Consider the following 72,089-nt stretch of genomic DNA (forward strand, 5'->3'; position numbering starts at 1 on the left):
GAGCACCGCCCATGAAAATTCCCATAAAAAAAAGACATAATGCAGAAACAGAGGACTATGAGAAAGCGATCAGACGAAGTCTACAAGGGAAGTCACCCATTGAAAGTAAATGTCCTCTTCTACATTATTATTATTATTATTATTATTATTATTATTATTATTATTATTATTATTATTATTATTATTATTTTATGGCATTTCCATGGAGTCCAGAAACTCATCGCAGGAGATCCAAATCAACTATCATACACACAAATCCTATCATACCTCTCTTTGAAGCCATTCACCATCAGGGAACTCACAGGCCATTTTGGAAATTCATTCCACTTACTCACTGCTCTCTCCAAGCAAAAAAATCTGGTCCACACCCCTACTAACCACACTCTTACACAACTTCCATGGATAACCCATAGTTCTCTGACTATTTGTCATACCTTGAAAAATTTCACTCACATCAGTTTTATAAAATCCCTTTAATGTCTTAAAAGTTTCTTTCATATCCCCTCTTTTCTGCCTCTCAACTAACCTTTATAACCCACAAATATTCAAGCTATCCTCGTAGGAAATATTCCACACACACCTGTCACATCTTAGTCACTCATCTCTGAATCCTCTCAACCACCTCCTGTTCCCTACGAAACTCAGGTGACCAAATCTGTATGCAGTAGTCAAGATGTTGCCGAACCATAGACCTATAAAGAGGGATAATAACCTCCTTATCTTTACCTGGTAGCGTGTTTTTCAACATCCAAGTAATTCGTAGAGCTATTTAATCAACTTTTGCAATATTCCCTCTGAACTTCAACTCTTTGTTCACCGTTATCCTCAAGTCCCTAGCGTCATCAATTTACTGAACTCCAATACCACCAATATGATACATCATATGCAACCTTTTCAATCCGAAGTGCAAACCTTACATTTTGCAACATTAAATTGACCTATCCTTTATCCTAAATGTCCGCGCGGTTAGCCTAGTGGCTTTTGCGCTTCGCAACCATATGCCTGGGGAAGGAGTGTCCTAGGTTCGATTCCCGTCGGAGACGTGAGGAGCTGAAGGATCTTCCTCAGCCATAGCCAAGTTAACCGGTCTTGGGCGCGGGCAGTAGGGTTTTTTCCGCCAGTTTATCTGGTGTTTTTAATCCCGCAATCAGGCAAACCGGCCCCGTGAACACACAGGGATACAGCCAAGAATACCTTGAGGCATAGGAGTGACCATTCTATCCTCGTATTTCGGTTACGAAATCCAAGCATGCTTGAAAGGTTGTGGGCCTTAAAGGCCTGTTAAAGCCTTTGGGATAGATAGATGGGATTTATCCTAAATCATTATCCTTTACCCACAATGCCAATTTATTCAAGTCATCCTGCATGATATCTACATCACCTTTATCAACTACTGCTCTCCCAGTTTTGCATCACAACAACCAACTGATTATCCCTTCTTACATCTTTCCCTATGTCACTGATATACATATTAAACAGTAGTGGCCCTAGTACCAAAACCTGATGTACTCCACTAGTCACCATCATTCTCTTAGATTCCACTCCATATACCATATACATACCACTCCACCGTCAACCACCCCTATCCATGCTACTAGCTTCATATCCATTCACTTTTGCTCCAGTTTTTGTAATAGTTTTCCATGTGATATTCTGTCAAATGCCTTGGCAAAGTCGAGAAGTATTATTGTTTAGTCATTACCTTTAAAAATTCTGCTGTCACTTTGTTATAAAATATGAATAAATTACTAAGACAAGACCTAAAACACCCTTTACAAAGCCATGTGTCCCATTATAGAGTATTGTATCCCCTACCAACTCTTGTATTTTACATTCACCAACGTTTCCAATACTTTAGCAACCATTTCCAATATATTAATTGGTCTGTAATTTGGTAACTCTGTCTTAAAGCCACCTTTATGCAGTAGTACCACCTTACCCTATAATAAATTTAGTTTAATCCTTTATCCGAGTGTAAGCAAACAAAGTTTATGCCTGAAGTGTCTTTAGGACTGAAGATACTTCAGGTGCAAACTTTGTTTGCTTACACTTGGATAAAGGATTAAACTAAATTTATTATACTCTAACTAAGTGGAAAATACTTCCAACTACATTACCCTCTTTCCACTCCCTTGGAAACCTACCAGAACTGAGACTTAGATTGAACAACTTCATCAGGGACAATGCTAATTCTCTTCCAATATATATCTGTATACAATAAAAAATTCTGAGTACGGTTTTGAGTTCACCACACCAAATGTGGGAACAATATTTTAAGTTTGATCATATTCGAAATGTATAAGGTATTAGAAGTTAAGGAGGAGAGAAGTAGCGGTTTTGGTGGGGGGGAAGGAATACTAAGAAATTTTTGGAGCCTGGAGAGGCGATTAATGTAATATATTTATATACCAGTATATGCTTATTCTGGGGAATGTGAATTTTTCACCGAGCCTTCTCAACAAGCCTTTTCTACATGGGCTTAACAATTCGCCTATGGTAAAATATCCTGTGGAAAATCCCATAGAGATAGTCAGCTGGAACAAAGGGCGTTTCGAAGTTCGATTTCATTTGCTAACTAAGGGTAACATATTTTTTAAGCCTTTCTTCGACAGGTTCCGATCTCTCCCAAGTAAGGTTTTCTCCTGAAAATGTGCATTTTTATTCTACAACTCAAAAATTGAAATTGAAGGTCATGTTCTTTCAGACAATAATATATACGAGAGTGGTATGAAAGGTTCTCGGCCTAACAATGAAAAAACGAATTTATAATTTCAAAATTATTTTTATTTTTCAACATAATCTCCCTTAACTCTAATATATTATTCCAGCGATGCTTCAGCTTCATTATCCAGTCCTTGTAGTGGTTCTTAGTAAGATCTGCAAAATACCCCTGTACAGTTGATTCGTACAGGGGTATTTTGATTCGAAGAAAAACGGTGACCAGCTAGGACGAGTTATAGTTTTCGGAAAAGATAGAAGTCAGAGGGAGCCAAATCTGGGGAATAGGGTGGATGTTCCAACAATTCATAGTGCAGATCCTTTAATTTTGCCAAAACACCTTTGTGAGCAGCTGCATTGTCCTGAAGAAAGATGATTTTTTCTTCTGAAAACCCTTTTTCAGAAGAAAGTATTTTCTCACGAAAAATTTTAGTCTAGTCTGCTTAAAATCTCCGGTTATTGTTTAATCCTTTTCAAGATAATTAATAAACAAAATGCCTTTAGCACCCAAAAACCAATGCCATGACCTTTCCTGCTGATGGAACTGACTTTGTCTTCTTTGGCGCTGAACAACCAGCTTCTGTCTTGTTTTGACTGCTGTTTGGATTCTGATGTGTAATGGTGAATGCAAGTCTTATGCATCGTAAAAAAATCGATGCACAAAATCAGGATTATTCTTGTTAAAACGCTCCAAGCACTGTTCAAAGATTTTCATGCTAGTGTGTTTTTGATCTGCTGTGAGCAAGCATTGCACCCCTCTTGCACAAAGCTTTTTTATTTGCAATTCTTCATGCAAAATATATCCTAGATGCCTTTTTGAAATGCCTATAGTCTCAATAATTTCATGCGCTTTGACTCACCATTCATCCAATATCATATTTTGCACTTGATAAATGATTTCTAGTGTTGTTATACTTTTTGGACGTCTTTCACGTGGATCATTTTCAAGGCTGGTACGACGACGGTTAAACTCGACCCCAACATTTCTTAATTGTCGAAAACGAAGGGGGAGAGTGCCCATAAACTTTTATGAACTTTGAATGAATTTCTGTTGGCGTTAAACCTTCTTTTACAAAGAATTTTATAACCTCACAATACTCAATTTTATCCATTTCAAGGGATACAGACAACACCAACACTTTTCCTTCAGACAATTGTTTAAAAAAACTATATATATATATATATATATATATGTGTGTGTGTGTTTTAGAATTAAATGACTGGGAAACTGAAATAAGTTTAATCCTAAGAAACATGTATATTTAAACCGAGTAAATCACTCTTCTATCACATATATATATATATATATATATATATATGTGTGTGTGTGTGATAGAAGATATATAAGATATGTGTGATAGAAGATATATATATATATATATATATATATATATATATGACAAAAAATGGGTGCTTGTTGAGAAAGCTCTCAATACTCAAATATGGTATGGCTAAGTGGATTTACTTATACCCTTTGGGGAATAAAAGGCATTAAACAATTTTGGTGGTTTAATAGCACTTAAATTCACTAAAGTGTCTTCATCCCACTTTAAAATGGTGGGGAGATCAGTGTTTAAACATTACTTGTGAAAGATCTTGTAGTATCAGCCAGTCGAATACAAGGTTTCTGAAATGAAGATGAAACCTCAAATGACAGTACTCTTAAATGGAGAGTACGGTGTCATGGCCAAAAGTGTGTAGAGGGTTTGAAATTAGAGAAAGAGGAAAGGTCATTGATATAAAGGAGGAAGGAGACTTAAACGTCTGATTTCATGAAGCCATCTACCATGATATACGATAATGACCAAATTGAAGCTGGTTATTCATTCACAAAGGTAGGATGAAGACAGGAAATAGTAGCTTGCTGATAAGGCCTCGATACCAAATATGATCAGATGCCTTGGAAATATCAACAGTTGCCACATGGGTTTCCTCAAACTAAATCCATATTCTGTGTAGCTAGGATAAGATCAGCGAGGAGGTCTGCTGTAGAACGAGAATGGAGAATCCATATTGGTGGTGAGTATTGATCAAGTGAGTATAATTTAGACAATCTTCAGAAGTAGGAGGGTTTCTATTTTATTTATTTCCGTTTTTAAACCAGGAATTATATTCTTCCCTTAAAAGCAAATTAATAGCTTCAGAAACATATATATATATATATATTCTCAATATATATATATTCTCAATCTACACTTTCGATCCGACATAATTACTATTACGATGTTCTTAACTAATTGATAAGTTGTAAGTTGATTTCTAATTCAAATATAAAGAAAATTTATATTTAAAGACTGCGCCACTTTATATTTGAATTAGTACAAGAATTGAAGATAAACCAACTCTCAACTATCTCTCCTTTTAGGTGTTAATATTGTATATACTGCCGAGTATATTTAACTTACTTAACTTACCTGCTTTGGTTCGAATATTTTATGAATGGTGCAGTAAAAGAGATTCAGGCAAAATACAACTTTTGATTAACAAAAACAAATATTTAATTTTATAATCACAAATTATACACTTAAGATCAAAATACTAAATAAGTTATTATAAACACTTCAGCCTTTCTGATAATACTGTCATACAAACTCAGACAATGGTAAATCTGTTATCTCTAATACAGTCTTCTCACAGTTCTTTAAGTTCCAAATACGACAAAAATTGCAGTAACACTTCCTCACAAACAAACACTTTTAAATTTACACTTCAGCTTTTCACCAATAATTACTGTTAGTATAGGGAAATTCTAGGGTGAAACTCACACACTTCTCTGTATAGGAATATTAATGGTTGGAATAATCTTACCGATAATCTTCTATCTTCATTTACTTATACATATACACTTTTTATAACTGTAAACACTTTAAACAGTAAACGCTCATTAAATAAATTCTTCTAAGCAATAACTGAATTAATCATCGGTCACAATACACATAAACAAACGTTGTTGCTTGAAGTACTACTGATCACTCATGAAATAAGGCAACACACAATGATTCTTAACTTGAGGTTTTATATGCACAGTTGTTCATTCCTCCTGCATGCAAATAATTCTTTATGCACTGTAACTCTAAACACAGCTAACGGTAAACTTCAACTTTACAGTATCTACTACTCTAGTAACTCCGTGCTTTATTTCAAGATTCTGTGTGTCCTTGACAGGTCGGCCCTGAAATTAAATCTCAACTCAAGTATTGCTAGTCTATTTAGTCGTCACTGAGCTGTCTTCCGTAGCTATAATTGTTATTCTACAACTTATTAGCTAACCGCCTCTCGACTAGTAGACTTTATTAGCTGCTTGAGTGACTTGCCGACTCGCTATTATCGCACTGTGATTCCCAAATGCCGAAAGCTCCGAATCCAACCTAATGCCAATCCTCTCCTTTTTCTCTCTCTTAATTCCTCTAATCTCCCCTTAAATAATTAATAATTTCAGCGTTCATCGCTTATATATCTGTTCTTCCCGCCTAAATTATTCTCGTGATTTCTTTATTATTATAATTTCAATAGATCAGAAAATATTTTTCGCTGTGATGATGAGTTTGAGAGAAAAATTGTAGAATCAAGGGAAATCCTGCTGAACCCTGTCCACTTAAACAACAATTTGAGTTATAACATCCCAGATAGCCATGCTGCAGTTATTCAATATTGGTTCACGTGAGGCTGCACGCACACTTGCAATAAACAATGGCACGCTTATGATCATATATATATATATATGATCATATTTATATAACTCAGGACTTTTCAAACTAATCTGCATTATTATAAATGAACAGAGTTAACTGGTTTGCTTCTGGTAACTCGTGATTTTCATCTCTCAAAACAGGCAAACCGGTTCCGTGAACACACACGACTGCAATCATAAAATGTAGCTACAGCAAAGAAGGAACGGGAAACCACATTGCTTCATAATCATCTCCCTGGAATAGCAGCATATTGTTGCAACACCAGCCACATGGCTGAAGGAACCACACACACACACACGCACACACACACACATACCTCACCCTCTCTCTCTCTCTCTACATAATGGATACATGAGGGTTATATATATATATATATATATATATATATATATATATATATATATATATATATATATATATATATATATATATATATATATATATCCCTCACCTTCTCTCTGTCTCTCTCTCTCTCTCTCTCTCTCTCTGTCTCTCTCTCTTTCTCTCTTTCTCTCTCTCTCTCTCTCTCTCTCTCTCTCTCTACATAATATGCACATCCGTAGGAAAGCACCTTCGTAGCGCAATTCGAAGAAACGGTATGTTGCGCCATTCGATTGGAACAGGTCTAAGTTCCATTCTCATCGTGACGGGAGGAATCTTTATATGATTTTGTTTTAATTTAAGATGGGTCACCTTTTTATCATATGTGGCATCTTATGTGGTCTTCAGAACACACGCAATTTACAGACAAAAATATACTTATGGTAGTGGGGAGTAGGTGGTGTTGGTGTACATGATGATAGTAGTAATAGCAGTTGGTGTAGTTGGTGAATTAAGTAGTGGAGACGGAGATTTGTTGAGTAGGTGCCCTTCCTAAATGAGTCTTTGGACTCCTTTCAGGTGTCAAATAGTAATAAAATAATATTAATAATGAGTTCTGTAATCGATTTCCACAGGGAAATCGAATGGAGAAGGTTTATTGAAAAGAGTTTCAATAATAATAAATTTCAATTTATTTCTTTTTGTAGTTCATCTGGTTCATTCAAGAGAGAGCATGCTCTGTGTCCTAAGGTAGATATAGTTCAAAGTTTTTGTGGTGGAAAATGATGAGAAAGATTATGCAGATATCTATTGGTATGAGTAGGTTTTCTGTAGATGGAGATTTTTAATCTTTCAGAGCATCGTGTAAGCATGACATCCAGGAAAGGTAAGGAGTTATTATTTTCTAGATCAGCAGTAAATTTTATATTAGGATGTTGGATGTATAGATGATGAAGAAAATCTATGAGATATGTATGCTCGTGATTCCAAATAATGAAGATATCATCAACATATCGCTTCCAAACATTTGGTTTAAATTAGAAAGAAGATATGGCTTCCGTTTCAAAATCTTCAAGGAAGATGTTAGCTAGAACTGGGGACAAAGGATTGCCCATTGCCAGGCCTTGTTTTTGTAGAAAGTATTCTGATCAGTTAGACTTGCATTACATGCAGGCGCAAACATGACTTATTTGTCTGTTTGCTTACTTGGGAAATGGAGTAAAACCAGGTTTAAAATAAGTGAAGTTTGCGCCTGCATGTAATGCAAGTCTAGCTGATCAGAATACACTCTACAAAAACAAAGCCTGGCAATGGGCAATCCTTTGTCCCCAGTTCTAGCTAACATCTTCCTTGAAGATTTTGAAACGAAAGCCATATCTTCCTTCTCATTTAAACCAAAAGTTTGGAAACGATATGTTGATGATATTTTCATTATTTGGAATCACGGGCACCCATTTCTCATAGATTTTCTTCATCATCTAAGCATCCAACATCCTAATATAAAATTTACTGCTGATCTAGAAAATAATAACTCCTTGCCTTTCCTGGATGTCATGCGTACACGATGATCTGAAAGATTAAAAATCTCTATATACAGAAAACCTACTCACATCAATAGATATCTGCATAATCTTTCTCATCATTTTCCACCACAAAAACTTGGAACTATATCTACGTTAGGGCACAGAGCATGCTCTCTCTCTTGAATGAACCAGATGAACTACAAAAAGAAATAAATCACCCCACTCTTATCTTTAAACAAAATGGATACTCTAAAAAAACGATTAAGAAATTTCTTCTGGATCCTCCTAGGCAGTGCACAACAGAAATTATTAATTTTAAAGGTAGCATCTCCATTCCCTACATTAGTACAGTCTCTAAAAATTAGCTAAAGTCCTTAAAAACAATACCAGGACGGTCTTCACCACACTTTCTAAAATCCGTTCTCTAATCAGCCATCCAAAGCCTACTCATCACAACCTAAAATATCCAGGTGTATATAAATTATGGTGCGATTGCAATATCCCTTATTTTGGGCAAACTAACAAATCTATTGAACAACGTATAGAAGCGCATAAGAAAGACATCTCTTACAAAAGATCTCATGCAACTGCATTATCCAGTCATGTTCTTTTTTTCAAATAATCCTAATGATGATCAACAAAGCCACTCCGTTTGCTGGGATAGATCAGAAAATATTTTTCGCTGTAATGAGTTTGAGAGAAAAATCGTAGAATCAAGGGAAATCCTGCTGAACCCTGTCCACTTAAACAACAATTTGAGTTATAACATCCCAGAAAGCCATGCTGCAGTTATTCAATATTGGCGTTCACGTGAGGCTGCACGAACACTTGCAATAAACAATGGCACGCCTGTTAAAACAACTTGGAAAAAAAATACAACTTGTTTTATGTATCAATTATGTGTGGCAATTTTTACCTGTAATTTCCAGTGTTTTTAAATACTTCAATGTTTATTACTATTATTTTTCTTTATGAATACCTGAGGAAGGCTGTTATAAGCCGAAAGTAGTTGTATGATTCTCATTAAAATCTTTTTAAGTTATCTCGGTTTTTTAAGTAATTAAATCTATGTTTTTTTTAAAAAAAAAATATATATATATATCCTTCTTAAGAATAAGAGTGGAGATATTATAGATTCCCCGATAGAACTCATACTATGAGAAATAATATAAGGTAGGATTTAGCACCACAAAATGGCAAGAGTTGTCAGGTATACTCTCACTCCTGGAAAACTGTGAGTTATCCATAGTTCTGTTCACAATCAATAACTGCTTGAAAGATGGCGAGAGACTGTCCACTAGTCATGAAAAATTTAACTAGCACTAAAAAAGTGCCACTTGCACCCTTTGGGAAATAAAAGACAGATAATTTATTTACTTTTTAAAGAATACTTCTAGTGAGTTAATGTATATTAAAAATAAATATGAGTAAGCAGTTATTAACATGTCTTAAAAAATTAGATGTTTAGCAAGAAATCAGATATATTAAAAGAACCTTCTTCTCTGCATAAAGTACGGGTAAGGAGTTAATTTCTGCAAGTAAAAAAACCTTTTCACTTTCGTATAAAATCAGCTAACTCATCCTCTTCCCAAAACCCTTAAACTGTTCTTCACGTTCTAAATAGAATTCTAACTCAGGACTTTTCGAACTAATCTGCGCCATTATAAATGAACAATGATAGCCTTATAAGTAAGGTGTATCCCTCATAGCTAGAATGACATGGTAATAAATCAAAAATATCATTATTACTACTATCATCATGTCATCATTGTCCTCCTCATCATCAAATTCTTAATTTCTCAAAACTCAGAAGGAGCCCGACTCTAATTTTCCTCCTTTAATTCATTATGGCTTTTGCAGACTAATTACAAATGCATTCCATTTATTCCATTGCCAGCTCGATTAAACGAGAGTCTTGCGTATCTGCCATTTTTAATGTTGGAGATAATTTTCTCACTTAGTATGAGTCCACTTGCCCATTGGAGAACAAAGTCATTTGAAAAGTTCCCTTATATTATTTTGAAAAAAGGTTCTTATAATTTTGAAAAGTTCCTTATATAATCCAGAAAACAAACAGGTTTCTGGATTATATAAATATAAATAAAAAATACTAAAAATAAAATAAAGGCCTGAGTAGCTCAGTGGAAGTATAGCGTGCATCATCTGTACTAGACCGCTCGAAGATAGGCTTAAGTTGAAGCTTAATCGCCGACTACAAGAACTTTTTCTAAGCCTTTCTCAGAATGGTTCCCCACTTAGTCAATCTTTTGCAGTGTGAACGGGGTTTTCTCCTGGAAACTCGGGTTTTCGTCCTGTAAACTCAAGAAAATCGCCCCTAGAACCCATGGTATTTCCTGATAGGATCACGATGGCAACACTTGCTTGCCCGTCTCTTCACCAGTGGTCACATATAATTAGTATTCATCATTGGTCAGATATCTCTGATTGGCTACCGATGGAGATTGAACTGCCCAATCAGTCTCCGAGAGCTAGAGAGGTTTAAAAGGCTTCTCCTACTTCCTATAAGGGAATTAAAATGTTAGTTGATTTTTTTATAATAATAAAATGATAACGCTTATAAATAAATCTTAAATGATAATGAATCATAAATAAAAAGAAAATAATCTCACTCTATGAAGAAAATTCTGATTCGCAGTTCTTTGCTGCTGTTCCGTTTCTTTCCATGCCAAGAAAAAATCTTATTTCATCTGTGTTATCCTGTCATATAGACTGCTTGAAAAGAAGGCAGTGAAAACCATAGTGTGAGGAACAAACAGCCATGGCGCCTTAATAAGACGTAGGACCTCCATTCACTGCGATAACTACAGCAATCCTACGGGCATACTTTCCAGAAGCGTACGATGGTGGGCAGGGGAATTTTCGGACATTCTTCTTGTAAGCATGTAATGAGGTCCTAGACTGTTGTGTGGCAGACGTCCCTTGATCTTATCCAATCCTCCAATTATCCCACAGATGTTCTATAGGACTGAGATCAAGGCTCTATGGAAGCCAGTCAAGTCCGATGACGTTCATGCTTACAAACCACGCAGTTACAACAGTAGCCTTATGACGTGGTGCATTGTCTTGCTGAAAGAGACAATAGTCAGTCCAGTAGAAACGTCAAAGTAGGAAGCATTGCATCGTCCAGAATGGTCAGATACTTCTCAGAATTCAATGTTCATTACACCGCAAACATAGGTCCGAGACCGAATCAGGAAAAATCAGGACTACACCATTACACTATAACCTCCGAATTTCATAATTGGGGTTATGCATTTTGGTAAGAGACGTTCACCAGTCATCCGCCACACCTACCGTTCAACTGCTCGATAGAGGGTTTAGTGTGATTTATCGCTCCATAACACAGCTTTCCAAGTTTCTATGCACCACTGTAGACGCTCTTTGCACCACTGAAGATGATGCTGCATGTTTTTGCTAATAATGTGCAGCTTGCATATTGCTGTCTTACCATGGAAACCCATATGCTGAGCCTCGGTTATGAATGTTTTTGTGTAGATTCGTGTTCCAGTAGATGCTTGGGAATTCGCAATCAACAAGTCAGTCGACAAATGGTGATTTTTCCATATTATCCTTAGTATTCCATCCTTCAATTAACGCAGTAACTATCTATGCGATATTCTGGCAACTTTCTTTTATTATGCTTTTTAATCCCCAAGAGTGTAGGCGGAATTCTTATAGCTGTAACTTAATTTTCGAAGAAAAATAAACATCAGTCTCCACTCTTTAACTTTCACTGATAGCTGAACTCGATACTATGAACGAATAAAAGCTTAGTGGGGGAGAACTAAACAACCACCACCTGCTGGCCTTGAATTCTAATTAATGCTATCCTAATGTTGTATCTGAAATAGTGTGGCTTTTATTATCTTTAATCCTTTTTTTATGATTAGAAACCACGAGTTTTAGTACACGCAATCCTTTTTTGCTCTATAATGGTCTTTTTTTGGACAGGGAAGGTACATAAAGATAACGCGTACCGGTGTGACTTAAGCCCTGTGGATGGTATTTGGAAGTATGATGTTTGCATGTGTAATACTGGGAAGCCCGAAGAAAGAGTGTTCCAAGTTTGATTCAAGTCGCTAAGTAGAGAAATATTTTCTAAACCTTTCTTCGACCATTTCCCGAATTAGTTGATCTTCGGCATGTCAAGTGGGATTTTTTTTACTCTTGGAAGCTGATTTTTCATCCACCAACTCATGAAAATCGATATGGACCTCACACTATTTCAGACATTAATACAGTGTTAGGATTAGGGACCACGAAATGGTGGCAAATGCCTGCTGTACTCTCTTCTTCATGATAAATAAAATTACTGCTAATCTTTGGCATCCATCTCCACCGTTTGCCGATAGTGGAGATGGATTTCACATTCCAAGTTAAGTTAGTTAGAGCTAAGTGGCTCACTTACCTGCTCCCTTTAGAGAATAAAAGGTTTTAACGGATTTAGCAGACGTGTGGCATATCGATGGGGTACATTTATAATATTTTAATATTCAATTAAATTATTTTATAAAACTTTATAGCCTATTTCAGAATTTTAAGGTACTTCCTGGTTTATATATAAACACATTCATTGTAGTCTGTCCCTCGAGTTCATCAAGCGGAAACTCGTTAGACTGAATATCATATTCATTCCCCATCAGGCGGCACAGTTTTACAAATTCCTTCTCGTGGTGCCCCTGTGAGGAATTTATCCGAATAGTCACAGAACGAGGATGGGCTGGGAATTTGAGATTACGCCAACCAAACTGTATTGCTATTGGCTTAAACCACGAATTAAAATGATGGTACAACATAATAGAGTTTCATACTAGCTAGGACGTTCCTTCTAAACAACGCTCCCCATTGTTTTCGTCAGGGAATCAGGGCAAACAGCGAAAAGTCAGCTACTGGATCAATGGGAAAGAAATAGGAACTAGCAGATGAATTGGATAAGAACCAGATCGACTTAATAGGTGTGACTGAAACAAAGAATAACACAAAAACTAGTGAGATCATTCTGAGTAGCAAATACAAGATGTTATATTATTCAGGCAATAACAATCAGTGAAAGAGGGAGTAGCTGTAGTAATCAACAATAAATACAAGAATAATCTTCATAAATGGCAATATCAACTAGAATGAAAGCAAATATCAGAATAAGGGAACGACATATTTGTGATTATGGTCTAACAGAAGTTTCTGCTAAAGGAAGAAATGAGGAATTTTTTGAGGCATTAGAGAAGGCAGCCGGCATGATGAAAAAAGGAAAAGTTGGTCCTTGTTGTGGATATCTGAACAGTAGGAAATGATTACTAGACATAAAGAAATGTTCTGGGAAAATCTGGGGAAAAGTGCAAAGCTAATAATAAGTAAATGCCTGCTGGGTTTCTATTCAGGACATGGATTAATGGTTACTAACACCATGCTCCAACATAAAAATGTGCACAATTTCACATAGGTAGAAAATGCAAGAAATAAGAAACGTATAATTGACTATGTTATAGTTGATAGAGATGTTTTCCCGCTGGTTCAGAACACAAGAGTGTAGAGAGGATTTAAAATAGGAAGTGATAACCATTTAGTTGAGCAAGATAAAACTGAATTTCAAAGAAGAACATGTAAGAAAATTTTAACGAGCAGCTTTCAGAAGCAAACTGTAGACCCAGATACTCAAACATCGTTGAAAAAAAATGAAAGAGTTTAAAAACAGAAACCAAACCTTGGATATTCAGTGAAAAACGACTGAAGAAAACATTAATTAATTCAGTCAAGAGGCATGTTGTGAGGTTGTCTGTAAGGATAGAAAAATCAGAACTTCATGGTGGAATCGAAGTTATCAAGGCAGTAAAGGAAAAAAAGAAAGCAAAGCACTGTGTAAAACTAATTAAACAAAAGTCATGGCAATACTTTGGTAAGAACAGAAAATAATATCAGGAAGGTGGCAAAATATTCCACAGGCTATTGAAAAAGCTTAGAAATCGAAGAAAGAATACTGTAAAAGGAATCGGAGATGATAAAGATGAGATGAAAACTGAAGATGAAGATATTCTAGATGTCTGGAATAATTACTTTGAAAGACTGCTAAATGGAACAAGCAATGTCAGAATGATGGTAGTAAACTCCCGACAGGAATGCAGTCAGAAGTACATATCCATGCTTAGAAAAAGTAATCAAAAACAGAAAATGCAGAAAGGCAGCTGGAATAGATGACATTCGACCAGAAATAAACGTTTAACAGTGGCTGCATTGCATAGTACAGAACGCCTGGCCAGAGAGTCGAATTCCAGATGATTAGAGCCGAGCTCTCTCTCTCTCTCTCTCTCTTAGCACCCATCTATAACAAGAAAAATAAAACTGAATGTGATAACAGACGTATTTCACTATTGAGTGTTACCAGTGAGATTTATGTCAGTATATTTGAGAAACGGCTGAGAAAAATTTTAGACGAGAGGCATAGTGCAGAACAAGCTGGATTCAAACAAAAACGAGTTTGTCAGAATCAGATTTTCACTTTAAGACAAATAGTTGAGAAATCTTGGTAATGTAGCAAGGATTCATATTTACGTTTTGCATATGAGCAAAAGGCACATGACAAAGTGCCAAGAGGAAAGCTATACAAAGTGCTACCCTTATATGGTGTAAATGGGACAGTATATCGAGCAATACATAATCCTTTTTAAATTGTAAGTCAGCAGTTAGAATTGAAGGGATACAGGAAGATGGTTTGATATTAAATCCAGTGCGCGACAGGAAAGGTGTTAGTAGAGCTAATCTCAGTTGGTATAGTCAGTCACTTAAATTAATTTGGAGAGGAAAGATTCCAGGTTAGCTGGAAAAAGACCCAGATGAAGACCAAGATGTAGATGGATGGATTGATACAGTAGAAAAAGCTTTAAAACACAGAATTTTAAGATCAGCTAATGTTGGAGTTTTCACAGATAGCAGATTAATTTGGAGGAAATCTGTTGATTGTACCCTCACGGGATGTACAGGATTATGATAGTACTGCATGTCAGGAATTTGATAATAATGAGATAAATCGCAATTACTTTAACAGTTTTTCCATCGTTGACGTCCTTCGATCCACAAAAATGTGTCGATTCGTAGCTGCATCAGGAAACGAATTCAGGAAAAGGCATGGCTGGTAATGAAAGGAGTTAACGTATTGTGCAGGATGACAACTTGATAAATTTAGAAATTTTTATAAAAAATTGTAATATTTATTATATTTATTTTTATATACTTCTACAATAAATTTATGCTTAATAAACTGTGAATTACAGTATATATTTAATTTGGTATTCTTATTCCAAAAATAATACCACACTGTGAAGTGACAATATCCTTTTCATTTTCAATTCTTCCTGATGTAAAAAATGGAACTTCTTCTTCAACGCATCCATCCCTTACGACTGGTAGAGTCTATTGTCTATTTCCTAAATTAGTTTATTATCTTTGCTAAAATAGTTGAAATGCATCATTTGTTCTGTAAGTTTCCCATTCAGGATGCAGCTGATATTTTCAGTTTTCCTGCCAATTTTCACACTCCTTGCTTTTTTATTACTGATTTTATGCAACATTTGATTTGTTATTGAAATTATTCAAGTCAGTTAAGAAATACTGCAGACTTGTACTAGATTTATTTAGGAATATAATATCGTCTGCTTCAACTCACATCTTAAAGAAGTGAGTTGAATATCTCCAGTTTTGATATTAGGTTTTATGTCACTTTCATTCATAATGTGATCCATATAAAATGATGAATAACAGTGGAGATAGAACCTTCCTGTCTTTTACACCAAACTGTTTTTTACACTTGATTTTACACCAAACTGTTTCCTGTTCCTTCGTCAGTTCAAACTGCTGATTTACAACTCAGATATAAACTGTGTATTAATCTGTATAATGTCCTATTCTACACCATAATTGTTGTTTTTAAAGTTTTCTGTAAACATCTTGTCATATGCCTTTTCCAAATCCACAAAATTTAAATACAGAGCCTTGTTACATTCCTATTATTTTCTACTATTCATTTTAAAGGGAAAATCTGGTTTTCGCAATCGTTATTGGGCTTAAAACCAGCTTGTTCTTCTCGAAGTGAAGAAAAACGTCCTAAATTTTCCATAATCCTTTTCAAAGATGCTTGCACAAATTTTCAGCATGGAAATTCCCCCTTAATTCTCACACAGTTTCTATTTCTATTTTATAGATGGGTACTATGGAGACCTATTTCAAATATGTTTGTGGTTGTCCTACTTGCTCATTGTGGAAACGGCATCTGCGACCCTGCCACTTCTTCTAGCAGAAGATTTCACTCCCCTAAACCCGATGAGGTACGGGAGTGACCGTACCGCGTCTACCGACGTGAAATGTGAAAAAAGAAATCAGTGAGTTATTATGTCTTATTACAGAATGCGTTTCGAAAGTGAAATCAAATGATTAGCGAACAAGTGAAAGAAGAAGAATGCACCTAAGAATAAAATGTTGATTCCCAAAGTGCAAATAAGTGACAAATAAGAGATGTGGGATTCAAATATTGTTTCAGATTTTGGCGGATGCGGGAACATGGTATGTACTCTTCAATCACCAGGCTGGTTCTTATCCGGAAGGCATGGATTCGTGCGATCATATTTTGATGGTACACTGTTTTCGTCTTCGGGTGTGTGATCTCTTCCATCTTGCACCAAAGTTATAAAATCGTATCATGTTTGGATCCAAGAGCAGTGTAACTAGATCTACTAGTAGGTAGCCCACCAATGCTATTTAAATGTGTGTTTGGTTTGCAGTTTGTACGTGGTGCGGTATTGCATAATAAAAGTGTGGCAACTCAATAATAGTCTTTCTTTCATATTCATTTATTTTATTAATTCATTCATTTTATTATGTCAAATGCGAAAATCGTATTTTTAGCTGCGCCATTACAACGTAGGAAAATGAAGTGATTAGCGGATGTATTATCTTAACATCATGTTTAAAGGATCCTGTAATTCTATCAATTTTATAGGACTCAATGCACTGGAATAACTGAGAAAGTATTTTCTTGCGCCTTTTATTTGACAAAGGGAATAATCTGAGTTCTTTCAGTTCTCACTTTTTCAATACAGATGCGTCTTCATCCTGCAATGTTTTATTGTCTGAAATGGTGAGAGTGACATTTAGACATGTGGGATTAAAAACCCACGTTTCCAGGGAAAGCCTACTTACACATGCTAAAAATCGACTAATTTTGGGAATCGACTAAAGAAAAGCCTAGAAAACGTCTTTTACTCTGCAACTAGCTCTCATAAGAAACTTTGGAATCCCTGGAGATTGCTGTAAGATAAATTAATTTTTGTAATTCTCTTCCTCTCTTCTGCATTTCTTAAAAAAAAAAAATTATATCAAAGAATGTCAGTATTTTCCCGTCTTTATGTTTTTCTGTTTTTTCTGACAAATGAATATTCAATGGCAATAGTTAGGAACTAATGTTGCTGGTCAACATTCGTACACTGTCTACCTAAACACAGACATACCAAATTTTCGTTGGTCTACTTCATTCCGTTTATTTCTTTATCTCGGAACAATTCACTCGAACACGGTTTTTATTTACGACTGAAGCCTTGAGTTGTTCAAACTGTGCATATCAAATGATAGAATTTTGGATTAAATTTTTGGAAGAAGTTTATCTTTTATTTCTGAAAAAAAAAAGGTTGGTTTCCGTTTCAAATTTATTTAAACAGCATTTTTCACTTTTTAAATTTTATTCAGTCTGTTGAATATTCGACTGCAGATAAATTTTGTATATGTTGATCTAATTTCCGCTTAGGTAAGTCCAACTGAATTATATTCTCCAGTTGCTGTACTCATTGGGTGTCATGAGTCTGTATTTCATGTAAAAACAAAAATGTGATCAATATTCTTGGGTTGGGATTCAGTACTTGCTCATACAACAGTAGTACAATAGCTAAACATGGAAATGAGTTCTATCTTAAAACTAGCCGAGCCATCCAATCGTGGGGGGGTTATACATTTTTTCTGACGAAATAATTCGAAAGTTGCAGGCTCTCTCTTATTGTGCATGCGTTTACAAAAATTCACATTAACAATCATACGGCTGAACTTTCCTAAGTGAATAAATTTTGTAATGAAAAAAAAATGCCGTCCTTATTTACCTTGCTTTTTTTTGTGTGTGTAATTCTATAAAGAGGTGACGAAAGATAAAATCTCACCAGGAGAGTTAATTTCAAAATTCGATATAATCACGAGAGTTATCCATTTATTTATCATCCGTCCAAAACGAGTTGAGTCCTTTCCTGACTTTTTTTTAGGAGTTACCAATTTAATACAGCCAGCTCGCCATTCCTCTGCTGCATCTCTCTAAGGCTAAGTATTTTGTGTCTCTAGAAATATATATACACGGGGGCCAGTTTGGCTTCAGAGGGATGAAAAACACAAGTTCCTAGGTGAAAAAAAAAATTCTCTACCGCCATATAAGACCGGCAAACTCACCATTTAATGGAAAAGACCTCAAGAAGGTTACTCACCTAATAGACAGGAGTTGAAGTTGGGTCTTTACAATCAAAGGGATTGTTTATACCAACTGAGCTACGGGGACTCAATTCTGGAGTAAGTTGTTTTAACCTCAAATATAGGAATTATACAAAATAGTTTCAAATGGTAGGTAGCGATTTATTCTTAATAAATGAAGTTCGAGCCTCCGTAGCTCAGTCGGGATGGATGAATCTCTTTGGTCAGAAAGACGTGGGTTCAATTACCGTCCATGACGTGAGGAACCTTTATCTGGTCTCTTTCGACTAAAGGTGAGTTAGCCGGCCTCATACGGAGGTAAAAGGGTTTTTCACCGGAAACTTGGGTTTTTCGTCTCTCAGAACAGGCAAACCGGTCCTGTACACACACAGACACAGGACACTCCTGGAATAAGGAGTTACCAACCTACTCCGTAGGATTTCGATTACGAATGCCTACACGGTGAAGTGTGGGTCTACGTGAGCGTAAATTAGGATAGGAAATGAAGTTCAATTCGAACAGAAAGCACTTCGTTTTATCAAAAAAGCAATCATCCAGAGTTTTTTTTTATTTCATTTATTTATTTTTGAAATCATTAACAGAATACTAAGGCAGCAAGGTAGTTTTCATTTATTAACGAAATTATTAATTAGACAACCTAAGATTTAAAAAAAAAATTAGATTCGAAAAAAAGTTGAAGTGTCATATAAATTCCATCCTGTTTATAAGTTATGTGTTGCCATTTTGAATTATTAACCATAACTGGTAATAGATAGGACTTCTGGTTAGTTTAAACTGTTTTAAGTTTATATAGTATGCCACTAGTTAGCATTGTTAATTCTACCATTCATTAACTATACTAACAAATTAAAAATTACCCCGCTCCATAACTCTCAAATATTATTCTTTATCGAAAAAGAAATATGAAATCTTGTCAGTATAAATACCGGAGTTATTCCTCCACCCAGCCCATCTCAGCTAATATAGTGACCTACAAAAATCCTTTCCGCATCCTGAAAACACAGATTGATTGGCAACGAACATGTTTCAAAATCAGATAGGATACCCTCACGACTTAGTTTCTGTTGCTTTAGCATGATCCTAGACGCTAACTTCCATTTGATGCATACATTTTGAACAACAACACTGGTCAGAGAGGATTCCAAGACAGTTACGGATGTCACTTTTGACGCAATCTGTGGGATATCCATTTTCGTCACTTTGACCTCTTTCACTGATTTTTGAAATCGCCTAGCTTTGAGATGCTGCTATTTTGGAAGTAATAAGTTTCAAGGGATAGGGCTGGTCACTATGGAAGATAAGGTATGCTGCAGTTGGTATTCAGATACATAACGTGGCCGATCCAAAGTGCGGGTAAATTGCTAGTATCACTTGGCAAGTGTCATTTTGAAACGTATGAAACAATACTCTAAAATCCAGCTGCGTAACATGTCTCTGATAATTCTTATTACAAGAATCAATCAGGAAATAAGTTTTATCTGCTGAAATTTTTACTTGAACTTTCGGGTTGTACGTGGGGCCGTACGAAAGTAATGCCTTCTCTCTCTCTCTCTCTCAGAAAATATAATTTATTTAACAATGGATTTTTATATGAATTAATCTTATATTTCGGTAGCATTGTCTTTTTTTCAACAAAGTTGCCATCGATACTTTTGCTATCACTGATTGGGACGCTATGCAGACACCATACAGATTTTATTCCGACGTGAGACCGCCTCACGAAGCTTCTTTCAGCTCCTCGTGGCATCCTCAAAGTACGTCCTTCTTAGGGCCAAATAGTTGGTAGTCAGATGATGCCAGATCCAGATTATTTACGTGACTGGGATGATCAGGCAAGCCAAAGGTTGCAATGCATCCCTTGTGCTCAGAATGGTCTGAGGTTGGATGGTCTCATAAAGCAACATTCTTAAAACGTCTAACCCACAGTCTATGTTCATGTCAAACTGTATCGTCTCTATACATGTTTTCAAACTGGTTTGAATTTCATTTGTCGAATACCCTCCATAGTGAGAAATTCCATATCCATTTTCTGCTTCGTACATACATCATTGTCAGTCATATTTGAAGTATTTGCATGTTGCTTTCATTTGGCTGATTGCAGCGGAACTCACTGTGACTACTACTGACTACTCAGTGGCATATGAAGTTTATTGACATGCTCAAAATCAAACAAAAACAGCAGGAGACATTACTTTTGAAGTGTCCTTCGTGTATCGAATATTGTTCGCTTTTATTTGATGAAGGTATTCAACAGAACAAGGGCTACTAAATTTGAGGATTCAAATCCAATTAATGGAGCCATTGGATAGCTCTAAAACATCAATAAAAAGGCGTTGTTAGTCTGACTCTAGGCATTTTAGCCTAAAAAATGTTATTATTCTAGAAAAATGATTAACGGCCTTGGGCTTCAGCTGTCAGTGATGGCAGGCGGTGATTGGGCCTACGTCTTCAGTAAATTAGTTGCGGCTAGATGACCTGACTTGCTCCTCTTTGAGGAATAAAAGACTAGCAGATTTATTTATTTTATATTTTGAAAGCCTTTGAGAACTTTGCAAATATTGAAAAATGGCAGAAAAGTATCATCCTTTTCCTTCGTACACAGATAATTCTACGTGTGTCATCATTCAACTTATATCAACTACATTAAGAATATAATTTCCAAATGTAGAAATATGATCCTCTCAGAACTTCTGACCAATCTGTGTAAAGAGATTCTGGCAGGGTTCGTTTCTTCAGCAGACTCCTCTATATCTCATTATTCAACCAATTTTGATCCAATGAGGAACATCGTCAATTCTTATGACGTCTCCTGAGAATTTTGACACACAACAGGGCCAAAATGAAGGGAGGAGTTGTGCACGAGGGAGAAAAAACTAAAATGTTACAGGCACGCAAGCATCATTCGATCAATTTCGATTCCTTATTCCGCAATTGTTTTCTCATTTTATGTAAAAAAAAGACATTTCATCAAGAGCTTCCGCAGTTCAATCAGTATAGACGAAGCCCTTGGGTCGGAAAGATCTGGGTTCGATTCATGGCGTGAAGAACCTTTATCTGTTCTCTTTCGACTAAAAGTGAGTTAGCCAATCTAATAGGGAGGTAGGGTTTCTTTCACCCGGAAACTCAGTTTTTATTGTCCCCCAATACTTACGACAATATGTAAAGAGATAGGGTCCTCACCACATGTCGTAACCCCCATAGTTAACCATCAGTCAAATCAAGGTAGTCAACCTCGTACAGGAGATAGCACTTGAATGGGATGGGATCCCATATAAAAATAACAGTAACAATTATATTTAAAAAGTGAGCCAATTCCTGCAAAAGCAGAAGACCGAATGAAATTTAGAGATGGCTGTTTGGCTGTCATGGTTTTAATTCTTCAAAATGTAGGGTTTCTTCTGAAATTTGAGCAATACGTATTATCAGCAGAAGTGGCAACGCAGAATTTGCTGTTCGCATGCTGCTCAACATTTGCTTTGATGCCGACCATACAAGATACTGTATATTGAAATGTATAATGAAAACATAATTGACGTTTAATAATCATGTGATATTTTCTTTAGTGTTGCAGAATATTTAGCTAACTATGAGAAGAGAAATAAGAAATTATTAACATTCACTTGTTTGTTTTATGCATTTTTTAAAAATCTTTCGTGTTAGCAACAACTTATTTTTATCGAGTTATTTGTCAGAATCATCTAGATTAGCCACAGATTAATAAAACAGTAAAACTACAATAAACAAATTAGTATTTTACAAACGTCATCCCCTACTAGAATATTTTTAGTCTTCCTCGTTCTTATGTTTTTTTCTAATACGAGTATTAGAATTAAGAAATAAAATGAATCCTAATAAATGAAAATTAATATAGAAAGGGAGACATTGACTTGTTATTTAGCACTGAACTATTTCTCTGTTCATTTATGACACATACGAGGGCGTCCTCTATCGAGCTGTAGCTGAACTTCACGTCGATAGCCCATTCATTGTAACTCCATTACTTGAAGTTCGGTGGGCGTAGTAATTTACTCTACTGGCTAGTATTGTACATCAAATCTTTTTAAGTCTTGAAATGCCATCAAGTTTTGCCTTTATTCGACAACTCGCCTACTATAACAGAAGTCCTTACGAGAACTGTGTTATCTTTAATGTACAATTGAAGTCTGTCTAATGACACCAGCGCAGCAAAACCACACGAATGTTCGTTATGAACATCTACTGGTTTCTTGAATGCTTCCGGAGGACATTTGGTATTACGGGGATCGACGGCCTTCACCAAATCTCTTCCAGAATACATCTGATCCACGATGGTCAAAATAACGTTTTGTTTGAAAGGCCACCTTAAGAGCTTATCATGTTTTCCCCGATATAAAGTGAGATACAATCCGACTACGTACTCTTCTTTGTGATTTGCCAAAGAATGGAAAGGAGGAGTTACTAAGTTCAATGCCAGACTCACACGCATCGCATAACCTTGATTATTAGTATAAAACGTAGGGCTCTCAAGTTTGTTCAGTTCTTGGTTCTTGAGAAGAGTAATTTTGTCCATGGCTCTTTCTATAAGCCACGAATACTCAGAAGCTACCATGTTTTGATGGAAACTCATAGTGGCAATACGTGTAGCTAATTCTTCAAGAAACACGGTGATCTTCACTTTGATATGTCCATCTTTCTTGTAGCCTTGAGTATTTAACGTATCGTGACTGACCATCCTACCCTCTCCACAACTCCACTCGGCCAATTCGTGTTCTGGTTTCTTAAAAGCAACATCAGGACAACCACTAGATGACGTAGAGGGATAGGTAGTACGAGATATATCAGACCTGGGACCTTTCTCTAATTGATCCACGACCGTTAGCTGGTATTTATATCTGAAAGGCCATTCCAAGTCTTTATCATAAACCCCTTTAGTCAGTACAGCATACAAGCCAATGTACCCCTCTGTTTTCTCTGGATATAATCTTAACATCATACGATACCCATTATTGCACAGATAGAACTTCTCACTGTCAATAAACTGAACTTCTCCTTTCTTTGCTTGTGATATTTTGTCTTCTATGTCTGGTATTAACCAATCGTAGACGGCCGAGAGATTGTCTTCTTCAACAGATAATGTGGCGAAACGGGGTGGTTGAATCTCGTCCATAAATACAGTTACTTTCACTAGCATGGCACCGTAGCGAATGTATTTTCTGCTGTACAGGCTGTCATAACTGATGGTGCTTGAAGAGCCGCATGCATCATTCCTACCCACTGGTCTCCAAAATGATCCAACGCATGCTTCATTCGTGATATAAGGATTGCGAGGATCAATTGACACAACAATGTCTCTACCATTACCAGATGGCTGTTGGTCAGTGATTACTAACTCGAATTTTTTGACAAAAGGCCAATCCAATAGTGCATCGTATTCTCCCTCCAGTAAGGTCAAATAAAGGCCAATGTAGCCTTTCGTTTGATTCTGAAATTTTAATTGCAGTTGCATAAGATATCCTTGGTCTGCTGTGTAGAAACGTTCACTTAATAAATTGTTCAGTCTTCCTGTTCTGGCTAGTTGGACTTTGCGTTCTATATTCGGAATACGCCACGAATATTCTGCAACTAAATGATTGTCCTTTACAGACATTGAAGCAAAGTTTGGCATTTTATCCAATATAGCCGTAAACTTCACTAAGATATTGCCATTTTTCTTAAAGTTTCGACTCTCTAAAAGGTTGAAACTAATGAGTCTTCGGAAACCGCAAGGAACATTGGGTTGGTACTGTGGTTTTGTAAAAGAACTTAAAGAACATATACCAGAAGTTGGATCTACAATTCCTTTCCGATCGAGTGTTAAGTATCCAGGAGATTGATCAACAATGGATAATTCAAAAGTATAAGCGAATGGCCATTCCAATGTATCATCGAAATCACCTGGAACGAGAGTAGCAAAAAGACCAATGTGTTCATCTTCCGAGTTAATGGTCATCTGCAGGACCATTAAGTAACTTTCGCTGTTCACGTAAAACAGATCACTCGTCACATAATTGAGAACCCCTTCTCGAGCTTGTTGGATCTTTTTATCAACTGACTGGATCTCCCAAAGGAACTCCGATACTAATTGATGACCTCTCATGTACGCTTTAGCTCGCTTTGGAATGGATCCTCGGTCCTCCAAAAAAATAGTAACTCGGACTAGTATACTGTTATTCACCACATAGCGACTATGGTTTAAAAGTTTATTGTGCGACACGAAAAAAGCTTTCCCACAACCATCGCCTTCACGTTTTTCTGTCCGAGGCCGAAGAAATTGTTTCAAGAGACGGCATATGGCAGTCATTGGGTTCATAGACAAGTGGATGTGCTCCAATTCTGGATCGAACGACTGATCCACTAGGGTTAAATTGAATTTGTATTGAAAAGGCCATTCGACTACGTCATCAAACTTTCCTTGAACAAGGGTAAACCACACACCGACATATGGTAACTGATCAGCAGGACTGATTCTACCAGCTGTAAGACTTAATCGAACTTTGTAACCTGGTTGACCAGTATAGAACTCTGGTCCGGGTATGGTGTCACCATGAGGTGAACGAGATAAGTCCAGAAGATGGTAGATATTTGCAATTCTCCATTCATATTCTGCAACTAGGGACTCGTTGTTCATTTCCTTTAGATGAGCAAAGTGGTCCGTCTCATCTGAAAATAAAAATTTAAAAAAATCTAGTTAACACTACACATCATAAGGGAAGGCAGTCATTTTTTTTTTTCAAAGTTATATCTCTAGGCTAAAAATTTTAGTGGGTTTAAAAATTCGTATTGAAGAATCCAATAATAATAATAATAATAATAGTTATTATTATTATTATTATTATTATTATTATTATGTAAGTCGGGTTCACTTTTAATTATATATAAAAAGAATAATAATAATATATAATATTAATATAAATAAAAATAATAATTGTCTCAGGGGCACACATTGGTGAGTACGGGCATGGCAAACCCGAGACACCCAAGCTAGACCTGATCTTACTTCATACACTTGGTATATTATATCTGGAGACTGGTCTTCTACTCTTCTTTTCCTCTACTCTCTCTTACTTCTTACTCCCCCCCCCCCCAGTGCTATTAGATCAACTCGAGGGCGAGTGGGTGACTCTTTCCCCTGTGAAACTGTAGTTTCCACTATCTACTAAAAAAAGCCGGCTGAATTCAGCCCGGTCAAACAAGGGTCGCGCCCACTATTAGGGAACCAAAATTGTGAAGGCGAAAAATATGCCATTGGAATAAAACATCACTTAATAGACAGGAAAAACATAACAAGCATAGGAACATAGAATGCAAGAACTCTTAACAGGAAGGAACATTGGAAATACTACTTCATGAATTAGACAACTACCGATGGGAAGTGATTGGACTCTGCGAAACCAGATGGACTGGAAAAGGAGAATTCCACCATGGACGGTACAAAATCTTAACTTCAGGCAGGGAGGACAACAAACACCAAGGAGTAGCACTTATATTAAAACTAAAGGCTCAAAACTCTCTACTGTCTTACAATCCTATCTCACCTAGGATAATTAAAGCATTATTTAAAACATCAATCGGATCACTCACTATTATTCAAATATACTCAACAACTTTGACATTATCAGAAGAAGACATTGAGGAGTTCTATATAGATTTGCAAAAAGCAGTACAACAGACACCAAGTCAAGCTCTCCTAATTATAATGGGGGACTTAAACCCAAAATTAGGCAAAGACTGGGATACCTGGCCAAGAGTAATCGGAAAGTTCGGGTATGGAGAAAGCAATGAACGTGGCGAAAGACTGCTAAACTTCTGTTCAAATAATAGACTAATAATAACCAACACTCTCTTCAAACATCCAAAACCCCAAAGAAAATGGACATGGATATCGCCAGACAGACAAACCAAGAATAAGATAGACTATATTATTGCAAACCAAAGATGGAAATCAAGTATCCTAAATTGCAGATCCTTTTCTGCAGATTGTGGATCAGACCATAAGCTAGTATTAGCAAACCTAAGAATAAAGTAAAAATCTGAATGTAAAAAAACTACAAGACAACAATATTCTAAGAAAATATCAACTAGAACTAGATAAAAACTTAAAGGAACAACCAAAACAGAATATAAACATCGAAGAACATTGGTTCAAATTAAAGGAAATAATATTAAATTCGGCATAAAAAACAATAGGTTACAGAGAAAGTAAGAAGAAAGTAAAAAGGATTGGATTTCGAATGAAGTAAAAAGGTTAAGCGATCAAAGGAAAAGCATGAAAATAACACAGAACTATAACAGAAATGAATATAATAGATTAACCAGAGAAATTGGAAAACTAGTTAAAAGAGACAAGAATAACTGGTTAGAAGAAAAATGCAAAATGGCAGAAAAGGTATCAAACGAAAATAAGCTTCATGGATTATATAAACAAATAGATCAAATTAGTAAGACACGGACAACAAAATTTATAATGATCAAAAACAAAGAGGGACAACTAATTGAAAGTAAAACAAAAAGAATGGCCAGATGGGAAGAATACTTCAAAGATTTATATAATTAAAACAGCTCCCAGGATATTACGATTCCAGCCACTGAAATGGAAGAGGAAACAAATATCTTTACCAAAGAAATAATAGCACACAGCATAGAAAAACTCAAAACTAGGAAAGCACCTGGTATTGATCAAATACATGCAGAATTCTTAAAAGCAGGAAAGGAACACCGTTTGAAACCATTAAAAACATTATTTGAAAGGATCTACCAAAACGAAGCAGTGCTTACTGATTGGACCAAATCAGTCATAACTCTTATATACAAAAAAGGAGATAAAACAGAATGCAATAATTACAGAGGCATTAGCCTCCTCAGTATTCCAAGTAATGTTTTTTACGAAAGTACTCCAAAATCAAATTAAGCCATATACAGAACTGGTACTAGGAGAAGAAAAATCTGGTTTCAGACAAAGCGAAGCACAATTGATCAACTATTCACCTTAAGACAGCTAATAGAAAAGACAGTAGAGTACAACCAAAGTTTGTACTCTACTGTCTATGAAATTTATGAAACATAAATTTCATAGATTTTCGTCAGGCATTTGATTCAATTTGTAGAAGAGAACTATGGAAAACTATGGAAGAATTTGAAACTCCCAACAAAACCATAAGAATAATAAAAATCTATATGAGAAATCTGAAAGTGCAGTACGAATGGAGGACACCTTAACCAACTGGTTCCACACAGAGAGCGGAGTAAGACAGGGATGCAATTTGTCACTAGACCTGTTCAATCTTACACTGAAAGAAGCAACCAATAAGGCCTTAAACAATGAAGAGTCCGGAATTAAAATATATGGGGAAAATGTGACAAATTTAAAATTTGCAGACGACATTGCATTACTTGCAAAGCACAGAAGAAAATCTACAGCGAATTTCTGATAAAATAAAGGAGTGTATAAAATCTGGATTAAACATAAATATAGACAAAACAAAAATTATGCAAATAGGAAAAGAAGCACCAATCTGAAAATTGAAATTGATAGTAAGAATGTAGACCAAGTAGAAAACTTCACCTACCTTGGAGGAGTTATTGAGTACAGTGGTGAAATTATAAAAGATATAAACAGACGAATCAGTCAAGCAACCCAAAACTTTGGACGACTTAATAAAATATGGAAGTCAAGAGACATCAAACAAGTAACAAAAGTAAGAATCTATGAAACAATGGGCCTCCTAATACTCCTCTGTGGAAGTGAATGCTGGAATCTCAAAAAGGCTGAAGAGAAAAAATTATTAGTTACTGAAATGGGTTGGCTAAGAAGATTACTTGGAGTATCTCTGCTGGATCGACTAAGAAACGAAGACATAAGGAAACGACCAAAACAAGAAATAACAATAATAGATAATATCCAAGAAAGAGGACTGCGATAGTTTGGCTATGTGACCAGAATGGGCACAGAAAGATTACCATCTAAAGCCCTGAATACAACGATGGAAGGTAAAGGATCCAAAGGGCAGCCCAGAATTAGATGGATAGACAAAATAAAAGAGGACCTGAAAACCAAATCACAACAAGCGACACCAAACTGGACAGAATTGTTCGAACTCTCCCAGGACAGACAGAAGTGGAAAGAGTTCATTCGGTCTCATCATCATCCACATAGATGATGGAAGAGAGAAGAATAATAATAATGATAATAATAATAATAATATAACTGTTTTCTGTCATCTTGTCCTACATTGTCCTACGTAGTCATAATGACTATTCCCAACATAATATTTTATTAATTCGCCAGGAAAATATGATTACTAGAAACTTACTCATTGACAGGGCTTCTTATGTAAAAATCACGGGAAACCAGTTACATTTATAAGATGACAGCAAACAGCTATATTATTATAATTATTAGTAGTAGTATATATAATTACAAGTGAACCCGACTTACATAACAATTATTATTATTATTATTATTATTATTATTATTATTATTATTATTATTATTATTATTAAATACTCTTGACCACGTTTCTTCAACCACTAACACATATCTTGATATACTAAGTCAGTACAACATAAGCCCTACCATTAACTCCCCAACAAGAGACGAAATACTCAATAACTCCTTAACACAATCATGCATTGATCATATCAACATACGCGCTCCCATCCATACATATACATCATCGGTAATTAACATCAAAATTGCTGATCACTACTTTGTCTCAACTTCGTTTTATACGTTATCTACCCCCCCTCCCACCACCACAAAAGTCGACAAAACTCGATCATACTAAAGAGCATTGTCGATAACCATGTAAAAAGTACAGACTGGAATTCCCTACTTAAAATAAATGATCCTATAACATTATACGAGAATTTTCAACTAAAGTTCACAGAAATATACAAAAAAGCAACAAAGCCTACACAAACGAGGCGACAAACAGACAACAATCCATGGATAAATGACGACATACTAAATAGTATTACTGTAAAAGAAAATCTATGGAAAAAAATTAAAAAGTCACCCAGTAACACACATTTACAAACCTTTTACAAAAACACAAGAAATCAACTAACAACAAAAATTCGTACGGCAAAAAGACGATACTACTTCCAAAAATTCATGGAATATAACGACAACATTACGCAAACATGGGCTACACTCAACGAATTAGTAACTCGAAAAAAGAAAAGTTCAGCACAAGATTTTATTGCAAAAAGCTTCGGTCAGGACACAAACCAAGAGGAATTAGCAGACTCATCCAACCATCCTTTCACAAACAATATCACACAACTGAAAAAACACAAACTACCAACGATCAACAAAAAACTACTGACACAAAGTCAACAACAAAAAATGTATTTTCCATCCATAACAAAACAGGAACTGAAAGAAGCAATCCTACAACTAAAACCAAAGACCACTCCAGGAACAGGCAAAATAAGACTCACAGACTTTATAACACACTTTGAACAAATAAATCCAATACTTTTGAAACTCGTGAACATAATATTCGAGACAGGCATTATTTCACAACAACTAAAAACTGCAGTAATTTCGCCAATATACAAACACGGCAAAAGAAACGATACTCAGAACTACAGACCAATAGCTACACTACCAGTCATCTCAAAAATTCTAGAAAAAATAACACACACCAGACTACAGAACTATTTACAGAAGTACAACATCATCTCACAAAAGCAATACGGGTTTTAGAGAACAAAAAGCACCATCACTTTATTAGAAGACATCGCCGACACAATAAACAAAGCTCTCGACAAAAACAAGTATGCCGTCCTTATACTGCTGGACCTAACCAAAGCATTTGATACACTTGAACATGACATACTACTCACCAAACTATACTCAATAGGTATAAGAGGAACACTGCATACATGGTTCAAGAACTACCTCTCAAACAGGACACAAGTAACAAAAATAGTTACATGTCACAGTCGGAGTATACAAATAAAACACGGTATACCTCAAGGTGCCATATTATCACCCACTCTATTCAACATATACATTAACGATGTTCATAACATAATATCCATAAGAAGTCAAATATTTCAGTACGCAGATGACACCACACTACTAGCAATCCACACAGACATCAACACGGCTCTCTCCAAAGCAAAACAAGACCTAAATGAAATCATAACATACTTCCACCAAAACGCAATTCTAATCAACGGCACCAAAACACAGATGTTGATAATACACAACCCAAGAATCAAACGCCCCGCATCACTATCGATACACTGCCACACATACCGCTACATTAACAACAAAAATACCTGCCAATGTTCCGAAATCAAACCTGTAACACATGCAAAATACCTCGGTCTCTATATAGTTTCCCACCTTAAATGGACAAAAGATATAGAATACCTACACACCAAACTCCGGATCATCGCAGCAAAACTCTTCCAAATTAAAGACATTATTCCATCCAACATAAAAAAAAAACTCCTTTATCCCGGTATCTGCGAATCTCTACTCAGATACGGAATAACAGTCTATGCAAACACATCAAACAGCCACCTAACAAAATTAGAAACATGACAGGAAAATCGTGTCAACAGTGATCTGGACACCTTACCCGCAACAACCAATATCCCACAAGCACATGGCGATACACAGAATACTGAGCATTAAAAACCTGAAACACTACATGACATTAACAAGGAATTACTTCAACATCACCTATCGAAACAACAGAGACACATATCGTATAACACGACCTACAACAACTCTCTACATCCCTACGCCCTTCAACAATTCATACGGTTCTTTTGTGAGATCACATCAGATACCCATGCAACTCAACAACCTACCAAGAAAGTTAAAACACGTAGATAACTACAGAACATTAAACACGAACTCTGGAAAATATACCAACAAAGTTAATATACCCTTAACACTAATATATACATCACAAATCACCAGCATCCAATGCCAACATCCCATACATAAACAGTAGCAACAACATAAATAATGAAGCCTAAATCTCACTCTCTTCACAATAGCTAACCTAAGCTTCGAAGTAGGTGGAATTAACTCGCCTCACTCAACCACACGTAATCCTTATAACCAAAGAAGCAGATTAGGTAATAAAATAGTTAGTAAAGTATAGAACAATAAAAAAGATACTGAAGATACTGATTATTATGTCATAATATCATTAATATAATACTCTTATGTAACACGAAAAAAATAATGTAATAAATTATTCTTATAATTAAATAATTATATATACAAAATTATTATTATTATTATTATTGTTATTATTATTATTATTGGATTCTTCAATACGAATTTTTAATCCCACTAAAATTTTTAGCCTAGAGATATAACTTTGAAAAAAAAATGCAACTGGTTTTCCGTGATTTTTACATAAGAAGCTGGTTCAATAAGTAAGTTTCTAGTAATCATATTTCCCTGGCGAATTAATAAAATATTATGTTGAGAATAGTCATTATGACTAAGTAGGACAATGTTTCATTAGCATTCTGCAGATACCTTTGTCATCTAGTGTTGCAATTGTTTTTAATAATAACTTACGCAATCTCTGTAAGCGCCCATAGATTTATTTTATTTTCGGAAATATTTTTTTATTATTATTATTATTATTATTATTATTATTATTATTATTATTATTATTATTATTATTATTATTATTATTATTATTTAACACCTCCAAGGAGTACAAAGACTTATGAAGGTAGGGCACCAACTCTACAACTCTCCGTCTCCACCAACCCCAACTACCGTCATCATCTACACCAGTGATGGCGAACCTTTTTACCCAGGTGTGTCAAACATCTTTTTTTTTTAATATTGACGTTGTTGATGTGCCACTTGCATACATGCATTATAAATTCAACTACTTAATCATAGATGGTGACTTATACATATCATATTAGGCTATTTATTTAATAGGACATTGATATGCAATCTATGAATTCATATTATACAATTAATTTAATAAACTGAAATTATTGAAATTAGTTTTTTCATCAGAATACCAATATTTTTCAACATCCAAGGTGCGTCACCTGAAACCCTCAAGTGTGTCTGTGATGACACTCGTGTCATAGGTTCGCCATCACTGATCTACACCAACGCCATCTACCACCGACCACCACCACTATTATTTTCACAGACAATCACAAACATTCATCCAAACATTTTATGTTTGGGAAATAGAAATTGCAGCGGTGGCTGTTTGGAATTATCGTCGAAGTAGCTACTGGGCTATGAGGAAGTGTATGTACTATGTTCGTAAACCGGATTGTCTGTTTTCGAAACTACAAATTAAATGGTTAATATAAACAATGTTCTGGAGCTAATATTATTTTACTGCATGCCAATTGCACACCGTATTTAAGAACCAAATACAGTGTGCATAGCATGCAGTGAATTCTCAGAAATCACCGTTTTGACCAATTCAATGCCTACTCTATTTGTTTCTTAGCATAACGCATAACGCTACTGTAAGGATGGGTGAAGCACATGTGCTTTTCATATTCCATTTTGTCTGTGCTGGAAGTTGTTTGGGAAAGGAAGTTTTGTGAGCAATTAATCTCGCCCACTGGGAGCAGTTGTGTCAACTATGAACAATTAAGAGTAGAATAGCCTTCGGTCTTTTGTATTTGTAGTAGCATCTAAAATCATCCGTAGGCATTTATTTTGGATTGTTTGTACTTTTAAAATGTTTAATCATGACTTGTGACTCCATGCTGGTGTGGCGTAGGTTATAACTGGAAGTATGACCATCCGGTAAAGTAGCAATTTATTTTGTAAGTTCAATTTGCTCTTGCGGTTGATCATTGGTTAGAGCTGTGCTATTACGTTGGAAGATTTGGAGCCAATGATATTGATGTGTTTGTTAAAAAGGAGTTTCTTATCCAGTATTACCACGAGATATTTGGTCTCTGATTGCCATGGAATCTTTTGACCAGAAAACAAGATGTCCTCTTTGATGCAGACCTTTTTCCTAGAAAACAGCATCGCTGAACTTTTGAGGGGGGGAGGTTACTTGAATCCTCCTGTTGGTGAACCAGTTTTCCAGCGCGTTGATACTTCTTTGGAGGCTAGAGATTGCCAGGCGAGGGCTGAGAGATCTTGATAGAAAAGCGGTGTTATCCGCGTAAAGGGCCGTAATGGTTGCTTTTGAGTTACGAGGGATGTCTGATACGTAAGTTGTGAACAGTAGTAGGGCCCAGGAGGGAACTTTGAGGTACACTAGTCAGGATTTTGCGTCTAGATGAGACGAGTCCGTTAATCTTTACTTGCATGTCTTTAAGGTATGAATAAATAAGGTTCACTAGCTTAATTGGGATGTTGTTTGCAATAAGTTTGAAGATAAGACCTTGATGACAGACCTTATCAAAGGCCTTGGCTATATCCAAGAATACAGCAGCAGTGTGAAGGTGCCAGTTAAAACCACGGTGATGTGTTCTGTTAATCGGTGAATTTACTGTGCTGTGTTGTGAGCTTTTGCTGAACCCAAATTGCTCATTAGCGATTATTTTCTGTTTGTCCACTACTAATTGTAGTCTTGAGAGGAAAGACCTTTTCTGTTACTTTATTGAGGCAGGAAAGAAGACTAATGGGCCTGTAGCTTTGTGGGAGTTGTGGGTTGTTACCAGGATTTTTCAAGGGATGATGTCAGCAGTTTTCCAGGCCGTAGGAAAGTACTGGAATCTTAAAATGGAGTTGGTAATATTAACTAGATGAGGTATGGTCTTCCTTGGAAGTAATTTTATGAATCTATTGGACCAGGCGCTTTTTTATTCTTCAATTGGGATACAATATTAATTATTTCTGTCAGAGTAGTGGGGTAATGAATTCTGAATCATCCTTGGGCTGGCTTAATGCTCTTCTAACTTTACGATGAACTTTGTAAATGAGATTAATATTTAAGTTTTCGTAAGATGGGCTGCATTGATTTTCCAGATTGTCAATAAGGGCTTCTACTTTTTCATAGGGGGGAAAGGGGTTGTTTTTTGTTACGAGGAGATTTTAGAAATTTCAACATGGAGTTATTTTCTGGGTTAATATCTGTGAGTTTAGATTCCCATTCTGAATTCCTGTGATTCTGGAGAGCTTCTCGAACCGGTCTGTTCAGGTTGTTTAAGGTTGTTTTGTCGTGCGGGGCTCTAGTGTTGTGATATCACTTTCTTGCTTTTTTTTTGGTCCTAATCAGTTCCAGTATCTCTTCTGGGATGCGATTTGATGTGTAAAAGACAGAGGTTTGAGTGACTGATGCTATTGCTGTGTTAATTTGCCTAGTTAAATTGCTTACAGCTATGTCTATGTCTTCTTTTTTTTGCGAATGACAGGAGGCGGGCCGATGTGGACTGGGAGAACCTTAGAGAGCTTTTGCCATGCTAAGAAAGAATGTTCAGGAGAGGGCTGATCCTGGATTTATAGCTTGAGTTGCATAGGATTATGATCTGCTCTTCTAGTGTCTACAGTTGGTATTGATATTTGATGTTCCTGAGGATAACTATGCCTAGTACTTCGGAATTTTCTGATGTGCTGTAGTGGGTGGGCTCAGTGGGTCCAGCTACTGTTGATGCGTTGAGTGACATGTAGTTAAATAAAGTATGGCCTTTCGAGTTGATTGATGAACTGAACCAAGCTGAATGTTTGGAGTTGAGGTCACCTGCTATAATGGAATGCTGGGAGGATTGCACGCTGCATAGATTTTAAGTTTACCTCCGTGGTTTGTATGCACCTCTACACCTCTGTCACTTCAATGTTTAAAGTTTGGGGGGTTGGTCAATGCATTGTGGCTCAAATAATTTTTAATAAAAATGGCTGTGCCGCCACCACTAGAGTTAAGTCTGTCTGTCCTATATAGAATATAACCTCTTAATCTTGGGTTGTTTGATGGTCTGAGGTGAGATTCACTGATCAAGATTATGTCTGGATTATGTACCTCTTTGCGAATTCTTGCAGCTCAAGAATTTTATGTGTCAAGCCATTGGCATTCCATGCTATTATCATGAGGGAATTAGGTTTGAATTTTTTTTAACATTATAGAGGGCTGTTAATATCGATTGGGTTTCTAGATAAAATCTGTTTCTGGAAGATAGTGAGGTGCTTGCTTTGCTAACTTCATACAGCATTGTTGCAAGTGCAGAGGGTAGGAGTTTGGAGTTTGTTTGCTTTTGAGATGAAGGAATCTGAGTTCGTACCGCCACTGCATATGATTTGGACATTGATGAAGGTCGAGTGCCTTCCTGTGCTGCTGAATGTGAGGTATTACGATCAGGAGGGCTACCAGCTTGGTTGTTTATGGTATCACTGCATGGAGGAGCATAGTTCATTCTTGTTGACCTCCGATTTTTTGGGTGGAAAAGGCATCCCTTGTAATTTGCGGGATGTGGTCCTCTACAGTTGGCACAACAGGCAGGTGTGGATCTGCGCTTGGAACAGGAGTTAGTCAGGTGACTCTCACCACATTTCAGGCATCTGTAGGCAGCTCTGCACAGCTTTTGGGCGGGCCCGAATCTCTGGCATCTATGACATTGTCCTGCCGATGCTTTCTTCCTTTGAGGCTCAGTTGTAATTTTGAGCTTACAGATGTCGGATATTTCATAAATCCTTTTCTGTATATTGCTGATTTCGACCAACACCAGCAGCATTGGCCTATTATATGACCTCAGCATCCTGCTGACTTTGATTGGGGTCAATCCTTGACTGATGAGGTCAGCTGTGATCTCATCAGTTGTGATGCCCTCAGCAACCCCTGTTAGAACCACTTTTAAAATTTTCTCCATTGCTATTTGGATTCGTGTGTAGAGGCTTAAGTGCTGTGAAGACATCATGTTGGAGGCTTAATGGATTTTTTACAACACTCAGAAAGGATTAAAAAAGGATTAAAAAAGAATTTAATGCTTCCTATATTTAATCATTAAATTCTTTTTTAATCCTTTCTGAGTGTTGTAAAAAATCCATTAAGCCTCCAACATGTTGCTATTTGGAGTTGCTCAGCATTTTCGTCATCTTACGATAATCTGTAAGAGTAGTAGGATGAACCTTTACACCTTCGTCGGTATTTGTTGCCGAGGAGAAATTGATGGCTTGTTCTCCAAGGGACCTTGAGACTGAGGTCCATTTTTCTTTATCTCAAAGGATGATTGGAGGGATCTTTTTCTTTTCTTTGTTGGTTGACATGTGTTGTTACATCCCCTTCCATGTCATCTTCAGATGTTCTACGTCTTTCATTAGATTGTTCCTCCTGCGAACAATCGAACTGTCGGGGAATCTTTGGAGGTGGAACAGGTGTGAAGTCCCCTTTAGTGTCCACATCATCTTCTTCCGTGTCATTAAATTGAGTGAAGAGATTCAGACAACCAGGATATTCTGTTTTGAATTTCTTTAAGGTGAATTTAAGAACATCAAGAGTCAGATCTTTTTCTAAATTTTGAATGGCGTCCTTAATGTCTGTTACGTTCTCCATCCTTGCACACCTTATATAATCAAGGAATATTCCGGTGTCTTTAGATAAGTCTACTGACAAATCCCGTAGTCTAACGCGTGAGTCTACCAGCAAAACAATATATAATCGCGAAAATAGTCACAAAACGAAGAAAGCTTACCTCTAAATATTTTGATTTCCTCCTTTACCCTTACGTGACTTAGCCATCAATTCTTAATTCAAATATCAAACTCCATTCCTATCAATCAATTCATTGAAAAGCGGCTAAAGTTCTATAACCTCACCACTCAAATCCCCTCTGTTACTTCACTATCTCGCTACTAAAAACTCTTCATCTGGTTCTTAAGTCCTTAAGAGGACTGACTTAAAGAGGCGAAGCAAGAATGCTTTTCATCTTCCCCGTTATCTGTAGAGGACAGTGTAGGGATAAGGTGTTATTGAGGTATTAAAGCTCTGATCATGGCAAGAGGGTAACAGCAATAGCCTAGCCTCAGTTAAAACTTCATTGGCTACAGCGTTGCCATCCATTACCCTCCAAGGGTATTAATCACCGCATCTCACGAGCGATTTCTGGTTCTTAGATTATCATGTCAATCAGTTGTATTTTTTACATGAGAATATTTTATTGGTGAATCAATTACACTTATTAAAAAGGACCAATAATGCTTCAATTTAAAAATAAATAAGTAAATCATGAAAAATTATTTCAATCCTTTATTATTTCATGTTAAAATAGTCTTATATCCGAAAGATTTGAAATTAATTTTTAAACTATTTGCTTGTGAAAGAATAATGGATTTTTAATATCATTTGATTCCTTTCAATGTCAAATAAAAGCTTCCTTCAAAACAGAATAATATTTTGTTTTTTACCGCGTTATTCCAAAGACAACTAAGGAAGGAAGCCATCAGATATTATATTATTCCGATGGAGGATATCATGGATCCATCCATATTTTATAGTCAAATATAGAAACGATCTTAAACGTTTCGAAAATTTACCAGAGAGCTAATGAACATGTAACTTTTGGGCATCGAAGTTGCTTTGTCATATGAGAGTTCATCGGTAAATATTAGAAGCTTTTTTTTTTACGTTTCTTTCTATATTTGACTATAAAATATAGCTGAATATAATATCCTCTATTTTAATATTCTGACATATAAAATTGAAGATTTTTGGTTCTATACTTGAAGAACTTTTATGTTTTATATTTATCACGTATTGTTATGTTTGTCGGCTGCTTAGCGAGGACACAAACGAATTTGTTTTCTAGTTTGCATTGTAGTCAAGGTACTAATGCGCTATAGATTTACAAGTTTTCGTTGGTGGAATTCACCTAAAAAGTAATAAATATAAAAATCACTCTCAATAATATATTGTGGAAGAGCTAAAACGTCGTTATGCAAATTCGCTGCATTTTGGCAGAGCAATGGACCAAACTAACTGTGTCCATTCATCAATATTTAGCAGGAAATCTGCCAAGAAGAGTGATATCTGCAATTGCGGTCAAAGGCTACCCGTGTATCATTTTTTTTTTTTGAAACTGAACGGTTGTAAAAATGTTGGTGTTGTAAAAATTATGCGATTATATACGTACGACGATTAGGTTGACTTTAACAGTCGGTCTTGTTACTTCTATATCCACCATTCCGACGGGATGCACCACAAAAATCACATATCTTATTATTCACATACTCGTAATTTTTGTAACGTAGTTTACCCAGTTAGAATGATTGGTAATGAAGTAACACCCAACTCCTTATACTCCGATTGAAAGGAGACTATTGCTTCCATGGCTATCATTTAACACTTTCGTGAGTGCTCATCCAACATAAGACAATCTCTACTTGTCAGAACTAGTCAAAATTCCTACTGCATGAAAAGAAGGGAAAAAATTATAAATGCATTATATTATCACATGTCATATTCTTTTTAGGATATGTGTATTAATTTCTTTCTTTAGATTAGTGAACCTACTTTATTATCAGGCAGTTTGTTTCTAATTTAAGAATATATATACAGAATACACTCAAATTAGTTTACACATGAGCTGGTAGATGGCGCCACTACATGAGAGCGTGTGGAAAGAGCGCCTCAATAATTTGTGGTGTTCTTTGCCTTATAAGCAATTTAGTTTTTTCTGTTAGCCCCCAGTTCAATTAATTAGTTTGCTGCAGTTCTTTTTTTCGTAATTCCCCCCTCCCTTTTTTTCTTTTTTTTTTGAATCTCACAAGGTTTTATTCCGTGTTAGTGAAAAAGAAGATGAGATAATTTTTTTTCAAAATAGTATATCACTAATTTGGAATTATTAAATTAGATTTATAATTTATAACAATTTTTTGACTAAATTACATGCTATTTGTAGTCAATAATTAGTTTATTTATTAAGATAATATTCCTAATTCTCGGAAACCATCTTTAAATAAGCTGTTTACCGCATGATTATAGAAAAAAAAAAATCCATATCTTTGAAAATTCTAATAAATTTTATATCTTAATAACATCGCCGAAATGGAAATCCCTATGGCTCTTTATTATAATATTATAATATATATTCGTCATATTTTTCGTGCTTTTCTCTGCTGTAATTTTTTCGCATTTATTTCATGTAAGCAAAAATTGTTTCTGAGCTCAAAGCAAAAGTTTTAAGCCTGTTCAACAGCAATGTTTTAAACAAATAAATATACTTAACTAATTCTAAATTTTGTATATGCTTGATCAATAATCGCGCAATCGATTATTCGGAAAGTCTGTACTTCTCCATTTGCCATTATCTGGTCATTATCGACTTTGACGTTTGAACGAACTGATAAGATGGAGATCAAGCCCGCACTTTTCGCTCTCTTAGTCCGGTATGGAAAGATTGATAGTCGAGGAATGTCAGCCATGTAAATGGAGAATAGCAAAGATGATAATAGGGAGCCTTGTGGGACACCTACGATGATATTGAGGTCAGACGATTTAAGGCCTTGTATTTTGACTTTGAATTTTCTGCCATTTAGGTAAGATCTGATAAGGTGAGTTAGGTAAATTGGAAATTTAGCTGCAATAAGTCTATAAGGAAGACCAGTTCATAATTTATCGAACGCTTTAACTATAATCAAGGAAAATGGCGCCTGTCTGCTGTTTTTAGTTGGTGAATCCAGTTGAGATGTATTTCACAAGTTTTTGGACTTGCTAGACTGTACAATGGCTTGGTAAAAATCCAAATGTTTGTCTAGTATGAGGCTATTTTTGTTGGTTACTTCTTGCAGTCTTGTCAGAATAGCTTTCTCTGATATCTTCCCAAGACAGGAGAGAAGGTTAATACGAAGTCGGTAGGTCAGTAATTTTGAGGGAATTTCAAACATTTCCTCGGTTTAGGGATTAGAATTATGTCCGGTTTTTCTTCCATCTTGATGTGAAGTGAAGACGTTTCAGCATTGCATTGAATGATGGAAACGATTTGCATAAATATTTGTGAGAAGATATTTGATAACTTTATTTGTAATTCCATTCGGATCTGGAGCCATTTTATTGTTGAGTTTTTTGATAATTTCGCTGACTTCATCTGGAGAAGTTGGACGGATATCAACTTGCTGATTGGGGAAATTCATGCACGACGTACCCATCGATGCACTTTCGAAATGAATGACAGATCCGGAGATGTGTACTGTCGACAAAAGCTTCCGATGTCTCTTCCTCGCTGCAGACAATACCTTCTCTCCATGTATTAGTGGGACATGATTTTGAGTCTCACGAAGAGATTTGAAAATCTTCCATACAGATTGGTCACCTAGATTCAAGGATCAAATCGCATTTTCCCATTGCTTGTCGTAGAAATCTTTAAGGGCGTATCGAACAAAAATTCAGTAGTCCTATTGAGTTCTTGACGATCTTGAGGAGCAAGGGTTTTATGGTGGCTACATCATATTTTATGTTTGGTGCGGATAAGATTTAGTATTTCTTCCGGTAGCTGATTGAGTTTTGCACGCATTACGACAGAGATGACAGATGATAATCCAGAGAGAATTTGTTTTTCTAAGTGCGTTATAACAATGCATAAAATAAATAAATAAATATAAACAGCATTGATATTTTGATATTGTGTGATCAGCAGTTTGTCGCTCTCCAAATCGGGGGTGTTTTTAACTGACTGAGTTTCTATATATTAAGGATAAACCATTTTTATTTATTTATTGTGCCTATTTCTTTATGTAACTATGCACATCCATTTACTTTACTATTTCATGTTATGTAAAACCTAATGTCAATTGTAACATCAAGGAAAGGAGATACTGAAATAGTTTAAATCCGAATTCTTTGTACGTAGTAAAGAAAAAAAAAACTAACGTGCCCACCATGAAAGAGAAATATGTACTTATTTTCACTTATTAAAGAAATAAATAATAATAGCCTCATTCCCTAGCGCCTCTGCGTTATAAACACACACACACACACACACACACACACACACACACACTTCATATAACACGATAATATGTTCCATGTAGAGTAATTACAAAGTTTCGTCTAACTGTAATTCTCCATATTTTATCACTGGCGTATACTTTCATTGAAAAAGTTCACGAACTTAGTTCAGTTGCGATTTGCGAAATGTTGGAATTTTCGGGACAGTGAAACATAACTTTGAAAATCAGGACTGTTCTGAGAAATTTGAGACGTACGTAATCACTGATAAATGCGCAGTGTAGTTTCCCCTGTAGAGATATGAAGTGAATAAAGAAATCATTCAAAACCATTGAATAAAAATAAAGTCACGGAGAAATTAGCAATGCAACAACACGCACGAGAGGGAACATAACATATCCGATCTAATTCAGGAACTGCAATTGCTTTAAAAAAAAAAAAATCAACATTTCATTCTGTTGGAGCACAGTTGTCGAACTAGTACTTTATAAATACAATGTTAATTTCTTTATATAATGTTATACCCCAAGAAAGTGTCCCGATATTGAGTTTATGAATGGTTATTACATTATTTATTTGCAAAATGATAAGATAACTAATAGGAGTGTGACTCTACTTGCCAGAGAATTTTGCAACCTGTATGCAGAAAAAAAAAAAGAAAAGAAATAAAGAAAGAAGAGAAAAGAAAAGAAAAAAGAAAAACAACTGAAAATAGTTTCCGTATGATTTTCAACATAATAATTCCAGTCTATTTCACTTTCAAAAATGTTTTCGTTTTTCAACCTTGGTTTACCGTAGAGGGCGTCACTGTTCTCTATGTCATCGTGCCTTTGTTGATTTGTGACGCGTGATCTAACAGAGTTGTATGCTATTTGGTACTTGGTTAATCTTGAGGTTCTATAAAACCAGCTTCTCTTGAATACTTTATTCTCAACCAGAGTTCATACTTTTTTCCTTCTTCTCTTTTTAACTGTCTTATCTCTTCCCGATAATATGAGTAAAATGCGATAATTCCATCTTAATTCAGAGGGGGGGAAAAAACAGCCTCATTCTCGTATTCACAATGAAAAAAAAATGCGTTCATTTTTTACTTTTGTAATGCAGCAAATAAATTCTTGCACAGAACATCCAGGTCCAGAGATAAATTAACAGACTATAAGTCGAACTCACATAGTCAATCAGGCCGACTTTAAAAAATAAATTAAAATAAATGAAATAAAATATCATAAGGACTGCAGTACAAGCATTCATGATAACTGGGCAAGCGCAAAATCTACCGTTTTCATGGAAACATGACACTTGTCTAAGTTGACTAGAACCGAGACAATCTGAATTCGTATCAAGTACGGACTTGTTCAACAAAATGACAAATGTATTTGGGAACATTTTCGTGAAAAAATCAGGATACAGTTTGAAGACGTCGGCCTGTTTTGTAAAATACTCAGTGAGATCTGACAACATATGAGGTCACCGCTGATAGATAGATTCAATGACTTCTCTTGCTTTTCACATACTTGTTTTATTGTTACTAACTTCATTTTCTCTGGCGTTTTCCGTCTTTTCTCACTCTATTCTTCAATTCCTGTTGGTCATGTTTCATTCAATTTTTTCTTGTCATTCTTTATTTTCTTAAGCCGCTTAAAGGATTTATCATTTTTCGCATAAATAAAGCACTTTGCATTCCAGAATGACTAATTTATTATACCTGTGGTTCTTTTTTTTTGTTCCTTTTTTTCCCCCAAGAACGTGTCCTCGATATTTTATTCACCGAGGGGCATTACTCCTAATTTGGAAGCTTTTGTCGCCTAAAGCGCAGAAGAAGAAAAAGGAAAAATGAAAACACGGTTTCAATTTAACCTTATCATGATCATCATCATTTAGCAGAGAGCAACAAGTTAGATGCAGTTGGATCATTATTGTGGATTCATTATTGTAAATTTTGGTAGGAATGAGGCACCCACAGATCACTCAGCAATACTGTTAAAAGGAATGGACATTTATTAACAATTCTTTTAAATAAATAAATATATCTAACTTTATAAATGCCATTTTGAAACGCGTTTGATAAAAATTTAAAAATTACTGATAATTGCCGGCATTGTTGATCGAGTAGTGGTGAATGTCTGCTCTCCAACCAACATATTATGAGTTCGAATTCCACATTTTGAAACGAATTTATCACTTGGTGTGACACCACCTGCCTACTTACTGGAGATTTATTTTCCTAGCTTCGCATTGAAAATAGTGCTCCATACTATGATTCCTACATGTAGGATAAAAAAATAGACCTAAGCTGAAACAAGTGGCTTGAAATAGTTCCATGGTTGAACTTTATCGCAGTTTCTGGAATATGTAAGAATACAAAACAATGATTAAAAAATAATAAAATAAATAAACCAAGTCAATTTTTTATCTTTACTTATCACGTATCTTCTAACGCAGATTCAGAACAAACTAACGCATCAGCAAGGTCAAAATATATTACGCAGAATCATATTCAAAACTATTCATTCAAAGTATTAATGAGTTGAATAATAATACTAATTAAGTACCACCAGTTGAACCTTCTTAGGTTCGCCTCCGTAATTAGTAAATAGATTTAAATAAATAATAAATACCTTTCCCTCCCTCTCCTAAAAACAGGTCAATATTTCATTCTAAGAGTGATTTTTCGTTCTGTATTTCATTTAGCCCAAAGCGCCTTATTGACTTTTCATTATTGTCACTTGCCCGAGATTGATCTCGTAAAGGCAATTTGAAACAGGTTATGAGGTCGAAAAGCCGTATAACTTGGAGGAAAGGTTGTGAACCTTTTCCGTAACAAATTCACGTAACTTATATTTGGAATATTTTACTACAGTTGATAATAAATTAGTAGATGTGTGTGTGTGTGTGTGTGTGTGTGTGTGTGTGTGTGTGTGTGTGTGTGTGTGTGTGTGTGTGTGTGTGTGTGTGTGCTTTATTTAATTTTAGTTTTTATTTATGCTTAATATGTAAGTTTGCAAGATTTAAAAACATATATATGCGTAAAACAATATTTAAAGAGTCAAAATATTATTAACGGTACAGCAGTTAATATCCCCTTCTTTTTATAACACGCGTGTATAAGCTGCTCTCACGCTCCCATGGCAACAGTAGGTTCAGCTTGCATTGATATCAGTAAGCAGTTCTATAATTCAGTAGTAAGATATTCGCCAAGTGATATGCCATCTTAACGTGGGTATAACTTCCTTTAAAGTAACTTTTTCTACTAGGTATTATCCATAAATTATGTAACTCCATTTTCGATTTTAGACTCTGTTCCTTCACAAACTGTCGCGCATTTTAAATCCTCTCCAAAAGTGCATGTCAAACATGCATCCTCTCCTTCTCTGAATCGCGTTTCATAAACAGGTGAATAATAATATCTTGGTTGCATAATATAAAATCTTTTGTTTTATTATTTAAAAGCGTTTATTATCTATAATTAAAATTATGAATGAATATCATTAAAATAATAATATATCAATTAAATTAATAATTTAATTATAAAAAATTATTATTAAGACTCAAATCTTATCTTCTTTCCATTTTGGGTTCAACAGCTTGGTAGCTTTGCTTCTTAAAAAATGCCATGTCTTATCTGCATAGTTAATTATGAACTCCAATTCCATATGTTTTCTGGCAAGTGTATATGTGTGTGTGTGTGTGTGTGTGTGTGTGTGTGTGTGTGTGTGTGTGTGTGTGTGTGTTAAAGATACCAAGCTATTTTAAACCTGGTTTTACTCCATTTCCCAAGTAAGCAAACAGACAAACAAGTTAAGTTTGCGCCTGCACGTATTGGAAGTCTAGCTGACCCTGCACGTAGTGCAAGACCAAGGCAACTCATGGTAAAAGTAGAATAAGCTCTGATCACTAATCTTAATATTTACCCTTAATGCAAAGCACATCGCCTGGAGGAGATGTATGATGTTTTGTATTAAAGGCGAGGGGCCACTACCCAGACCGGTTTCGACCTTATGAATAAGTAAAGCCGTCTCTAAAAATTCGGACGATCATTAGGCCACTCAATAGTGGGCGAAAGACCGTCCATCTCAGTGTTGGCTCCACTCAGTGATGGCCTTCCACCCACCACCACCACCACCACCGAGCAAAACCGCTCATATTCCGAAGAAAAGCATTCACCGACAAAGTCCCTCACCAGGCCGTGCAGGAAAACACTTTCCCCGGCGACTCAAATTGCTCCCTTAAGGCAGAAACCTTAAGAGAGCGAACTCATAATAGTCCCCACCGGTTTCGACCTTTATTGAGGTGTATTTAAGTAAAGACCTCTCTAAAAATTAGGACGATCCCTAGACCACTCCATAGTGGCCGAAAGACCGTCAAACTCAGCGTTGTTCCACTCAGTGACTGGCTCACTCCGTCACTGAAAAGAACTTCTCAACGTTGGCTCTACCCAGTGGTAGGCTTACCCCCACCATCAACCAGAGCAATAATCTCAGCGGTGGCCCTACTCAGAGACAGGCAAAAACCTATCCCCAAGCAGAGCCTCTCAAAGCCAACCCCCACCAGTTCCGACCCCTATTGAGGTGTCATCAGTGGGAGCCAGGCTAGAAATACCAAGATTTTAGTAATACAGACCTTATAAGTATTTTACCTTGTGTATAATAAATGTGAAATATACCAAGCTATTTTAAACCTGGTTTTATTCCATTTCCCAAGTAAGCAAGCAGACAAACAAGTCAAGTTTGCGCCTGCAAGTGTTGCACTACGGTCTTGCACTACGTGCAGGGTCAGCTAGACTTCCAACACTTGCAGGAGCAAACTTCACATGTTTGTCTGTTTGTTTACTTGGGAAATGGAGTAAAACCAGGTTTAAAATAGCTTGGTATCTCTAACAATTATTATACCCAAAGTAAAATACTTTCTACATTTATATCTCCTCCTGGGATTTTTATTTAATAAGGTTAAAACACCTTATAGTAACTTGTTATACTTATAAGCTCTGTATTACTAAAATCTTGGTATTTCTAGCCTAACTCTCACTGATGAGACCTCAATAGGGGTCGAACTGGTGGGGGGGAATGGCTTTGAGAGGCTCTGCTTGGAGATAGGTTTTTGCCTGTCTCTGAGTAGGGGCACTGCTGAGATTATGGCTTTGGCTGGTGGTGGGGTGAGCTTGCCACTGGGTAGAGCCAACGCTGAGAAGTTCTTCTCGGTGACGGGATGAGCCTGTCACTGAGTGGAACAACGCTGAGTTGGACGGTCTTTCGGCAACTATGGAGTGGTCTAGGGATCATCGATCATCCTAATTTTTAGAGAGGTCATTACTTAAATACACCTCAATAAAGGTCGAAACCGGTGGGGACTATTATGAGTTCGCTCTCTTAAGGTTTCTGCCTTAAGGGAGCAATTTGAGTCTCCGGGGAAAGTGTTTTCCTGCACGGCCTGGTGAGGGACTTTGTCGGTGAATGCTTTTCTTCGGAATATGAGCGGTTCCGCTCGGTGGTAGTGGTGGGTGGAAGGCCATCACTGAGTGGAGCCAACACTGAGATGGACGGTCTTTCGCCCACTATTGAGTGGCCTAATGATCGTCCGAATTTTTAGAGACGGCTTTACTTATTCATAAGGTCGAAACCGGTCTGGGTAGTGGCCCCTCGCCTTTAATACAAAGCATCATACATCTCATCCAGGCGATGTGCTTTGCATTAAGGGTAAATATTAAGATTAGTGATCAGAGCTTATTCTACTTTTACCATGAGCTGCCTTGGTCTTGCACTACTTGCAGGGTCAGCTAGACTTGCAACACTTGCAGGCGCAAACTTGACTGGCTTGTCTGTTTGCTTACTTGGGAAATGGAGTAAAACCAGGTTTAAAATAGCTTGGTATCTTTAACATTTATTATACCCAAGGTAAAATATTTTCTATATATATATATATATATATATATATATATATATATATTATTATTATTATTATTATTATTATTATATGACACCTCCAGGGAATCCAAAGGCTCATCGAGGGAGGGCACTTGCTCTACAGCTCTCTGTCTCCATCGCCACCTTCATCTACAACTAACCACATCTACACGAATGCAATTTATCGCCGACCACCACCACCACCAGTAGTATTTTCACAGATATTTTCACCAGTAGTATTTTCATATATATATATATATATATATATATATATATATATATATATATATATATATATATATATATATATATATATATATATATATATATAACATTATTAGTAACAAGAATTTACTAATAATTTATAAAATTAGACGGCTGAGCGCATTCTTTCTTTATAACTAGCGCCTTCTTCAAATGAATTTACTACAATTTTGTTTCTATACGAAACTATCTTCTTTTCTAATTCCAGAGGGCGAAAGAACGCGGGGGGGGGTGCAATAAGGCAAGCAGCTTGAAGAATAAATGAATTTCTTCATTGTTGCGCAGTTCGAAGAATTAATCCGAAAATTTTACAATAGAACAAAACAAACTCAGCATTGATTTAAAGTTCTGTTCCAAAAGTCACTTTTCATCTTCCAGCAACTTCAATTGTAGAAAGAATTAAAATGAAATGTATCAGTTTGAATAAGTTATTATAAAGGAGAAAACGTCCCGCGAATCAAATCAGTATATATTGTTGGTCTAATAAAAGTAAACAGTGTACTAGATTGGCATTTCCTCCTGAATATGGGTCCTTCAGGTGGTCGCAATTGCGCAAATGGATGGGATCGTGATTAACTGAGTAGACTACTCAAAATGAAACTTATATCGCAACAGCCTTGAAAACTTAGTGATGAAAGAATCGTTCTAAAGATGTTTGTGTGTTTTTCTTCTAATAAAGATGAAGATTAGTCTCGGAAATTCGAATTGAACTGCATCAAAGTTTTGACAGTAGTTTTCCCAACACAATACTGAACAAGAGTGGAAATGTTGCGAACAGTCATAAAAAAGCTGTATTTTACAATAGCATTTTTATATAATGACGGTATTCATTATGAATAACGTAGAACTGCGTCTGCTTTTAAACGTAGCACAGCACCGAATTGTTTGTCTAATTTTGCCACCACGATGAATGCAACTTCAACCAAAATTAAGAAGACGCCTACAAATTTTAAATGAGGTTCTAAATACCAAATATAGGACCTGAACTAAATTAAATTCATCCAATCAGAGCGAAGTTATTGCTTTATATCATTTTGAATCACTTTGCTACTGAAAACAGTCCGATGAAAATAAAATTGATATGGCTCTAGATACCAAATCTGCCAAGCGGAACAGAATTACACGCATAGAGAGGACATGTAGATCGAATATAATGTGTTCTGCGCATTTTCCAAAATGCACCAAAAAATGAATGTAAACACTACATTATAGCCAAATAGACTAATGTTAGCATTGTGGAAATTTTAAACAAGTTTCGGAAAGCGACCGATTTAATAAAAAAAAGGAACGCTATTATAATCAAACACTACTCAAAAATACCGTCCCTGGAAAGATCAATGCTTTACATTTATCTTTTTTTAGTTCCACTGACCTAACAACGCAGTTTCGAAATTTTTGTTCCTCCTCGGAGGTCAACAGTACCCTCCATTAACTCATATCGAAACTTTCATAAGATGAACCGAATGATATCGTTATTTTACCTATTTACCTATACTTTCTAAAATACGTGTTTTAATACTTTTTAAATACCTGTTGAAAGTATAAAATTACTATTGTAATTTTATACTTTCTAAAATACGTGTTTTAAAATGTATACTTTCTTTAAAATTTTATTTCATTTAATTTGAATTTCTTGATAAATTAATTTGCATTTATTTAGTTCCAAATTTATGTGATTTTCCGAAAACTTGTTTTTTTTTGTTTTTTTTTCATTTATTGCATAATTCGTTTTCAGATGCAAGTGTGTAGAAATCCCCACGAGATTTCGAAACCAAACTTACTTCACTAAAACCGTAATTGTTTACACTTTTGATTTATCGTTGAAGTTTGATAAATGCGCATGTTGAAAGCAGCCCTCTGGTGTCGTAAACTGCTTGATTATCATTTGTCGTGGTTAAACGTGTGATTTATTTTCAAAGATTATATGTGTGGAGAGATTTTGCTTCGATACATTATGCGGGCTAGGATCACGCAAACTAAAACCGCGAACAAGTATTAGTCCAAAACAAAACGCTATCTTTCGCTTTCGTGTACTGAAAGTAATAATAGGTGCATTAATCTTTATATCTATTTATATGTGCCGTTGTGTGATACATGTGGGTTAATGGTCTGTGTCCAAATGTTGCATCACAGATACGCATGCTGGCTTACAATAACTCTTGAGGGAAAAATGAATATCCGCACTTAGTCATCTTGACCACCGGTATAAAAGAAAGATATCGGTCCCGAAATACTGTGCTTGATTATTATATTTATAAAGGTTATCTATTGTTGGGTGTAATCTACGAGGGAAGTTAGAGGGAAGGTTTTCACATGGACTCTTATCGCTGTGTCGTAATATAGCATGAACATTCTAAAGAAGAGGAAATGTTCTAAATAACGATTGAAAAGTGACCACGATTTAGCTTAGACATACAGAATTTGTGCTAAAAAAAGTTGCATTTCATTGTAAAATCCGTATATAGTGACAGTCTTCATTATTACAATTAACCCTAGAGCTTTTTCTTGACATATGTATTTTATTTTGACATATCGCCTATTGTAGACGTAACTTTGTTTAGGCTAATTTACCATTAATGTGTATTATAAAACTAAAAGAGAAATTTGATAAGATCCTAATTATCAAATGTCATTAAATTCTATCACGCCAGGTAGAAACTATCATCATTGTTTTTCAATAAAAACAACCCAGTTTTAGCGAGGAAAAAAAAACACAAATGTTTGTTATTATCATCATCATCATCATTATCATGCCTATCAAGGATTTAGGCCTAGTATGGCCTGTTCCGGCCTTAGAAGTCATCGTTGAATCGTTTAAGAGGACGTCCTGGTTTTCTTTTTACTAATGGCTTGGACTTTAAGGCTTGTTTTGGTAATCTTTCTGTTTTCATTCTTTGAACGTGTTCCGTCCATTTATGTTCATATTTTTTAATTTTTTTCTATTACTGGTTCTCGGTTTAATTTTTCATGATTTCTTCGTTTCTTTTGTGATCAAATAGGGTATACTTTGCAGTTTTTCTCATAAACTTCATTTCGCTGTTATTAATCTTTGTTTGTCTTTTTGTTTTGTTGTCCAGATTTCACTTTCATACAATAGGACTGGTAGGGCTAATGTATTGTATACTTTTAGTCTGGTTTGTTTGGGTTTGGTTTAAATATAGAGTTAATTACACCTGTTATTTTTAAATATTTTGCAATTTTTACGTTTATATCTTTTTCATTTTCATATGTAATCATACACCCTAGGTAGTTAAATGAATTCACCTGTTCTAAGATCTTGTTATTATTATTATTATTATTATTATTATTATTATTATTATTATTATTATTATTATTATTTCGGGCAACTCCAGGGAGTCCTTAGACTCATCGAGGGATGCCCTAAACATCATGTCCACACAACTATACGACATTCTCACAGTATCTATCATACCTTGCCTTGAACTCTCTCACCGTCATAGCACCCACAACAGACTCAGGCAGCTTATTCCACTCATTTACCACTCTAAAAGTAAAGAACCAGCTCTAACACCCCTGCTAACCACACTCTTGCCCATCTTCCATAGGTGTCCCCTAGTTCTCCCACCACCAGTCCTGATCTCAAAAATATCCTCTGAATTAATCCTATAGAATCCCTTTAGCAATTTGAATGTCTCAATCATATCTCCCCTTTTCCGCCTATCAACTAGTTTCTGCAACCCACAAATCTTCAACCTGTTCTCATATGGTTCATTCCACAGACCTGCTATCATCTTAGTCACTCGCCTCTGGATCCTCTCCACCTCCGCCCCATCAAGAAGGAACCGAGGTGACCATATCTGGGCACAGTAGTCGAGATGAGGTCTTATCAAGGCTCGGTAAAGAGGTAAAATAGGTAAAATAACTTGCTTGTCTCTGCTCGTCAAGGTATTTTTCAACAACCAAGTGAGTTGATGAGCTGATTTAGCTACTTTTGCAATGTTCCCGCTGAATTTCATCTCCCTATCCACCAACACTCCCAAGTCCCTGGCCTCATCAATCTCCTGGAGTACAGTTCCAGCAATGTGGTATACTGCTGCTAATCTTTTCATCCCAAAATGCATAACCTTACATTTTGTCACATTAAATTGACATCCATTTTCCTTAGCCCAGAACTCTAATCTATCCAAGTCATCCTGCAAGATTTGACATCTTCTGCATTCATTATCGCCCTACCCAACTTTGCATCATCAGCGAACAAACGAACTGTTCCTCTTAGATCCTTCCCTATATTGTTAATGAACAGATTAAACAGCAGTGGTCCAAGAACAGAACCCTGTGGCACACCACTAGTCACAGGCCGTCTTTTGGATTCTACTCCTGAATAAACTACTCTTTGATATCTCTCCATCAACCACCCACCTATCCATCTCACCAACCCTATATCCATTCCCATATGTTGTAGTTTACGGATTAGAATTCCATGTGGTATCCTGTCAAACGCCTTTGCCAGGTCCAGCAGTATCACTGTAAACCCATTACCCTTATCCAGTTCAGCCGTCACCTTGTTATAAAATTTGAGCAAGTTACTGAGGCATGATCTACCCTTCACAAAGCCATGCTGTCCCCTGTACAGTATCTCATTCTCATCAATCCATTCCTGTATTTTTCCCTTGACTACTTTCTCCAAGACCTTGACAACGACTCCTGATATGCTGATCGGTCGGTAATTTGCAACCGTAGTCTTGGATCCTCCTTTATGCAGTGAAACTATTTTCCCCTCTTTCCACACCTTCGGGACTAAACCAGACTCGAGACTCAGATTAAACAACATGGTCAAGGGCACTGATAATTCCTTAGCCGCTTCACGCAAGACCCGTGCCGGTATACCATCCAATCACACAGATGTATTCACATTAAGGTTCTGTACTAGACTATTCACCTCCACTTCATTCATCACAATTCCCGTATAAACTAATGGTTCCTTCATTTTTTCAATGTCACCACCTGGATGATATACTTTTGCAAAGTGCGCGCTCAGTAACTCCACTATATCGACTGATTCAGTGACCTCCTTACCATCGTCATTCCTTAAAATCATTTTGCCGTGTACAGTTTTTTCTTGCTTGCAGCATATTGAAAGAACTGTTTGGGATTCTCTTTTGCTTGCATAGCTAGTTTCCTTTCATAATCCGCTTTTGCTTTTTTTACTACACTCGTTACCCTTCTGGCCTGCAGGTCACCCCATTCTTTAAATCCCCTCCACAGTTATTTCTTTTTTTGAAGCTCAAGCTTAATGGTGTTATTCATCCATTTAACCCCTACTTGTTTTACTATTCGGACCCTAGGTATACAATCAGCCATAACCTCCTGCAAATGCTCCTTGACCACTTCCCATGCTCTATCGACGTCCAGCCCTTGCAGTTGTACATGCCATGGCACTGATCCAAGCAATCCAACACGGTAATTCCACATATACCCTGTCTTAATCGAAAATTCCACACCTTTAGCCACCTCCCAGGTCAAGACCTTATGATCACTCTCACCAATAGGTGGCAACATGGACATATTCATTACCGTCAAATTCTGAGATGCTATTACCAGGTCAAGCACTCTCACACCCCTAGTATTTTCAATTACATGCTGTCTGAGATAGTTATCCCTTAATAATTGAATAAAATCCATTTCCTTCCTCACATGTGTCCTCTTCTGCTTCCAATCAATGTTACCATAGTTGAAATCCCCCATAATAATTACCCTCCTTCAACTCATTTCATCAATTTGTTTATGCATACTATCTCCACCATCTATTCCATCACTTGGTCTATAGCAGCACCCAACTGTATATTTTATTCTGCCAGCTTGCTGGATCTTTTCCTTTAAAGGTCATAGGTTTTGATTTTTCTGTTGATATTATCATTCCGTAATCTTTATTATTATTATTATTATTATTATTATTATTATTATTTCTACATTCCATTAACAAAACCCATAGTCAAAGAGTACCAAAACTGGTAACAAAATAATCACACCTTTGATTAGCAAATATGTCAATTCAGACTTATCCAAAGGGTATTAACTGACTAGAGAACGCTGCAGAATGTTACGAGCCTCTAACAATGCCGTTTTCTGGAATTAAACTGGTGTTATATCTGGGAGATTCAGCTTTTCCAGGTGCTTCATAAAGTGTCTTAATATTGCTCTTGGTGCTCCGATGTTAATCGGAATTGTGGCTCTTTCTTTTTCTTCAAATTTGTTGAATTTCAATCTCCATATCTCTACACTTCGCCAGTTTTAATTCACGTTTTCTCCTATTCTTCTAACCCCTTGGCATTGCTGCGTCAATAACCACATAAGCGTTGTTGTTCGATTAATAATATCCGGCAAAAAGTGTTCCAGAAATTTGTCTGAATTTTAAAGTCCCACAATATCATCATATTTGCATTTTCATTAACTTTTTCAACAGCATATCCCAAAGGGATTTTCAAGTTGGGAAACCATATTTCCATACAAGTTCCAGTGTATATAAACAATGAATGTAGATACAAGCAATGAATATAAACAAATTCAAAGCTTTCTTTAGTCTGTTTGAGCAATCTTGCTGCAAAAACTGATCAGATAGTATCTACTGTTTTTTTTTCTTTATCTCTGCACGGTCGGCATTTTGCTATCATTACTAATCTTTTCAATCTTCGGCTTTATCACACTCGTTCGTTGTGCTTGTTCTTGAGAAGCAATTATTAGAACTTTTATTTCTTTCTTGATGGTGCCCTGTTGAAGCCATTGCAAAGTCAAGCAACTTTCAACTTTCACTATAATGCCCTTCATATATGGCATGAAATACTCTACGTGTCCAACCCAACCCATTGATCATTTGATAATTTCTTTCTTTCTTTTTACACTGCGTTTTGGAACCTACGACTTCACTGTTTTCCTTTGTGAACTTCATCGTCATTATCTTTTTTTCCTTATCTTGAAGTAATTATGCAACGTTCAATTTCTTCTGCTGCTGCTTGCTTGACTCGCAAAAGTCTACCTTCTCTATTTTTCCCGAATAGGTACAATCGATTCATATCACTGCGTGGACGCAAGACATGATTGTCATTAATTTTAGCATTTTAAGATCCAATGCAGGAAATCGGCTTATCCATTCAATTATCCCTGCAATGTATCTGATTATAGGGATGATCCGTGTATAGATTGATGACCCAGTGTTGCCCTCATTGAATTTGAAGTTGAAAACTTTTCTGACTGCGTCCAGATATTAAGAGCGTGTTTTCTTTTACACTACTACATGTCGCAGGAAATCATAGATAGTTTTCATCTTTGGGTAAGGTTTTAATTCTACTTTCATCTGCAAATATGATCTTTTTTTCTCGAGGCTATTTTGCCTAGAGTTATTCTTAGTAGTACTTCTCCTACCATTACTCAAATTGTTTTGCAAATACAAACGGAGGTATAGTGAAAAATATAGCAAAATTATTGCGAATGTTATGCTGGTTGTCGGAGTGGATAACATACCCACTCTCCAACTAACAGATTGTGGATTCAAATCTCACCTTACACAGGGATATTTGCAAAAGCCTGCTCCAGGTGAGCATAACAGCTTTTAGAGTTTAGAAGGCTTGTCTTGATTGTAAATAATAATAATATATTGGATATATACATCCATGCATATATTGGATTCGAACCCGAATTCACAGTTTGTTGTTTGGAAAGAAGATCTGTTACCACTCATTCAGCAAAACATACTCTTTTTTTCTTAATTAAAGTGTCTGAATTTGCTTGCATTGTTAGCATTTTAAAGGGTATTTTAATACAAACGGAAATTATACAGATTTTCCACACGTGACAGTGTGACATTATAGTGAAACCGGCAGCATCCTTTGGTGTATACCTAAAACATTAGTCGCTCAGCACATGTTATGATGCCATCCATCATGAGATATCAGAACCGTGTTTCCGAATTGCCAGAACTTAAATTTTCCTTTTGACCAATTTTCTCAGAGGTTAATGTTATTTTTTGCACAATATTTTATTTTCTACAAACTGTCAATAGTCTTATTATATGAGTTTTATTTATGTTTATAAATATATACCGAACTTTACGAATCTTTACGATCAATAAACCTAGTGTTAGTTATTTTTATTGTATACCGAACTGCAGTTTATTATTCAAACCTGCATGAACAAATATTGGTATTCTGTAAAAAAAGAAAGGCGCGCCCGCGTGTGTGTGTGTGTGTGTGTGTGTGTGTGTGTGTGTGTGTGTGTGTGTGTGTGTGTGTGTGTGTGTGTGTGTGTGTGTGTGTGTGTGTGTGAGAGAGAGAGAGAGAGAGAGAGAGAGAGAGAGAGAGAGAGAGAGAGAGAGAGAGAGAGAGAGACTTATGTATGCCCTAATTCTAAGGATAAAAAGGAAAAAAAATCATTAAAAAACGCCGATAAATACTAAGCAATATAGAAAGTGAAGGACAACTGTGTGTGTGTGTGTGTGTGTGTGTGTGTGTGTGTGTGTGTGTGTGTGTGTGTGTGTGTGTGTGTGTGCGTGCGTGCGTGCTTACAGAGAACGTGAAGCTGTGGATGAAGAGGAAATTAAAAAAAAAAAATAGACACACGGAAAACCAGTCTTTCTTGATCAACCATCTGGGAATCAAAAAACAATTTTAACCTCATAAGGAAGAATGAAGTGCTGCAGGCACCAAAGAAGTGTTTTAGAGGTGTGTGTGCTTAGTGAAGCCATTTCTTGAATCGTAATGATATTGGAAAGTAGGTGTAAATACTTTAAGGAAGTCGGTAAAGAAGATACGAATTAATGCAAGAGTGTATGGAGGGTGTGACTGAAAATGCAAGGAACATTACTTATCATTCTTGGCGTGTATGAAAGATAATAATGAATTTAACAGAGGGATTGATATTATTGAAACACTACAGTGATCTGATTTGAGGCAGATTAAATGCGATACTTTGGGGAGAATGAATACACTATACAAAATTAGTTAAGGAACATTTGTGCGAATCAAAATCCCGATTAGTTTGTTTTAATAAATTTAAATGGTTACGCATTTTAAAGACGCAGAATGTACAGAATACCGCTATCTAGAATCCATTAGCCCATCAAGAAACCTGGCCTATCTTGAATCCATTAGCCTGTTAAAGATGCGTGAAGTTGGGGTCGGAAGAAGAAGATTATCTCACCGGTGGACTATTGTTTATTGAGATCGTAATCTCGAATCAAGGGGAAGCATTCTGTTATTGTTTGATTGTATTTAATTGCTTCCTCATGATGAGATTATCTGACCTGAAAGTAGGTAGGCAGTGATTGAAGTCACAGTTCGTTGGCGATTAATTTTCCCCCACTCAATGAATTCATTGTTATGGGTACAACTTAATACACTGTCCGTGAATGTGTCAGCCGCCTACTTTCTCTTTTCGTCTTCATTTTTCTGTCAAGAGGTGTTATTTAATACGTAATAATAGACAAAAAATAAACAATATTCGCATCACAAAGATTAGAAGCTCTTGTGATGTATTTTGTGCCAACATACAAACGGTGAAGATTTGTTACAATAGTGACCGAAACATTTTTAGAATTTATGTTATATTCTCGTTCTTTTATGGGGTTATAATAAATATTCTTAGCCCATACCACACAGTGCACTAGGGTGCGCTAGAGAATTTTGTAGCCTCTCATTTATATAAATAAAAGTTCAACCTCTTCTGTAACCAAATTCAAAATCGGAATTTATGAGCACATTAACATTGGAATCATTTATGTTGATAATGCTTAAGTAATAAGCGTTATCATATGAATGTGAACTTGGGCATACTATAGCTGAAGGTCTGAAACATCAGCACAGCGAAAGGCGAAATGTTATGAAGAAAAAGAAGAAGAGCACATTTGAATTATTAAAAAAAAAAAGTTAAAGATCGGTGATCACCATCCATGATGAGCCTCATCGGATTGTCGGTCTCAATCGAAATTGGCTTTCGGTACGGCTTATCACTTCAAGGGACATCCACCGTGGAAAATCAACAGCTGTTTCCAGGCTATATCTGGAGATGCAGTACAACCTTTGACACGCCTATTACACTCTTATATATAGTCTTCTGTTAGTGTGTATACGTTTGAACATATATTTCATTATTTATTTATAAGTCATGAAATCTAATTATTCGTCTGAAATTTGTTACCAGACGAATATCTCATATCACTCACCCTTATAACTTTGTCCATGTTCAAATTGCTTTCAAGACTGCAAGTATTAGGCACTAATTCTAGATCTTCCTAGACATACGCTAATTAGTTCTTGAACTTTGCTTAACGAGCACTTCAAATGCAGTCTCATTGATTGAAATATGGCGGTCTTTAATGATCGGCTGTTCAACTCCTCTAGCACGTCACCAATTTGTGATGCTAATAGGCAAAGACTCGTTTTGGATTCTAAAACAAGCACATCCAATGTATTTCATCCCATGTTACACAACATCACATAACAAAAAATTCATTATATATGTTTATGTCGAAACTTTTTCTACCATAAAAAGTTTCGAAATTTCGAAACTTTTCTACCAGAGAAACAAATTTGAATGCAGATACCATTTGAATTTATTAAAACAAACTAATCGGGATTTTGATTCCCACAAATTGACTCTCGGAAAAATGGCTAATCACCTAATCCCAATGGGTTATTCACCATTTTTTCAGAAGTCTGGAGACTTACCAAATGTGAATAAACTTCTCAACTTGAAAAACAAGAACAGGATATTACACAAAAATATTGTACTGTGCGATCAAGAGATCTATTTCAGCAGACCTGCTTCCTAAATAGCCGAAAAAGTTACAGGAAAACGAAAGGTTATCACACAAATCTATTTTATGAATTTCATATCACTAAAGCGGAATTTTTACACCACTACTACTAGTAGTTGGACTTATTCATCTGAGAAGATGGAAATGGACCAAGTAATCATAACTCCTTCGCTTAATGTTTTAAAATGAAAAATGTATTAAATATGCTTCAGTAAAAGTACTTTCTATTATCTGGGCCTGTCGAAAACAGTTAGGCCTAATCACAAAGGTTTAAAGAGTTACAAGTACCAACGGTAGTGGTAAATATTACGGCGATGTGTGTCCACTCGCAGTCTGATCAGTGCAGTATGCCTCATACTGTGAACTATAATGATAAATTAACTGAAGGGTGACATCCCTAAATTTGACAAGGAATGTCTTGAACTTCTTCCCATATTTGAAGACGCGATGTTTCATGCAAATTTCCCAGAGTGCACCAGTGCCAACAGCCATGGCTACTTTGTAGCCGGACATAGAGTCCAGTGATTATTTTTTAAGGTGTCATTCAACAGTAAAGTATTCGTCCTTCGAATAAATAAAAGACATTACAACTCAGAGAAAGTATCGAGAAAATGTTACACGCTATTAATGAGAACCATTGTAGCAGAGATTCAAAGAACAATAAAAATGAACATGCTTTTCATATACATTTTTTTCTCTCTCTTGACAAAACCACAGAAAAATACTGTAACTATAGCATTTTTAATAAATAGTCATTTTGAAACATTAAATAAATGTGTCATTATTGGTTTAATGTTCCAAAGCAATCTATTTTGTACTTTCATCGCATGAAGTGAATATGAGAATTCAAGAATATTTTAAAAAATATGATGATAAGATGTAAACATTTATGGAGTCAAAGGGCAAGAATTTTTTATTTCATTGCTCGCTGACTTCTTTATACTTCTTCATTTTTTATTCTTTTTATATGAATAGTTTTTTCTTTTATCGTAATCTCTTTCTTTTAGTTTTCCTTTTTCTAAATTTTTAAATTTCTTTTTCTATTTTCTTTATTTTATCACGTTCATTTCTGTCTTCTGATTTCATATTTTCTTTCCTTTTTCTCTACCTCTTGGCACTTTTCTCTTTTCTCTCTCTCTCTCTCGCACAGAGAGAGAGAGAGAGAGACCTCTGTGTAAAACATCATAAAGCAACTTAATGTGAATCTCCATGACTGTTGACATTTGACCTACACATAACTCTTGTGATCATATACTTGTCTAGTAATGATCTCTTCTTTCTAAGGAAACACTTGAAGAAGAAAAAAAAGGAGCAATTTCTTTGTCTCTGTGGAATTTTAGCCCACAGTTCTTGCGCATGACCTGTTTAAATGAATGAACGGATTGTAACTGTAAGAACCATAATCAACGACGTATAAAGACTTCAGGCAGGTTCGAAAATAACCCCCAATGATAGTTGTGAGGGATGAGGCACATATTTACGTAAAAAATGGCCAATCCGCTAAATCATAGACCACAGGGAAGTCTGCTAAAATGGGTCGAACGAAAGAGCTGGCATCTGGTGATAGTAGACGAAACAGGAAGCGGCCGACTTACGTAAGTGGAGGCGGAAATCTACTGCCTGGCTCAGCCCTGAGCTACTCCCAGGCGTTTTATATGAAGGAATTATTAATGAGATTCTATAGAGGAATTTTTAACCATGGTAAAGAAAAAAAACCCTATGTATCTATGATAGATATATAATGAAATATGAAATATACGAAATGACAAGCTCGTTCAGGATATATATATATATATATATATAAATTAGAAAGAGGTTCGTATCCTAATCTATTAAACGTAACCTGACTTTTATGAGAAATGTGCTGTACCGATTAAGGTGTGAAGGTATTATACTGGATACTATCGTTGTTAATTACTCCATGGTAGCCAAAGTGAGTCAAGCATTTTACCTGGAGCACCACGTTCCTTATAAGATAATCCATATAACTGGAAGTAGCTACATAAGCTCGTTCAAGGATGGTTATTGCAAATATCTATGAAGCATTCGGGATTTGAACCCACATCCCTTGCGATCAATAAGCATTTTTTTTTGTTGTTGTTGTTTTTCTTTTTTAATAATCTGAGCTACCGATAGAGATTTGGTATTTCATTATTTATATTTCTGGTATTTTATATGTTATTTTATTTATGTCTTATTATTGTTTTTTTCTGTTAAATTATACTTATATTTTTAAGAGCTTCCGTAGCTCAATTAGTAACTAAGATTCCCTTTGTTCAACTCTATAAAGAATATTTCCACCGTATAGCAAATAACTGATCTATATATTTATATAAGACTAAATCAATAAATAAAACAGCACCTTTAATAGGCTCAAAGGGTAGCCGTTAGAAATTTCAAACCTTTAGGAATCATTTGAAATTGCAAGATTCTATGTGCTAGAGACTTTCTTCGTCCGGCGTAACCCCCTTCCCCCCACATACACCGTTTTTATTAGAAGTCCAAAATAGCTGCTTCCATATCTGATAATAAGAGCAAAGGGCTCCGCTTCCTTCTCCTCGTTTATCACATGCAGTGTAGGAGCGAACCTCTTCAAGGATAACCTAATACAATGTAAGGACCCAAATCCTCCCCACGTAAAGACAGAGCATCAAAACGATTCCGCAGCCAGCAACTAGATAGTACATAGGATCAAACCTGATCGTAACGAATCAGGATTATACCACTAGCTAGCTAATAATCCTATTAGCTAGCTAGTGGTATAATTCCACTTACTCGACAAGATCGTACCTCCTGGAGGGAGTCCGAATATGGTGTTAAGCGGTGTGTGTGGGGGGGGAGGGGGGCTGTTGAGGCCATTGGTCAAGAACTGTTCTGTAGTTAGAGAAAAAGAAGATTTAAGCTGGAAGAAACAGGAAGATATGAAGAAGGCGCAAAAAAATGAAGTGGGAAAGGCACTGGCCTGATAGCCTTAGTTGCTTCGTCCGTAATTCAAAACAACCAACCACTAGTCCCCTGTTCCAAGTGACTCATCAAGGATGTCACTGATCAAGCCAGTTAAACTTGGCCTTTCCTACAAGCCTTGCCAAAACGAAACCCTTGGTTGATAGTTGACCATATTACACAATATAGGAAGATCATATTTTTGCATGGAGACTGATATTCAACTGTAAGTTTTCTACAGTTGAATAATCAGTGATACTCGTTGTTTTTCCAAAAGATCTTCTTACGAGCTTTCAATATATGATATTTCAGTTTAAGATATATATCGCAAAAATCAATAACTGATACTTCTGACTGAATAAAAATGAAACTGGAGATAAAACATCTGGTGCCATAACACATGACTCAGAAGATTCACTATATCCTTCGTTCAAGTAACTGGAATATTTTTAATATCTTACTGTTTCGTAAACAGTACGGTAAATATCCAAAACTATTCAGCAACACAGTCCCCATTCTCTGACCTCGTTTCGTTCCAAGATTTCTATTATGTAAGCTTCATGTTAAATCTCGTAGAGTGTACTTCCTGCTCAAATGGATGTTTTTGAACTTCAGGGTAACATGCCGACGTGTGTGGGTGGTAGCCTAGATTACTCAATAGATTTTCATAAATTCTTTGAAATTAAACAAAATCGACGTGGGAATATCCAATATCCATCCTCCAAAGTAGTTTAAGCTACAGAATGTGGTTTCTGGAAAGAACACGGCATCATTTTTGATATATTTCAAAATACATACAGTTCTACTGTATGTATTTTTAAATTCAAATTGAGTTAAAATTGCCATAGAAAGTACTATATTCCTTTGCAGAAAGATAGTGTAAAATGAGCCATTGGCTTAGTGCCCAAGATTATTATTATTATTATTATTATTATTATTATTATTATAAAAACCTCAATGGAGTCAGAGACTCATCGTGGGAGGTCCACTGTTATACACACAGTTTATCATACTGTGCCTTAAATATATTCACTGTCTCTGCACACACCACACTCTTGGGAAAAGCATTCCAATCACTCACCACTCTCCATGCAGAAAACCTGCTCCTCACTCCCTTGCTCACACCCTCCTTATACAGCTTCCAGGAATGACCTCTTGTTCTTCTGCTATCCTCACCCATTCTGTGCAAAAGCGCCCCGACATTAATCTTGTAATAACCTCTTAACAGCTTCTATGTCTCAATCATATCCCCCTTCTCCTTCTATCCACCAATTTCTGCAAATTGCATTTTGTCAATCTGTCTTCATACTCTACATTCCTGAGACCAGAAACCACCTTAGTCAATCGCCTCTGAACTTTTTCCAACGCAATTTCATCTTTTTGAAAACCAGGTGACCAGATCTGTGCACAGTAATCCATATGTGGCCTGATCAAAGCCTTATACAAAGGAACTATAACATCCTTACTTCTACAAGTCAATGTCCTCTGCATCATTCCCATTATCCGCTGTGTTGTCTTCACTATTTTAGTAACATATCCCCGAAATTTTAGGTCATTGTCTACAATCACTCCCAGATTTCTCATTTCCTCTACCTGTTTCAAGATATTTGCACCGATTGTGTACTTTACATCCCATCTCAGCTTCCCAAATTTCAAAACCTTACACTTTGAAACATTGAATTGACATCCCCACTTATTTACCCATTCAGCCAGTGTATTCAAGTCCTCTTGCAAAACTATAGCATCCACACTACTCCTGATAGCTTTCCCCAACTTTGCATCATTTGCAAACAACTGCACATCACCATTCAGACCTCTCCAGATATCATTTACATATAAATTAAACAGCAATGGACCCAAAACAGACCCTCGAGGTACACCACTAGTAACTTTCCTCTTCTGGGATATCGCTCTTCCATAGACAACTCGCTGATACCTATCAGACAGCCAATCTTCAATCCAGCGAACCAATCTACTGTTCAGCCCCATCCGTTCCAATTTAATTACCAGCTTGTCATGTGGCAATTTATCAAACGCTTTTGCAAAATCTAAATATACCACTGTATATGCAACACCCTTATCCAACGCATTTGTCACTTTATTATAAAAAGTAAGCAGATTGCTAAAGCACGATCTTCCTTTAGTAAATCCATGCTGGCCGCCAAAGAGTATTTTTCTGTTGTCAACCCAATTCTGAATCTTATTCCTAACTAACCTCTCTAATACCTTGACCACAACTCCAGACACACAGACTGGTCTATAATTCAAAGCCTTATGAATGGGAACAATTTTACCCTCTTTCCACTCTTTTGGAACTTGACCCAGTGAGAGATTCATGTTGAAAAGATATACAAAAAGCTATTGTTAACTCTCTGGCACATTCCCTCAAGACACGTGGTGAAATAGCATCAAGTCCCACAGCCTTATTTACATAGTCTATTCAATTCCTCACATATCTCCTGTTCACTTACTAACAAATTGAGTAGTCCAAGACACTGCATCATGTTAATATTATTACACATAAAAGAGGAAGAGAAGGCAAAATAAAGAGAAAATATTAACATGAAAGTATTATTTTTCAAAAAAAAGTAAAGTTTACTATAGAATCAAAAATGTTATTATATTCTAAGTTTTTTCTTTTTCTTTCTTCTTCTCAATTGAAGGTGAGTTAGCCGATCTTATACGAAGGTAGCAGGGTTTTTGTCATGGAAACTCGGGTTTTTCATCCCGTATAGAGACAAATTGGCTTTCAGGACATACACAATTTACAAACAAAAAATACTAGTGGTGGTGGTGGTGGTGGTGGTGGGCAGTAGATTGCATTGGTGTAGACCAAAACACTGCCCGCAGGGCGATTTTGTGCGGCCTGCCAGTGGGTTTTGATTTTCACGAGCGAAAAAATAAAATAACAATTTGAATCGAATGCATTTTAGATATTTTATTTCTATCACTCATCGATAATCTCGATGTTTGTAATTTTATTTGACGTTTATACATCACTATATACCCACGTGTTTTGCAAATATGAGATGTGCCAAAGAAGAGTCCTTGCACTGTTTTGTTCCAACGCGCATGCTCCGGGCGCTCACGGGGAATGCGAGCGCGCGATTAGTGCGCAATTAGTGTTGTTCGTTTGTTCAGCTATCGAGGTTGTGTCGCTACTGCTCACCAAATTACTAGATACGCATTGTAATGCGGCCCTCAGATTAATCTTTTTTTTTTTTAATGCGGACCTCCGATTACCTAAGTTTGGACAGCCCCTGGTGTAGATGATGGTGGCGGATGGAAGTGGTGGAGACGGAGAGCTGTGGAATGAATGCCCTCCCTCGATGAGTCTTTGGACTCCTTGGAGGTGTCACGAAATAATAATAATAATAAAAATAAACATAATTTTAATACTCCAAAGCAAATCTGAATCTCATAGTGTGTCAAAAATAACTCACCAACGTTAGTTACGAGTAATGATCGTATAGTTGAAATGATCTTCATGCCATTTCATGTGTGTGTGTGTGTGTGTGTGTGTGTGTGTGTGTGTGTGTGTGTGTGAAAACTGGGTTTTTTCCTTGTTTTTACCAAGCTTGGGTTTTTAACCATAGAACTAAAAGCAATTTATGGTTTAGAACAACAAGATCACAGTTGTATGGCGTTATCACAATTGTCTCTCTCTCCACTAATGCCCATTAAATCTTATATCCGGAAGGGAAGCCATCTGCACCCTTAATCCTCACGAAAAAACTAAGCAAAGAGCATCCATGATTTCAGAAATATCAGTACGAGAGTATACAGTAGAGCACTGCTGCCATCTCGTGATCCTAAACCTTAACAGTCGTGTTTTGTCCGAAATGAAGTATGCTGGAGAAAACTAAAATCCTGCTCGTCCGCCATAGAATGACTAACCCAGGAAAGGGGCTAAAAAAGAAATTCCTTTTTATCGATGACCAGATTTGGCTGTCTAGCATTACGGTTCAACCAAGAAATGTTTATAGTAGAAATTAATATTTACAAAAGAACCTAAAGGTTTCAATTGGCTAAGTCATACTATTTAAAGAAAGAATATTAAAGATTCTTTCTTTTTCCATTCTTTTTCTTTTTTCATCGAGATAAACTGAAATTATAAGGTTTTGAAAGTTACCGAGTGCTTATGAGTAAACGTCGGAATGAGAGCTGCCTAGGTATTGCACTTCTTAAAGACGACAGCTTTTTACTCGGAAGCCCATCGTTTTCTATAGCATATTTGATTGAAATCCGTTTTGTTTTGGTAGCAATAGCTAGGCAACTTTGATGTCAAAGGTCTCATAAACTGTCTGCCACTTTCGAAACTGTGGTTTTGATCAATCTATTTGATGGAAAAAAAGTGGATATTTAAAATCCTTTCTTTAAATAAATATTGCAGTCGTGTTCAAGACCTGTTTATATGCGACGAGTTTAAATATTACACGTATAAAAATAAAAGTGTGGAATAAATGGTAGAATAGAACGATATGCATAAAGATTAAATCATCAGATGAAATGCATCACGAAAAGTGTAACGATCCGATCCTGGTAGCAGATTTCAGCGTAGCTAAATCATGATAAAGAAATTCTTTTCTTATAACAGTACGCACGACTTTCTTCAATCTTTTCTTATAACAGTACGCACGACTTTCTTCAATCTTTTCTTATAACAGTACGCACGACTTTCTTCAATCATTGACGAATGCTACTAAAACTCTTAGCACCGGTGGACGTCTACTACAGACTACACTGCAGTTCTGTATTTCTAATTCCCCTTTCTGATCTAAACTTTTTATCTACTATACTGTACCTCTCTTCTCTTAACCAGATTTTGAAGATTATAAAAGATAAAAACACCAAAAAACAGTGTTTTAATTTGGTTGACGAAGTTCGATGATCGCTTTAATTGAATAATAAGCACAATATAAACTTATGGCCACTGAATTAGGAACCTTTTTGCAGATATACGTAAACGTCAATTACGCAGCATATGTGCAAAATACTAGTCACAGGCTCATCCCCGTGTTTTAGACGACTATTTAAGAATGGTGATGGTCAGTAATCGCCAATAGTGTTGATCACAACGGGAAAAACAAAAGAGCTTTCGGAGTTCGATAAAAGACTATTGTGGGTGCCTGTCTGGCTGGAACCACGATTTTGAAAACAGCAGAGCTGATTGTTTTCCCAAAAGGTGAGATATTTCCGGTGTTTAACTGGAAATCTCGTTCCTGAGAGGCTGTCTTAGGAACGAGATTACCGTAATCTGACAAGGATTGTACGGACAAACAGAACTTCCTGTGTGCGGTAATTGACCGACACATTCATTGAAGGCTGTTTATGACCCATATCCACCAAACTATGCGCAAGGAATTGAAGAGGATCGGTATTGGTAGGCGCATGCCTATACGGAAACCACTGATTTCTGCGAAGAACCAGAAATTTCGTCTACAATGGTGTCAGGAACTATGATTTTTCGAGTCTTCCAGAAACACACTGGAAGACTGGAAAAAAGTCATGTGGTCTGACGAGTCATAGTACACCTTGTTCTGTAGCAACAGTAGGCAGAAAGTTTAGCGGGAGCCCCATAAGCAATGATTCTAGCTTGCCTTATAAACACAACTCAATGTTCTGGAGATAGTGTCATGGTATAGAGCATGTTGTTGGTACATTGCAGGAAGGTCGAGAGTCCTCTAAAGAATATCTGAACATTGTTGCCAATCGAGTCCATCCTGCAATGCTGACTTTTTATCGAACATATGACGGTTGTTTCATGGACGACAATTCTACTGTCCATCGCGCAAGAATTGTTCAGCAGTGGTTCAGCGAGCGTGACAGCGATTTCCATCATCTTCCCCGGTCAGCGGTCACCACAAAGCCCAGATCTGAACCCCATTGATAATTTATGGGACATTTTGGAAAAACAGACTCGAGAGCAAAGTCCTCTTCCGTCAAATCTGAGCCAGGTAATGGACTATTTGGTGAACGTATGGTATGTTGTAAACGTAAATACAACCCAGCACCTTGTGAAATCTATGCCAACCCGTATGTTTGCTGTAATTGGGATAAATTAAGTCCAACACGGTATTAAAAGTTTCTAATTCAGTGGGAATATATACAGAAAATAATAAACAACATAATTGTACATACAAGATTTATAAATGAATACAGAATATGAAACGAGAGAATAACAAACTTGGGGTTAGTTTTTTACATATATATATATATATATATATATATATATATATATATATATACATATATATATATATATATATATATATATATATATCATTCATCAAAAGTTGGTAGCACACTTAGTACACTGGTAAGCTATGATAATCCAGGAAGTATTCTCTAGAGACCAAACTTGAAATAGTTTCAAGTCACTTATTCCAGCTAGTAAGCAAGGTTGCATCCTCACACAAACGCAACAAATATCGTCTTCTGCGAAAACCGTTTCACAAATATCCATGATATAGCAGGATTCGAATTCGCAATCGATTACCTGAAGAGAGCGCCACTATCCACTCGTCCAAGCAGGCTATCCTTTACATACTAGATGATTTTCATTTTGCTTACTGGAGGCTGGAGAAGGGGGGGGTTATAATAATAATAATAATAATAATAATAATAATAATATAGTAATAATAATATTATTATTACTACTGTCACCATTCTTAAATTTTCATTTTATTCATTCACAACCTACACTGATTCCAACAATACTTGGAAAGCAATTATTAACAGAGCTAAGTCTCACTTAGAGAGCTAAATGTAGAAAAATCGATCCTGTGCCAAAATGGTAGCCGTCTTTTCTGGCCCTCGCAAAAGCTATTGGGAGCAATTTCTGCCCATCGATACTCTGCTCTCTCTTACCCAGATGCCAATATTGCAGCGTCATCTAAAGATAAAACTGACTTCCAGACATCATTTTTCTCATCTCACTCTTGAACAGATGACTGTGATAATCACCTCCAACTTTATAGAATGCTGTGACCCTGCGCCAGAAAGATATTAGAAGAAGAATAATCCTGGATACCAAAATGACTCGTGGTCTGGTCCTGATGGAATCCCCTCAAAAGAGATTGCTCGTGCACTACGGATTCTTTATTATATATCTTAATAATAATAACATAGTATATAGATATATAGTATATATATCTATATACTATGTATATCATACTAAACTGGTATACATCATACAGCAAACCTAGTTCCAAAAACAGTGATGGATCTACCTTCAAACCTATTGCTCTCACCTCAGTATTGCCTAAAGTAATGGAAAAGTCGTCAGTGGTCAATTCGCACCTGGAAAGAGTGAACTAATCAGTAACTACCAATATTGATTCCGCTAGTCAATATCCAGCAGATCTCCTCGTCTACATTATTCACTTTTGGTCACGCACCATGAACACGTGTGGCTGTACTCTTTCACTTGACATTTCCAAGGTATCTGATACGGTTTGGCAAAACCTACCTTCTCTCCCCAACCTCAAACTCTATTCACAGTTTTGATGATGACTCTCCACTCATCATACGCATGCACCAAACCTTACTATACTCAAACATCTCAAGCTTCACGATCATCTACTATCAGTGCCCTGAACACTGATCTCCATATCATTCTTCGATGAGGTGATAACAACTGTTACCTAAGTGAATGTTTCTACAACATAATGTTTATACAACCAAAGAGACCTTGGTTCTTCTCCCTTACCTTTGATAATTTCAGCTTAACAGGTAATATCAGATCTCTCTTCTAGGACTGACTCTTACCCCATCATTTTATAGCATCATCATCAGCTCCATAAAAACTCGACATCATTTGCTCTCAAAGCGTTATATTTCATCAGCTTCCTTTTCTCTTTACCCATGACCGCACACGACATGGCATTAATTACTGTGGGCTTAGCAACATCTTCAGTGTTTGTGCACTAGTGACATAAAAATTAATACGTATTAATTATAGTAATAATAATTAATTAAAAATTAAAATATCTGAGCATTATATTTTTAAATGGCATATGAGAGAGAGAGAGAGAGAGAGAGAGAGAAATTATTTATAAGGGCTTTTTCAAATGAAGGCGAGTATGTAATCTCATACGGAAGCGAACAGTTTTCTACTCTAAGAAACTCGAGTTCTTCCTACAAAGCAGGCCAGCCAGCATGTTTACCTGTTTTGCATTTAAGAGAGCATGCGCAGTGTACTGACCCACACAAACACCATGCTGTAGGGCTAATTGCACTATCATAGCATTAATTAGGCTTATACGAAACAATGTCACTTTGTTATAAGAATAAAATAGAGGCTAACACGCTCAGGAAAATACACGTGTGTAGAAGCAAAAATACAATTTACATATATATCTTGAGAAAAAAAAAATGCCTATTTTATCGTGTTCGTCTAATTCAGATTGTACAGGATTATAATATTTCTCGCTGTTTTCCTAAGTTGCCTAGCCCTTCCAAAATTGAAATTATTTTTCTCATTGTTTTTGGTTATTATATTCGATTTTTTTTTTTTTAATAACCAATTCGGAAATTTATTCCAACAAAGAGACTTTGCCAGACAATTTTTGCTCACAGAACTCTTGTCCCATTAAATTTCCTTTTAAATCAGAGATGAGTTAATAATAATAATAATAATAAATTTTTTTTAAAAAATTGTGTTATTTGTAGTAGCCAAAATGTTAAAGGTGGATGTTAAGTATATTCTATGAACTAAGAACCCACATCAAAGCACTTAACAGTGATTTTTATTCTTCTGTTGTTCCTCGTGACATTACCTAAGGCTAGGTTGAAACTTCCGGATTCTTCACTTCATTTCTCCGTTATTGAGCACTCACGTGATCATTCCTTTGAGTGGTGGCCTCTTTCTTAGCTAGCCTCTTCTCTTTAACCTTCCCCCCCCCTCTCTCTCTCTCTCTCTGTTTCTTTCTTTCGTTCATTTTTTTTTTTATTTTTTCTCCTTGTCTTGCATTGGTTACTGTCGGTTTCATGTGGACTAAATAGCAACCTTTTTACCAATAACCGGAACAAACTTATCCCTTGCAGCTACCTTGAAGCAAAAAATCTAATCCTTTATAATTCCTATTCGATAAGAAAGTGGGAATGAAGCTTGGTATTTGGCATCATTTCTTATCGTTTAGATTTAGGTAAGGCAGGTTGATCTATTAATTGGTGATATTTGGTAACAGCTTAAGCGCTATCTTGTTAACTACTATAGACTGAAATACTATCTGATAAATACTGTTTCTTCTTTCTCTATATGATAAAAAAAAAAAGTTTTGTTTGAGAGAGCAGACGGAAGTGACGCCATGTTTCCAAATCCGTGGGTGCTACTACTTTTAGTTTTATGAATTCTCTGAGCACAAAAATACTCTGAAATGGCGATATTTTAGTATGCAGGAGCTTCACGGGTAGTCTTGTGTATAAAGAACAAAATAATTTTTTGTACTCAGTTGTTCTTAGTGCTTTCATTTTCTATTTTTGATATGTAAAGTTGTGGCGCTATTCTTTCTATAGCTTGGACACCAATCGTCTTTAGAAAACCTGAAATGATTAAAAGCAGACGAAGGAAATACTTCATTTCGCGAATTTTCAAAGAAAAAATAAAGAGGGCGCACTTAAAACATTCCGAACGTTTGGACAGCATCGATAGATGTAATTTCAAAACCGCTGAAATAAATGATAATTTCTATCACAGTTTTAACAGTAGCAAAATAGTAGAGACAAAAAAATAATTAATAATACATCAGTACATTTACCTATAAATATCTGCTACCAATTATTTAATCAGACGACAGTATACAAACAGATGGGTTATGAAATATAGATATACAAGAGAAAGATTCAAATTGTAGCATTATATCAGACAAAAATATTTCAATTTGAAAGATAATGGGACACGAACACGCATTAACTAGATTTATTCATATGATTAAACGGAATAATTGGTGTTGTTGCCTTCATTGAAACTGCAACCCACTATACTAGAAGGAAAAGAAAACAGGTTATATATTTATTATATCTCCCCCATCTCCTTATCTATTCATCGATCATTTTGTGGAAGAACCGGTGTGAACAGGCATATGTCCTTCCGGTGTCTTTCGTTCCCATAATTCTCACAAAACTTGAAACAGAGTTCTAGAAGCCTAAATACTCACTAAGATAAAGTTCTTGTTTCTTAAAGGAAGAAAAACGACAACAACAACAAAAAAAAAACATTCTCTTTTTGTTTATGACACTTATGCGCACAGATATCTGATTTTCTCCCACCTACTGTCGAATGGCCTATAGAATTTCAACATAGCCTGAAATCACAGCCATTGCCCATAACAGGAATCACAAATCTTAAATGTCCCATTTTTGTTTGAAAATAATAAGAACATGTAAGGTTGCTTCGGAAGGCATATAATAAACAATTAAGTTCCGAGTTAAGTTACTCAAGTTGGAGAAAATATACTTTATTTGTAACTTTTTTAAAAAAGGAATACGGATCTCCTTATTGAGAAGTCTCTGTTTCATCACAATGAATATCCAGGTCAATGTTTTTACTT

The 72,089-nt window shown here is 36.0% G+C and overlaps 1 protein-coding gene across 1 annotated transcript; it reads right to left on the reverse strand.

Moving 5' to 3' along the window:
* Positions 1–22,862: 22,862 nt before the first annotated feature.
* On the reverse strand, positions 22,863–37,272 carry LOC150108250 (uncharacterized). Its single transcript, XM_090390432.1, has 2 exons — positions 37,029–37,272; positions 22,863–25,462 (listed from the first exon to the last, which is right to left on the reverse strand). The coding sequence occupies exons 1-2, from the start codon at positions 37,270–37,272 to the stop codon at positions 22,863–22,865; spliced, it is 2,844 nt and encodes a 947-aa protein (XP_090246558.1).
* Between the last annotated feature and the right edge of the window lie 34,817 nt (positions 37,273–72,089).

This window comes from Typopeltis vanoorti, chromosome 3, assembly GCF_054136105.1.
Source record: "Typopeltis vanoorti isolate ZY-2024b chromosome 3, IOZ_Tvanoo_1.0, whole genome shotgun sequence".
NCBI classification, from domain to species: Eukaryota; Metazoa; Arthropoda; class Arachnida; order Uropygi; family Thelyphonidae; genus Typopeltis; species Typopeltis vanoorti.

What these genes read in the sequence shown, in the direction of transcription:
- LOC150108250 (XM_090390432.1), bottom strand. Translation starts at nt 37,272, where the DNA reads ATGGAGAACGTAACAGACATTAAGGACGCCATTCAAAATTTAGAAAAA. An exon ending in GGAACAATCTAATGAAAGAC is followed by an intron (nt 25,463 to 37,028) that starts GTAGAACATCTG and finishes TTTTATTTTCAG; the next exon opens with ATGAGACGGACCACTTTGCT.